This window comes from Phaseolus vulgaris, chromosome 4, assembly GCF_000499845.2.
Source record: "Phaseolus vulgaris cultivar G19833 chromosome 4, P. vulgaris v2.0, whole genome shotgun sequence".
Classification (NCBI taxonomy): domain Eukaryota; kingdom Viridiplantae; phylum Streptophyta; class Magnoliopsida; order Fabales; family Fabaceae; genus Phaseolus; species Phaseolus vulgaris.
The window spans coordinates 40,910,958-40,978,392 of NC_023756.2; the positions used below are offsets into that span (position 1 = coordinate 40,910,958).

Sequence of the window (67,435 nt, forward strand, 5' to 3'; positions counted from 1 at the left end):
CTTAACCTCAGTCTTGTATTTCCTCGAACAAAACGTTTCAACTACCCTGCTTGAATTAATTCCTCTATCCTATCTTTCAACCCAATACATTCCTCTGTATGATGACCATGATTTTTATGATATTCACAATGTTTAGTGGGGTCTGCCTTTTCTGGTGTTTTCGCTTTTCTAGGTGGTGGTATTATCTCTGTCGCCATGGCTTCTTGTAGGACTCTTGTTCTGTTTGTATTTAAAGGTGTGTATTGCTGGAACTTTCGGCTTCTAAATTCTTCTCTAGCTCTTCTAGCCATAGGTCCACTTTCTCTTTCCATCACCTTCTTTTCACCTCCATCAATCCTTACCTGATTTCGAAACTCTCTCAGTTCTTCCATTTGCATGAATTTCGATGTTCGCTGTCTTAACTCATCCAAATTGGTCGCAGGTTTCTTGCAAAGACTGTCAGCGAATGGTCCTGGTTTCAATGCTGTTATCATATGATGCATGGTAACCTCTGGGCTAAGATTTCGAATTCCCAAGGCAACTTTTCCAAAGCGTTCCATGAACATCCTCAATGACTCTCCCTTTTCTTGTCTTATGTTTACCAAAGCAATCGAGGTTAGATGATGAGGACGACTGGTTGCGAACTGAGCACCAAACTTTTCCACCAATGTATCAAAACAGTCTATACTTAAGGGTGGGAGACGTGTAAACCAACTCAATGTTGCACCTCTCAACGTCGTAGGGACTGCACATAACAATATCGTTCCATGTATATAAACTAATTTGTGTGGTGTATATTGCGATATGTTCATCAGGGTCTGTGCTTCCGTCATATTTATCAATAGTCAGATTTTTCCGATTGTCAGGTAGTGGAGTATCAACTATAACGTCATAGAAGGGATGTTTTCTTGAAGATGTCCCTGCGAAAACTTCAGAATCTTCGAGCAATCTTTTTTTTGTTTGGGAACTCTCGTTATGATGAATCCTCTCATTCACTTGTGCTCTCAGCTGAACGGTTTCAAAGGATGAGTTTAAAACTGTCTCTTCTTGTAACTTTCTCCTCATGCGTGCATTTTCGGCTCTTAGCATACTTAGCTCTTCTTCATTACTCTTTTTTAACATCTCAAACTCTTTCTGTAGCTGTATCAACATTGTCATTGGCATGCTAACATTATCTGCCTGCTCTTCTCCTTGTTCTTCTCTTTGATTCATCTTGTCTTCTACCTTTTTCAACTACTTCTCGGCCCCACGGTGGGCGCCAAAATGTTCTTACAACAGGGACCAAGAACACTAAAATCAGGTTGACAAGATTATCTCTTATATAAATCTTCCGGTCTTGGGCTAGACTCTCACGGTTTCCTCTTGGACTGGATACTCTGGGCTTTTACTCAAGGTAGATGCTCTCGGTTATTCCTCACGCTGGCTGCTCTCGGCTTCTCCTCTCGCTGGCTGCTCGCGGCTTCTCCTCTCGCTGGCTGCTCTCGGCTTCTCCTCTCGCTGGCTGCTCTCGGCTTCTCCTTCACACAGATGGGGGGTGTACCTGCAAGTCGCTCTGATGCCAAAGTCAGAAATAGCTTTAACGTTATTCAGATAAAAATCACTCTTACCTTCTTTCTTACGTTAACCTCCTATTTATAGGATTTCTTTAATGGGCTTTCCACTTTACCTTTGGACTTTCTTTCTACACCATTTTATTATTTATGCACCCCCTTAATGCAGGTTTCTATCTTATTTGGGCCTTATTATAATAATATTTATATTTTGTTTTATTCTTTTATTGTATAACCTCTCGGTTATGTGTAGTATCTAGCTTTCGGCTAAAGCCTATTAGCACAACACTTGCGTATAACCTCTCGGTTATGCTTAGTACCTAGCTCTCGGCTTAACCTCTCGGTTTTAGCCTACCAGTACAACTATTAATAATAACTCAAAGTAGAATGATATTAATGAAATAAAAACTAATATTTGTTATAACTTGGATAATTTAAATGAAAGAATGATTAAAACATGATGGAGATCAAGCTCAAGTGGACATGGAGGCCAATCAACAAGATCAAGAAGAGGTAGAGGCACAAATGGAGGACGCCCATGGAGGTTAAAGCCCACCTCAAAGGCTTACAAGAAGCATGTTCAAAGCTTTAGGAGCTAAGGGACAATTATTTTCTCTTTTTGTAATTTCTTTGGTTGAAGGTGCTTAGAGGGAAACATTAGAAACCTCTTTTGTTATAGCATCTTGTAGGTTTTAGTTAGGAGCTTTAGGAGGGGGGGTGCGTTAGTAGATAGGTGTAGAAGTATAATAGGAGGTGCCAAAGTGAAGGAAGAGGTCACACCTTCCTCATGCCTTGTAATTGGCGCCGGTTCTTGAACTTTTTTAGGAGGGAATTTTTGAATTTGTGTAGTTTGCATTTCAGCACCTTAGGCTATAAATAGAGGTGCTCCCTTTGTAAAATTCAGATTGGAATTTAGAGTAAAGAAACTATACTCAAATTTTGAGTGAGCATTGGAGAGCTTTTGAGCCTTCTTCTCTAGTCTTATCTTGAAGGATCCATGGTGTCCTCAAGTGGCGGCAGCACACTCATCTAGGAGCAACCATCCTTCTAGTGGCGTGATCATCCAACCTTGCATCCATCTTCATGAGCATTTTTTTCTCCTTCCTTCCTTCTCTTTCAATTGTTCATGTTGTCTTGTGTTCTTGAGTTTATGGTTCGGTTGTTCTTATTTTCCAGCAAACATTTTCAGTCCTTTGCCTTTTAATTTCATTTTGTTCGGTTCAGTTTGTTCCTTATCCAATTCTGTTCGGTGATTTTAAGTTTTACCTCTTTTTGTTGGTTCAATTTGACAATATGAGGAACTTCCATGTGAGTTTGGATTTGGTGCTAGTTTTGGTGAGTTCTTGACTTAGAACATTGATCCAATTCTAAGAGAAAGTGCCTAACATTTGTTCAACTCAAGTTGATTCCTAAGAATGTCAAGAATCATTCTCTTCTGTGCTATTGGAATCACATCATGTGGTATCAAGAGTTTAGGTGTGTTCTTGTTTAATTTTTGAGTTGTGTAGCACTTTAATTTCAAGAGCTCTTTAATTTCTTGCAATTTATGGTTCTGTTTTTAGGCTTATTTGAGTTTGCTTGCTGTTTTAATTCTTTTGCCTATCATATGTTTGAGTATTTTCCTTTTTGAATCCATACAAGTTTTGTCTTAGTCTTGTTTTTCCATAATTGTCATTACTTCTAGTAGTACTTTTATTGCTTTTGTTGTTTCTTGCTTTAGTGTCATATAATTTTTTTTCTGAGTTGATATTGATCCTTTGTGCATTTTATGTTTTAGTTTGAGTTCATGCTTGTATTCTAGACCTATACAAGTTCCTATACATCATTTTCCATTATGTCTTTGCTAGTTCATCATTCTGTTTTTTCATTCCTATTAGGATTCCTCTGTTTCTGAAAAAAAAGTGCTTACTGTTTTTCCTTATTGCAATTGATTTACTCACTGGAAAATTCTGAAATTCTGGATTTGTGATATTCAAAGTGTTAGGAAAGAGTAGAAAAAAGAATTACTCAAAAATTCAAAGTACACAAAAAATGATAAATAAAATAAAAAAAGTGTACAATTCTGCCGAAAAGAATACGGTAATCTGGCAGCGATTTTGAAAAATTTATCTCAATTAATTGGCTTACTGTTTTTAATTGATTTCAGTGCCATTATTGAGTTAACATCTTGAAGTTTCTGTGGTTTAAATTTCATAATCCAGTTCGCTCTACATCATTCCAGTTAAATCAGTGAATATCAAGCACAGTTTGCATTAAAAAAAAATTTCCAGTAGCTAAATTTTTGTTTTCTTCATCTACTCTAGTGCTTTTCCTTAAGTATTCTTTTGTGTGCCTACTTTCTCATTGAGTTCTTTATTTTCTTGATTGTCTTTCATTCCTTACTCTTTGAGTTTGTCTTACATATAGTTTTCCTTTTGCAATTACCTTTCTTTGCTTATACCTTTTCTTGTTTGTCTTTATTGTTTCATTGGTTTTGTGGTGGTTGCCTTTGAGATTGGTGTGCTTGCTTTGACATCTTTCATTTGAGGATTCCAAGGCCTCAAGATCAGATTGGTGCAAGGCCCTTATTTCTTTGAGAGTGACCTATTTTACTGCCTCAATTCACTTCGGCATTTTTGCTTAAAACACTCACTGTTTTTGCTAATTTTGTTTCTTGACTTGTTTGCTGTTTTGTGTGTTTTCTGTTTTTAATTTCAAATGGCTGGATTTTCAAGTGATGCATCCTACAAGCAGAATTCTCCTTCCAAAGCTTCAATCCTTGGTGAATTACATGAAGCACAAAGAACTATTAGACGCTTGGAAGAGAAAATGCAAAAGATGGAGGTCCAACAAGCTAGACCATCTCCTTCTATCCATGATGGGCATCATTCTCATAGACCATCTTCAAGAGCCTCTTCAAATGATTTTGGCCGTGAAGAAGAGCATAGGAGAAGGAGGAATCCACCACAATTTCATGGACAAAGACCTCATCATCAAGGAGAAAGACATCACTACGGCAATGGCTTCTATCAAGATGCAAAGTCTAGGCTTCCTTCGGTCAAGCTTCCTTGTTTTAATGGCTCTAGTGATCCTAATGTATATTTAGATTGGGAGGCTAAGTGTGAACAAATATTTGAGATCCATGAGATCCAAGATGAGCATAAGCTTAAGCTAGCCACCCTAGAGTTTAGTGATTATGCCATGAAATGGTGGCATGGAATTGTAAAGGACATTATCTATCACAAGGGTCCTCCCGTGGACTCTTGGAACTCTTTAAAGGATCATATGCGCGCTAGGTTTGTGCCCCCACATTTTAGGAAAGACCTCATGTTGAGACTCCAACGGTTTCAACAAGGCACGCTAAATGTGGATGAATATTACAAGGAGCTAGAGACGCTTGTGCTTAAAATTGAATTAGAAGAAAGTGAGGAAGCTATGATTGCTAGGTTTGTGAGTGATCTTAGGAAGGATATTCAAGACATTATTGAGTTACAAGAGTATTCATCATTGGGCTCTTTAGTTCATCTTGCAATGAAGGTGGAAGCCCAACTTGCTAAGAAAAACTCTTTCAAAAATGCTTCCAATGATGGATACTACTCCAAGTCTTGGAGAAACAAAAATTCTTTTTCTAAACATCCTTCCAAAGATTCTTCTTTCAAACCCAAGGAAACTAAGCCATCTACTTCTAGACCTAAATCTCCCACCAGAACGTCTAATACTAAATGCTTTAAATGTATGGGTTATGGTCATATAGCTGCAAATTGTCCTTCAAAACGAAGTATGTACATGCATGAGGGCATTGTAGTTAGTGAGCATGATTCGGATTCTCCTAAGCATTCATTGCATTCTCATGCATCTAGTGAGGAAGAGAGCGAATGTCCACTTGAAGGGGACTTGTTAGTTGTGAGAAGACTTCTTGGACAAGTTTCACAACCTTTTGATGAAAGTCAAAGGGAAAATATTTTCCATACAAGATGTCTTATTCAAAACAACATTTGTTCTTTGATAGTGGATGGGGGTAGTTGTGCAAATGTGGCTAGTACAAGAGTAGTAGATAAGCTTGGATTGCCTACTATCTCTCATACAAAGCCCTACAAATTACAATGGCTTAGTGAGGTAGGAGAAATAATTGTCAATAAACAAGTCCTCATCCATTTCTCCATTGGAAAATACAAAGATGAGGTATTATGTGATGTTGTGCCCATGGAAGCCACTCATGTTCTTTTGGGAAGGCCTTGGCAATTTGATAGAAAAGTTTTACATGATGGCTTTACCAACAAACTATCTTTTGAATTCCATGGTCACAAGGTTACTTTAAAATCTCTCTCTCCAAGAGAAGTCCATGAGGACCAAGTTATCATGAAGAAAAAGAGGGAGAGTGAAAAAGATAAAAAAGATAAGAGTTCTAAGCCTACACTCCTTGTGTCTAGGCGTGAAATTGAAAGGGAAATAGTGGCTCATCATCCTCTTTTCTTAGCCATCCCTAGAACTCTTAGAGTAGAATCACTTGTTGATAGTCCTCATTGCTTGGAAAATTTGGTAGAAGAGTTCCAAGATGTGTTTCAAGATCCTCCAAATGGACTTCCACCTTTGAGAGGGATTGAGCACCAAATTGATTTGATACCGAGCTCTTCTTTACCAAACCGTCCAGCATATAGGACCAATCCAAGTGAAACCAAGGAAATTCGCCAACAAGTTGAGGCTTTGATTGAGAAAGGGTGGGTGCAAGATAGCATGAGTCCTTGTGCTATGCCTATCATCTTAGTGCCAAAAAAGGATGGCACATGGCGAATGTGTTCGGATTGTAGGGCCATCAATAACATAACAATTAAGTATAGGCATCCCATACCTAGACTAGATGATTTGTTGGATGAATTACATGGTTCAAAAATCTTTTCAAAGATTGATCTTAAAAGCGGCTACAATCAAATCCGTATCAAACCGGGTGATGAATGGAAGACGGCTTTTAAGACCAACTTTGGTTTATATGAGTGGCTAGTTATGCCTTTTGGTCTAACTAATGCACCAAGTACTTTCATGCGCCTCATGCATCATGTTCTTAGACCATTCATTGGTAAGTTTGTTGTTGTTTACTTTGATGACATTCTCATTTATAGCTTATCTTTGAATGACCATAGGTTGCATGTTAGGCAAGTTTTAGAAACCCTTAGGAAGGAACATTTGTATGCTAATCTTGCTAAATGTATGTTTGCTCTTGATCATATAGAATTCCTAGGGTTTGTTGTGAGTTGCAAAGGGGTCCATGTGGACAAAACAAAGGTGATGGCCATTCAAAATTGGCCTACACCGAAATCTTTGAATGAGGTCCGAAGTTTTCATGGACTTGCTTCTTTCTATAGAAGATTTGTCCCAAACTTTGGTACCATTGCCGCACCACTCAATGACATAGTGAAAAAGGATGTGGTCTTTCAATGGGGAGAAGCACAACAAAATGCTTTTGACACTTTGAAAGAAAAATTGACTAATGCTCCCATCTTGGCCCTTCCTAATTTCACTAAGACATTTGAGATTGAGTGTGATGCTTCAAGCATAGGTATTGGGGCTGTTCTCCTTCAAGAGGGCCACCCCATAGCCTATTTTAGTGAGAAATTGAAGGGAAGTCATCTCAATTATTCCACCTATGATAAGGAATTATATGCACTTGTTAGGGCTTTGTTTACTTGGCAACACTATCTTTTTCCCAAAGAGTTTGTGATACATAGTGATCATGAATCTCTTAAATATTTGAAAAGCCAAAACAAACATAACAAGAGGCATGCTAAGTGGGTGGAATTCATTGAGCAATTTCCTTATGTGATCAAACACAAGCAAGGCAAAGTAAATATTGTGGCGGATGCTCTTTCTAAAAGATACACTTTGCTAAATCTTTTAAGCTCCCAATATCTTGGTTTTGATCACATTAAGGAACTTTATCATGATGACCTTGATTTTTCCCTCATCTATCAAGAGTGTCTTAAGGGAGGACACAAAGACTTTTTTATACAAGATGGTTTTCTTTTTAAAGGAAAACGTCTTTGTGTTCCTCATTGCTCTATTAGATTATCTCTTGTTAGAGAAGCTCATGAGGGGGGTTTAATGGGACATTTTGGGGTTGCTAAAACTTTGGATGTGTTGCATGAACATTTCTTTTGGCCTCATATGCATAAACATGTTCATAGTTTGTGTGATAAATGCATAGCTTGCCGCAAAGCTAAGTCTAAGATGCATCCCCATGGTCTATATACTCCTCTTCCTATCCCTTCAATGCCTTGGGTAGATATATCTATGGATTTCATCTTAGGCTTACCCAAGACATCAAAGGGAAAGGACTCCATTTTTGTGGTAGTGGATCGTTTTTCAAAGATGGCTCACGTTATTCCTTGCCACAAAGTGGATGATGCATGCCACATTGCAAACCTCTTCTTCCAAGAAGTGGTTCGCTTGCATGGGATTCCTAGGTCTATAGTGCCCGATAGAGATCCCAAGTTCTTGAGTCACTTTTGGAAGACCTTGTGGGGCAAGCTTGGGACTAAGCTTTTATTTTCTACCACTTGCCACCCACAAACTGATGGTCAAACCGAGGTGGTGAATAGAACTTTGGGACAACTGTTGAGATGTTTTATTTCGGGGAATCCTAGAGTGTGGGAGAATTTACTACCCCATGTTGAGTTTGCATATAATCGTGTAGTAAATTCTACCACCTCACATTCTCCTTTTGAGGTTGTCTATGGGTTTAACCCCCTAACACCTCTTGATCTTCTTCCTATTCCCCTTCTTGGAGATGTCTTGTGCAAAGATGGGGATGAAAAGGCTTCTTTTGTGAAAACTTTGCATAAAGACATCAAGAGGAGAATTGAAAAGAAGGTTGACAAGTATGCTGAACTTGCCAATAAAAGGAGAAAAGCGTTGTTGTTTGATAAGGGCGATTGGGTTTGGCTTCACTTGAGGAAGGATCGCTTTCCTACTCAAAGGAAGTCCAAACTAATGCCTCGAGGGGATGGACCTTTCAAAATCCTCAAGAGGATTAATGACAATGCTTATGAGTTAAATATGCCTGATACATTCTTAGGTAGTCATACTTTTAATGTCAGCGATCTAACTCCTTTTTCTGTAGGTCTCCAGAATTCATGGTCGAATTCTCTCCAACTCGGGGAGTATGATGGAGATCAAGCTCAAGTGGACATGGAGGCCAATCAACAAGATCAAGAAGAGGTAGAGGCACAAATGGAGGACGCCCATGGAGGTCAAAGCCCACCTCAAAGGCTTACAAGAAGCATGTTCAAAGCTTTAGGAGCTAAGGGACAATTATTTTCTCTTTTTGTAATTTCTTTGGTTGAAGGTGCTTAGAGGGAAACATTAGAAACCTCTTTTGTTATAGCATCTTGTAGGTTTTAGTTAGGAGCTTTAGGAGGGGGGGTGCGTTAGTAGATAGGTGTAGAAGTAGAATAGGAGGTGCCAAAGTGAAGGAAGAGGTCACACCTTCCTCATGCCTTGTAATTGGCGCCGGTTCTTGAACTTTTTTAGGAGGGAATTTTTGAATTTGTGTAGCTTTCATTTCAGCACCTTAGGCTATAAATAGAGGTGCTCCCTTTGTAAAATTCAGATTGGAATTTAGAGTAAAGAAACTATACTCAAATTTTGAGTGAGCATTGGAGAGCTTTTGAGCCTTCTTCTCTAGTCTTATCTTGAAGGATCCATGGTGTCCTCAAGTGGCGGCAGCACATTCATCTAGGAGCAACCATCCTTCTAGTGGCGTGATCATCCAACCTTGCATCCATCTTCATGAGCATTCTTTTCTCCTTCATTCCTTCTCTTTCAATTGTTCATGTTGTCTTGTGTTCTTGAGTTTATGGTTCGGTTGTTCTTATTTTCCAGCAAACATTTTCAGTCCTTTGCCTTTTAATTTCATTTTGTTCGGTTCAGTTTGTTCCTTATCCAATTCTGTTCGGTGATTTTAAGTTTTACCTCTTTTTGTTGGTTCAATTTGACAATATGAGGAACTTCCATGTGAGTTTGGATTTGGTGCTAGTTTTGGTGAGTTCTTGACTTAGAACATTGATCCAATTCTAAGAGAAAGTGCCTAACATTTGTCCAACTCAAGTTGATTCCTAAGAATGTCAAGAATCATTCTCTTCTATGCTATTGGAATCACATCAAAACATGTTTCTTATAAAGGGTGAGGCTTAGTAGCATGTAACTTGTATTTTTTCTATGCATTTTAATAAGAAGAAACTTTTTTTACTATATGATACATTTTTATAGAAAGCATCATCTTAAAGATAGTATTTCCAATTAAGGAATAACATATCAATTAGGTTGATGTCTCATTCCTTAAACTTTGTTCGAATGAAATGGAGAATAGAAAAGAAAAGAAAAAAAAAGAGGAGAGAGTTAAAAGTGAGGTTATTCGATTAAAAGAAAAACAATGGATTAAGAGAAAGAGAATGAAATGGGAGAAGGAATATGTACTGGACAAGAATATTTGGGATCTTGGTCCAGGTATTTGGGAGAGATCCGCTTGACGTTTGAGCTTTAGAGGTGGGTCGGGAGGTCGGCCCAGGTAGGGGTCGACCCAGGAAAAGTAATTAAGATAAAAGATAAAAAGATATTTTATCTGTTGTGATATTATTCTAAAGATGAAAAATATAAGTGTTATTGTTTAAATATACTATCATATTATTCTTAAGATAAAGAGATATTTTATCTCTTGTGATAATATGCAAGTTAGTTATATATTAATTAATACATGTTAGTTACATATTAATTAATAATTGTTGTTTTACCTCTAAATTTTCGTGACAGCTTGAGAATCTTCAATCTGATTGAAAGGTATTTTTAGTGTTCTGACCAAAATAACAATACTTAATATATTTGAGTGCTAGAAATAGACTTGCAATGTTAATTACCATTAACATCCGAGTGTGATTCTAAGTTGTTTTTATAAATATGCGAGAAATTGATATTTAGGAAACATTCTTAAGAATTTTGTATGCGAGACATCAATATAAATGATTTTTTTACGGTCATCAATTTCAATCAAAGAACTTAATATTTACATGCTCAAAACACATGAGAGTGAGAGAGATGAAACCTAATCCCTATTTTTCCAATTTGAAGCAATTAATTCATTGTCTGTTTTTTTATTAATCATTGTCAACACAATCACTTCAACACTCATTTTAATTGTTTTGTTTCATATTTAGAGATTATTGTATTTGATAATTCATTGTTCCTTGTGGGATCGATATCCTTCCTTAGGGACAATTATTACTTCTGACAATGCGGTGCACTTGCCATAGAAAGTCATCAGTTCCTTAATCTCAAGGAAGTGTATATTCATTTTAATATGTTTTATCCGTTATATTGGAGATATTTCCCGGATATTTCGGGATGTGCATTGACTCCTTCAATGCTAGTGATAACTGTTATTTATTGTATTCGTTATGTTATATGTTATTTGACTCGGGCGATCAGTCACTGAGACTGGCTCATCCGGTACCGCCCGGTATTGCCCCCAAGCTCGAAGAGATTAATTTCTGAAGAGCCAAAGATAACTAATGGAGTTCCCGAGGTGAGATGTGACTGTTGGAAGCATTTAATGCTTGGCAGGGATGTGACATTTGCTTTTTAGGAAAAAGTTGTCATTTTGATATGCACTGTTTAATCAAATAAGTTTGACAGTGGAGATTTTGTGTCGTTTCGTATGCCGAGTGGTATTAACCATTGGATGGAAATATATCTGAAGGCTCCGAACGGGGGATGTTATAACCTCTCTCCTATTTGGTTTCCTATAAATAGGGCATTATTTGAACGTGGCAGGGTTTACACTTTCTTCATTGCTTATAGAACTTGTGCCCTTTGCTCCGAGTGCCTAGTCTACCATCTTTTTTCTTTAGTTTTTGTATTCTCAGGTCAATAATGTCTTCTTCTATTGTTTCTTCGAATAATGTTGTTAATATCGAGTCTTCTGAGGTTACCCGTACTGCATCTGGCAGTGCGGGAGAGACTAGTAACTCAGACCATTTAGTCGGTCGGAAGGTCCGAGTTATGAATGGGTCAATCCACGTGTTTTGAAAATTCTCACCTGGTTTAGGGATTCTAACGCTTTGGATAATTTTTTATCCAAAGTATCATTTATAAAACCCGATGCTTCTTCGGACGCATTGATGATGGTCGATATTTGTGGTTATACCGACCAAGTCTATCATGGGCGAGAAAATGCGTCCTGTGATTTTTTGTCTATAATACCTTTTTCCATGATTTACACATAACCCTTTCTTTTGATGACTTCACTATGGGGGGTTCTTCGAATCCTCAATGTTGCGCCGACCCAATTGCACCCCAACTCGTGGACGTCTCTTCAGGCATTCAAGATAATTTGTGATATATTTAAGATTATTCCTACACCTCAATTGTTTTTATTTTACTACAATTCTGGTCCAAGTACTCCAGTTAGTTGGTTGTCTTTGTCGAGTCGACCAGAAAGTGTTTGGTTTGTGGCGTTCACTACCTCTTATAAATTTTTTAAAGAAAAGTACTTGGAGCCTAACGGCCAAGATTATTTTTATAACACGAAGGGTCAAACAAAATTTCCTTTTCATGGGACCCAAAATCCTAGTCAAATTGCCGCCTAGCCGTGGTCATCGATGTCACCTCTGGATAAGGTGGTTTTAGTGGTCTTCGACCAGTTCCCATATAAGTTGCCTACCCGGGAGTTGATAACTTTGTACGGGTCCTCCGAGAAGTGGACGAATTTTACAGGTATGTAAATTTCTTATGCATATGGTTGTATTCATCATGTTGATGGTGTTTAATTCATTTGTGACTTGCATCTATCATGACTTGGATGGATCCAGCTCTAGGGAAACTCGTAACCAACTAAAGATGCCAAACGACTAATAGGAAGATAAGTAGCTTTGAATAGGTCGGGAAAGAGAATTTGGTCGTGTCGGTCGACGTGGTGCCTTTGCAAGCCATTGCTCCTCCTGTGGCAAAAAACGCGATTGGCCTGCCAAAACGACACGACTTAATGCAGAAGCAAGGCCATCCGCCAGGCGATCGTCCATGCTAAGGCCCCTGTTGGAGGTGGTGTCGGGCGTTAAAATTAACATGACTCCGGAGGATGAGAGTGTCTTAGTGGTCGCTTCAACCAACAACTTGGTCGTATAGTGGATGGAGTTGCAGAGCTGGTCGCTGGTGGTCGTTTGAACTCTTGGGGAAGAGTTAGAAAGAATCACTGCAATGGTGACCAAGCAGAAGAATGAACTGGTCGAGTCTGCTAGTTCGTTGAAGGCAACATTAGAGGCGATAGAAGCTCTCAAGGAAAAAATACACCAAGACAATGTTGTGTTGAATATGAGAGCTTTGATATATTAAATCCACATGAAGCCTGGAGCTGTGCTGCTTTCTGGATTTGGGTTTAGTTTAGGTTGTTTAGAATCCTTGTTAAGATTAGTTCTAATTCCTACACAAAGTTTGATCAATCATTTTTAAAAGAAACAAAGTGTTTTTCCATGCAAAGGGAAAACAACTGGTTGAATTGTCGAGACAATTGGTTGTTTGTCACTTAGCTGGCAATGAGGTTTTTGAAACTGTTTTTTGAATTGGTTATGTAACTACCTGACCCATTCAACAGGTTAAATCGTGGTTTCAATCGGTTAAATGAGTGCTTTGCTAACAGTTTTTTGAAAACCTGTTTCAACTGTTTTAAATGAGAACAAAACTGATTTGACTCTATTATGTTACCTTAAACGGCTAGATTTCAAAAGCTATAAATATAGCCTTCTTTCAAATGTTTGATATACAAGTTTTACACAGTATTGTGGAATCAAGAGAGAGTTTAAAGATTCACTTTTGAAAGAAGTTTTTCAAAGTTTAGCAAGATTGTTATTAAAGCTTTGCCCTGGTGCAAGAACTGATCATAGGGCTTCTGGTTTTGTAATTCCAGGTGTTTTCTATTCTTGCTTAGTTTCTTGTAATTGTACTTTGATAAACCTTTGTAAGTGTTGTAAAATCCTGTAAAGTCAGTGTGATTTTGGCTTGAGACGTGTGTTGTTGCAGAGAGGGTGAGTAGGCTTTATGGGATTCAAAGTCACTTCTTTGTGGTGTGTGTTGTAATCTGGTTTTGATTACTAGTGGAATACTCAGAGGTTGTTCTGACGTTTGGATGTAGCTCAGGGTTGAGTGAACCAGTATAGTCTGATTGTGTGAATCTCTCTATCTCTCTCTATTATAATTTGTTTGATATTTGATTAGCTGTCATAATCAACCAGTTATTTCGTATTTCAACCGATTAATATTCCTGCCTTGTAAAATCCTGTAAAGTGAGTGTGATTTTGGCTTGAGACGTGTGTTGTTGCAGAGAGGGTGAGTAGGCTTTATGGGATTCAAAGTCACTTCTTTGTGGTGTGTGTTGTAATCTGGTTTTGATTACTAGTGCAATACTCAGAGGTTGTTCTAACATTTGGATGTAGCTCAGGGTTGAGTGAACTAGTATAATCTGATTGTGTGAATCTCTCTATCTCTCTCTATTATAATTTGTTTGATATTTGATTAGCTGTCATAATCAACCAGTTATTTCGTATTTCAACCGATTAATATTCCTGCCTTATAAACTGCTTATACTTGTTTTTATCTCTGTAATATAAACAACCGGTTATATCAAAATATTAATCGATTGTTTTACTGATAACAGTTTTAATTGCTCATTGCTTTTGGCTTCTCTAATTCTTCTTTCTGTAAATCATTAAAGAACTTCGTTCTTAATCATTATTTGCGAAAAACTTTCATAAACAATTCACCCTCCCTCTTGTTTAGGCCATCAATTCTAACATGTTGCAACAGAGAAGGCCCAACAAGCTTTAAAAGGCGAGTTGGCGGCGATTGAGGCGGAGAAGGCTGAGCTTGCCAAGGGTAAAGTCGAAGCCAAAGAAAGGGAGGAGGCACTCTCAGTCGAGGTGGAGATGTGTCATACATTTATGTTGCGCAGAAGTGAATACTACTTTCACCAAGAGCTTCGACAATCAGCTTTGTATCATGGAATACCTCTCAAAGACCCTCAATATGACTTAGACCAAGATGTGGTTGACGGCAAGCTCGTACCAATCGGTGGGAATGCCGATAATCCTATGGAGGATAAGGGTGGAGAAAATGTCGTACCCCAAGCTAAACCGGAGCTCTCGTTTGAGGAAATATTAGAACCACTTTAAGTGGTTTTAATATGGACCTGGGATGTGGGCTTTGAGCAAATTAAAATTCTTCACTCTTATGTTTTTAATATTGTAACTGCTCGAACAGAGAGTATTTAAATTTGAAATATAAATTGTAGTTTGGATGCCTTCTGTTTTAATTATACTTAAGAGTCGAACCGAGCGATGGTACGAATGGCTTATCGAGCTGCTTCAGATGTTATTTATTTTATTCTGACCGCACTAAGCAGTGTTTGTATGTTTGTTCTGATTACTCTAAGTTTTTCAAAATTATTTTTGATAACTTGACATAACAAAAAGATGTGGGTCGAGGTCGAGTATCGATAAGTACGTTTGGAGTAAAACTCCTATGCTGATCGTGTAAGGGGATGTTCGTCTCGACCGAGAAATGAATTCCGCTAACTGCTTTGGTCGTTTTAAATGATAGATATCATGTTCCGAGTTATCCTTGATAACTTGAGTAAATACATAGGTCGAGTCCATGGTCTAAATGGATTCAATGGGGTTTATTTTGACCCTACGATGGGTAGGTTTAGTTGGAGTAATAATATGTCTTAATAATAAATCAGAGATACGAATTTTAAAGTGCCTCGTTAAAACTTTCTCAACCGAAAATCCTCCTTAAGGATAAAACAACCAAGCAAGGAAATAGTACATTGTTTTTATTAAATTTTATCAACTATAATAAAATTTGATATGCGTCGCATTCCACATTCTTGGTACATTTCTTCCTGATAAAAATTCTAAATGATAAGCATTGCCTTCACCTGAGTTTGCAATGCAGAATGGTCTTTCCCAGTTGCTCGAGAACTTGTCGTCATCCTTCTAAGCATCATTGCGCATTCGCCAAACCAAGTCTCCCTTTTGGAAGTTTCTTGGCTTTACTTTCGAATTATATCTTCTCGCCGCATGTATCTTGCACGATTCTTCTCTTATTCTGCTTTTGTCTCTGAGTTCGTTGATAAGGTGTAGGCCGATCAACAAACTTTCTTTATTCAAATCCAAATCCAAAGTTTGTCGTCGTAGGGAGGGTTCTCCCACTTCGACAAAAATCATTGCTTCGGTCCCATAGGTTAACCTATATGGGGTTTCTTGTGTGGTAGATTGGGATGTGCATCGGAAAGCCCATACGACCTTGAGAAGTTCCTTAGTCCAATTACCTTTGGCCGGGCCAAGTCTCTTTTTTAACTCATTAAAAATTACTTTATTGGCGACCTCGACTTGGTCTTGGTTTACGAGTGCTCTACTTAGCTCGTAATGTGTTTGATGTTGAGTTTTTCGTAAAACTCAACGAGTCCTCGGTCGGTGAATTGTCGACCATTGTCCGTGATGATGACGTACAGTATTCCAAATCGGCATACAATGTTCTTCCAAATAAAATTTTGTACATTCCATGCAATGATGGCCGCCAAGAGTTCGACCTCTATCCATTTAGTGAAATAATCTACACCGACCAGTAGGAACTTACGTTGTCCTTTTTTCTGAGGTAAAAGGTCTAATGATGTTCATCCCCCACTTTACAAAGAGCCATGGGGAGAGAATGTAATGAAGGTTCTCAGGTTTTTGGTGAGATAAGCTACCGTACTCCTGGAATTTAATACATTTCTGTACGAACTCTATGCAATCACCCTAGACGGTCAATCAGTAATAATCGACCTGAAGTACTTTAGACACCATTGTTCGGACTCTTCAATGAGTACCGCATACCCCCTTGTGTATCTCCTGCATTACATAGGTGGCCTGTTTGGGGGTGATATATTTTAATAGGGGTTGAGTGTAACCTCTCCGATAAAGGTCCTGATCAATGAGTAAAAAGCGAGCGGCATGTTGTCTCATCACCTTTTTCGAATACGCCTAACAATTCCCATCTAACCAACATTGTTTAATGGGTGTCATCCAGGTGGGTTCTGTATCGATCACCATGCATTCTTCTGAGTTAATGCTGGGATTGCTCAAGGTCACATTGATAACCGACTGATGAAGTCCTTTCTTTTTGGTTGTTGCAAGGCTGGAAAGCATATCAGCTCGGGTATTTTGTTCCCGACGGATATGTTAGATTTCCACCTCAGTAAAGTTTACGATTAAACCCAGCACAAAATGATAGTATTGTTGCAATAATTTCTTTTTAACTTTGATTTCCTTTTTTAGCTAACTTTACTAGCTAATAGTCAGTTTTGCATACAAGTTTTTTCACTTCCAAATCAAGGGCGAGATTGAGATTGGCTATAATAGCCTCATACTCGACCTGATTGTTTGATGTTTTAAATTGGAACCTCAAAGCTTGCTTGACAAGGACATCCCCTGGTCCTTCGAGTACTACCCCTGCACTACATGATTTACTGTTAGAGGAACCATAAACGTGTAGAGTCCATTGGGAGTTCTCCTCCTCAGCGGCCAAGGACTAAGCTCATATGTAAAATCAGCCAAAGCTTGTTATTTAATTGCCCCCCTAGGTTGATATTGAATCTGAAATTTCGATAATTCCACTGCCCATCCTATCATTTGTTTGACCAAATCTGGTTTTACTAGAATTTTCATAATGGGGTAGTCAGTTCTTACTATAATGCGATGATTTTGGAAATACATGCGAATTCGTCTTGCAGTAATTGCTAAGGCCAAGGCTACCTTCTCAATCATTTGATATTGGACCTCGGCACCATGGAGTACTCGACTGATGAAATAGATTAGTCATTCTTCCGTCTCCACCTTTTGAACCAATATTACGCTGACCGCATCCTCTAACACAACAAGGTATACAATTATGGATTCCTTGGCGTTCGACTTTTGAATGACCAAATGAGACACCAAGAAAGCTTTTAATTTAAGGAATATTCCTTCACATCCGTTCGTCCAGTGGAACTTGGAAGCTTTTCATAGTAATTGATAGGCTTAGTTTTTTCTGCAAGTTTTGGCACAAACCTGGACAATGTTGTTAGTCGTCCGATGAACCTTTGAATTTCCTTGACATTCTCGGGGCTTCGTATCTCGGTGATTGCTCTACACTTCTCAGGGTTTGCTTCTATACCACGCTGAGTGAGCATGAAACCTAAGAAATTTCCTCCCTCAACCCCGAACGAGCACTTGTCGGGATTAAGTCTCATGCCATGGGTATGGAAGGCTTGAAAGACTTATTGTAAGTCTTTAATATGTTGTTCACACGAGTCGGACTTAACGACAATGTTGTCTACATAAACTTCAACGCTTCGACCAATCATATCTTTGAAGATGTAGTCCATTAGTCGTTGGTAGGTGGCCTCAACATTCTTGAGATCGAACGTCATGACCTCATAATAAAATTTATTGGAATGGGTCATGATAGCCGTTTTTCTTTGTCTCTTGAATGCATCTGGATTTGATTGTATCATAAGTATGCATCTAAGAAACTTAGAATAGTATGACCTATTGCACGTCCACGGGTAGGTCGATGCTCGGCAGGGGATAAGAGTCTTTAGGACATGCTTTATTTAGATCGGTGTAATCTACGCACATCCTCCACTTGCTGTTTGATTTCTTAACCATGACTATGTTGACCAATCATGTTGTATAATGGGTTTTTCTGATGAACCCGAATTTCAATAATTTCTTAATTTCTTCTCGAACGACATCATGTTTTTTCGCCCATTTTTCCTTTCTTTTGAGCTATGGGTCTGGCTTCTTTGTAGATAGAGAGGTGGTGTGTAATGATGTTCGGGCTCACTCCACACATGTCGGCAACTGTCCATGCAAACAAATAAGTGTTGTCAACTAGAGTTTGACTTAGCAGCTTGTTATCGTCCGGCTTCAAGGACGTCCCAATGTGGGTTTTATGTTCATCGTCAGGAAGAGGCACCGAACGAAGATCCTCATCGGGTTCCATACGGGCTTCGTCAAGTCGAGGATCCAAATCTAGAAGTGTGACCATGTGTTCTCTTGTTTTGTTGCGAGAACATCTTTCGGTTGACTGTTCTGCTCCTTTATGAGGACGCCTCTCGGTCGACCATCCCGCTCTTTCACAGGATTGGCCGCGTGGGGATGTTTTCTACAACTATCTGGTAGGTTCAACTTTTACGCTTGTGACATAACATTCGCGCGCTACTTCTGATCTACATGGATCGTGGCGATATCTCTGGTCTTTGATGGAAACTTCATAACCAGGTGAGGGGTGGACATTATTGCTTTGAGACGATTGATGGACGACCGTCCGAGCAATATGTTATAGGAGGTATTTGCTTTAACCAATAAATAATTGATCTTTATGGTTTTACTTAGACACCCCTCTTCTCCGAACGTGGTGTATAAGTCAATAAATCCCCTATTGTCACTTCGTTTGCCTGAGAATCCGACAATTTGTTATTTATAGGGTTGGATTTCTGATTCTAGAATTCTCTTCTTTCGGAAGGTCTTCCAGTAGAGGATATCCACCGAGCTGCCTTGATCAACCAGAACCTTAGTGATCGTAAACTTATCTATTTCCACGGTAATTACCATAGGATCATCCTACGTTGGGTCGATTGCCGTGAAATCATCATTGGTAAAAGTAATTAGGGGCATCCTCGGTCGGCTCCGAGTAGACGTGGAGTGAGCCGACTGGATGGCTCGGAGATGCCTTTTTCTAGCTAAATTGGAACATCCATCTCCTACAAAGCATTCGGCCCGACAATAGTATTAATAACTTCTTGGACTGTATGTCTGATCCGATTGTTCCTTTCAGGACTTTCGCTTTGTGGGCGAGTCCTTCTTACTGGACTTTCAATGTGTCTCTACCTCGTCACACGCTGGTTGTCATCGCGTCAACGTGAATCTCCTCATCCGGGCCGATCACGATATTCTTTTTGCCCTCTATATGGATATTGATCCCTCTGTGGAGACCGATACATATTGGCATCGGTTTTGATGAATTTGTGGAAGTAGCCCACTTGAATAAGTTCTTCTATTTTATCTTTCAACGCTTGACATCCTTCGGGCATATGGCCATAGTTGCGGTAGTATTAGCAGTGTTTGGAAGTATCTGCGTTTCTTGGTGTCTACGATTGCTTTAGGGTCAGGATTAGCTCAGCCTGCAATGTTTCGTCCATAAACTCGTCCCCTTGAAATAGTCAGTGGAGTGTAATTAAGAAACTGAGGTCCCTGATTGTCTTTGAATCAGTCAGACCGACCTGATACTGGTTGGTTACCTCTGTCTTTTTCTTTCTCTTTTCCCTTTTTGACACCCTCAAATTGATGACTTTTGTGGTAGTCAATGTGTTCCTCTACATGAACTTAATGGCATGATTCCTCTTCATCCATATTTTTGGTCGGTCTTTTGATTAGACTTTCGGTAAATCGGCCCGGTCGGATTGTCGAGACAAGATGATGCATGGCTATCTCAGGCATCAAATTTATGATACCCATGCATACTTTACTAAACCTATCCATAAATGCTCTCAAAGATTCTCTTTTTTCTTGTTTCACATTGAGGAGAGACATGGATGATGTATGATGTGGTCGGCTTGTCACATATTGCATGGTGAACTTCGTTGATAAGACTTTGAAGTTTTCCACGGAGTTGTTAGGGAGCCCCGTGAACCAACCGAGTGATCCCTCCTGGAGGGAGGTAGGGAAAACCTTACACCATACTACTTTGTTGGTGGTGTATAAAGTCATCTCTGCTTTGAAGACGTTCAGGTATTCGTCTGAATCCGTGAAACCATCATAGAGTTTGATGGTCAATCCTTTCCACTTGGGAGGAAGTGGTGTGTCGATTATTTCATTTGTGAACGGATGTCCCTTTGGTCCTCCTCATCATCTGGGACGAGATTATTTCTAGAGCTTTGGTGAGTCTAATGAGTTTGAAGGGTAGGAGGTTGGGTTTGAGGGGTCAGTTGTGGTGCTCGGGATTGCTCTTCCCGTTCATGCCCCTCAAGTCGTTGCATAAGATTTTTGCTCTGTTCCTTCAGAAGGGACATCTCATCCTCGTGTCAGTGTCGGTCTTCGTCATTCTTCAATTGATTCGTAAGGCCCTTTTGTCGTTTCTCCTCCATTTGTGCGCCTAGAGTGCTTGGATCATAACTATTTGCTCGTCCGACATACGGTCATTGTTAGTGTTGTTCCTCGTTGACACCATTGTAATTAGTTGTGACTTGCTGTTGAAGATCGAACATTATCTCGACCCCACAGTGGGCGCCAATTGTACCAGTATGGATAAAGAGGGTCGCAGATAGTACTTGGAACTGGTAACACAATTGTTGACGTGTCTCCTTCAAATCTCCTCTCCTAGATATTGATGCTCGGCTGGTTAGGGGGGGGGGTTACTGCAATTGCACTCCGACGCTCAAGTCAGTGCTCTGGTTTATAGTATTGCTTTGTGGGATTTTGGCCTTAATGGGCTGGAGATCAGTTGTTAACTAATGTGTAGCGATTCCTTAATCTCAGCGAAGTGTATATTCGGTTTAATCTGTTTTATCCATTATATTGGAGATATTTTCCGAATATTTTGGAATGTGCATTGACTCATTCAATGCTAGTGATAACTGTTATTTATTGTATTTGTTATGTTATATGTTATTTGACTCAGGCGGTCGGCCATTAAGACTGGCACATCCGGTACCGACCGGTACACATATAAAGCAAAAATAACATAGCTAAAGTCTATTGAACATTTAAACATGTCTTGGAATCAATTCCAAATAGGTAACACAACCTTGTAATAAAAAAAAAGGATGATATGCATATTCCAAACTCTTAAAACATAAGCAACACATTAAACATAATTGAATACCCATTTTTGAAGATTAGCATGACAATCTATCTTAAACTACCTTCCAAACCACTTGATCCTCAAAAGTATTAAGGACATGATCCTCTAAAACAATTTGTAAGTGAGGTAATTTAAGAAGAATCAAATTAGGAATTTTCTAATCTCCATTCCAAACATTAGTCACTCTAAATTTAAGATGCATAAGAATCTCATTAAGAACTTGTAATTAAGATATCAAAACACCTTTTATCATTAGAAAAATTTATAGATAAATCATCCCCTAAGATCAATCAAGCATTATCCTTGACAACCTACAACAAATCTTTAAAATTATATCACAATGAGAAATAAAAGTTTCTAAACAGGTATTTCCTCGTTGAGAAACGAACACATTTTTCATCATGCTAGCCTAATCCTTGAAATTAAAAGGAAAATTCCAAGCTAGATGAAGTGAAAAGGCTTGATTTTATTTTTTTTCAAGTTAACCATCCACCCGTTTTCTTTTACAATTGGATCAACTTTGAGCCCCTTATACAACCTTCTTTTCTGGTAAGAACAAATGCCTTTGGTATAAACAAAAAACATAAAGTGCTTTAGTAAATTGTTCCTTTACTCCCAAAAGTAATTAAATTAAGTATTCATTGTATTTATAATTAAAAAAAACCCTTGTATTTACTATTGTACAATAATTTTGCTATGCCACGACAAATTATTGAATACTTAGATCTATTTATATATTTGCAAATAATATGATCATATATTATTCCTCTGAAAATTGAATAAAAGGAATTTAAAGCGTAATACTTACAATATAAGTTTGTTGAATAAGGCAATCCAATGATCTTAAAACCATAGATGCACCACTAGTGAAGTTCAGACTTGTGAAAAAATGTCAACATTGGTAAACAAAGTATAACCAAAAAGAGATAAATAAACAGTGTCAAAATTTTATATTTTTATCCAAACATGAAAAAAAAATGCTTGAAGTTAGCAAAATATATATGAACATGTCAACTTAACTTGGAGCTTGTTATTAACTGACACTAATTTCCCATCGAAATTACATTATGTACAAATTGTGGAATTACAATGATAATAAAAAATAATATTATTCTTAATTATTGATATATTTCCTAAAAATAAAAAATAATACCACTATTTCTAATCACTCTAAGCTCGAGAGCTTCTATCTCCTCACTAAAAGTGTATTTGACTCACCTCTCCACAAAAACAAGCTAGTCCCCTTGATTGGATTCCCAATCATGCACGGTGATAATCAATTCATAGATCACCTTTTATATCCAAAGAAAGTGGGACGGATTCAGGATAGGTGACGACCAAAGTAGAAAACAGGACACACTTGACACCGTCTATGAAGGAGCTAGCACAAGTTCTTTAATGTTGCAAATTAGGTTACACGATTTGGAGATTTGAAAATATTGGAGGCAAGGTGGAAATATCTCAATTTGGGACTAATCGAAATCCTCTTTAGCGACCAAAACCAAATCAGTTGCTAATTCGATTGAAAATGTTAATAATGCACTTAATTTGATTGCTAATTCGATGGTTGAAATGAATAATTTCATTTAGCGACCAAAACCTAATCAGTTACTAAAAAAATAAAAAATAAAATCGGGTAACTAATTTGGTCGTGGACAATACACTTTTATTTTATTTTATACAAACACATATTCAACAACAACAAAATTGTTGCTTCCATTTTTTGTCGCTATTTTGGTCGCTAAACAAACTAATATCACTAACAATTCATTCAATCACTCTTTCGATCGCATATTTGAGATTGATGTCAATCAGTGATTATTTTGATCACAATTTGCATCCATTGTATTTTGATAGCTAAAGTCAGTGATTAAATTTATTTTTCTTTTGTAGTGGATGAAGGTGTGATATTTCGAATTTGTATGTAAATGCTTCAAATATGCATGGCACCGCTTAGGGTTGGAGAAGCACAAGAAAGAGTAATGGTAAGTGTGGAGAGAGGCACAAGAGAGGTAATGAGGTAGGTAATGATCTTTTTACAAATAAAGACAAATTTTTATGTTAATTGAAAATTTATCTCTCATAGTCAATTCTTATTAGTTTATGTATTCACACTTTCCATTTCAATTAAACTACATTTGTCATAGAAAGTGATGCGAAAAGAGTTCACATCACATATTTTTAAAGACTTCTTTTGTGATAATATTTTAGTGAGTTTTTTGTGATGGTTGTTCAATCAACATAAACAACTTGGACTTTCTTTGTTGTTATAATCAACATAGACAATTCATTCTAATAGTCATAAAAACACTATATTATATAGTAGTGATAAATGTGGGAGTTGAAGGAAAAGATTAAAAAGAAAGAAGGGTAGAAAATGGACAGGATGCATGAAAAAATAAAATAAAAAAGGATAAGAAGAAGTGGCTACAAAATTGACCTTACCAACCCAAAATTGAATATTATAGCTCTATAAAATTAATGATTGTTATCTAGTTTGTTTTTAATATTTATAATTAAAACAATTGATTTCAAAATTACTGTAAATACGGTAAAAGATAAAAAATTAAAATCTATTTAGTAATAATAAAAATTAATTTATATATTAAAATATTTTAATTTTTAAAATAATATCTAATTTAGTTATATATCAATTAATTTTTTTCAACTATTTTTTTGTTATTGAAATTAAAATAAAGAAAGTCAAAAGTTAGTTTATGTTATATAATTTGTTCAAATACGTGGTAAATAAAAGAAATTAAATAATTAATCACGTATTTCAATAAAATAAAGTCAAACGAAGTGAATGTGTGCTTTCAGACATCACTCTTATTTTCATCTAATTCTTTTTATATCATAAAACCATCAAACAATACTTATATACACATTTTTTTAAAATTATATAGTCTAACTAACAAATTTATTATAAATAGAATATAATATTTTTTATCAATTAACAATTAAGTTTAAAATATTTTTAAGAATATAAGAAAAATTAAAATCTAAGATGAATAAATCTCTTCTTAATGCATAATATATAAATAAGGAACACGTACTTCTCCCATTGAGTAATTCATACTTCAACTTAAAAAAAAAAAATTGCATACACTTTTATCTTAGCCAAAACGAGTTGTATATATATTATGGGATCTAAACCTAACCTCAGTTATACTCAATTCTGTTCACATCATATTTGCATCTTATTATTATGAACAAACAAATTCTTGCTTGGAATTGAGGCAAAGCAACCAAAAATAGATGAAATTTATTCTAATGGAATATTCTTAAAAAATTAATTTTAAATTTAATTTAATTTTACAAAATTTATTTGTAAGTTTGCACTCACTTATATATTATAAATTGATTTTTATCTCTAGTTGATATGAAATCTTCAATAAATTTCTCTCTTCTATTATTTGTTTATTTATTTTAATAGATGAAGAAAAGGTGATTATGAGGAAAACTCTCAAAAAAAACTTTTTTGTAGTGGTAAATAGTTTTTGGGTGAAGTTGGATTAAGTTAGGGATTAAATTTATGAGCATGAAAAACTTTATTTAGAAAAATAATATTTTTTGATAAATATTTTTTCATATAAAATAATCAAAAAGGGTGGTCATCTATAGTGATATATTTTTGAGAAATTTGGAAAAATAATATATTTATCATATACTATCTATAGTGATATAAACAACCATTGTTGACTAACTGTGTAATATATATCATTTCTCCTGAACTATCTTAAAATTTCTTCTGCTACTGATATGCTAAAACTTGAATGTGTCATGTGATGCTAAAATAAGTCAAATGTTCCATCAACCAAGGACATGTTCATTGGATGAGTTTTTAGTCCAACCAATAGTCAACCCTTACCCAATATTTTAATTAGGGTTTTGAATTTGAACATTGATTAATCCATCTAGTCCAAACTAAATTAATGGTTGGTGGGATCTGGAAAGGAAAATAGTTAAGGTAAAAACATACACATTCAAGCATTATCTACATGTATATAATTAAGTCATAAAGTTTTAAAGTATAAATGTAAAAATTAACAAATATTTTGACAATATATATCTTATAGTAAACCATGACAATATAAATATATTAACTTGCTAGGCAAACATCCAAATTCAAGTTAGAAAGTTTTTTTTATTATGATATAAATATTATGTAACATTATCAAACTAACCCATAATGTTATGCACACCAAACTCTCAAATACATTAACCTCTTTTTCGAAGAATTTATTTACAACTTTGTTAAATTTATCTTAGCATAAGCACCTGTATAATCCTTCTGACGATTTTTTAAAATATTTTAGATTTATTTTTATAAATTTATGATATCAAATTTCATGTAATGAAACTTATGAAATAAAAAATTTAGTAAATTATTTATCTAAATTCATCTTTAATTTACATCATAAATGAGTTTTAGTAGTGAGTGGTTCTCAATGAAGTTGTAAATATATCCAAATTTAAAAGGTCCAAACTTTTTTTAAAACTACCCACTAAACAAAAATTATCAAATAGAAACCAATTTTTAGACACCAAAATAATTAGTTGCAATAGTAATTAAATTAGAGACAATTTTAGAAACTAAAAAAAATGATTTCTAAATTAGTTTATATTATTGTTAAGTAGTTTCTAAATTTGTATCTAATTAGCTACCAAGGTTTTAACTACCAATTATTTAGATTCTAAATTTGGTAGCAAAAACCTTGGTTGCTAATTAGATACTAATTTAGAAACCATTTAACAATAATATAAACTAATTTAGAAATCAAAAATTTATTTAGTCCCTAAAATGGTCTTTATTTTATTCATTAAGTAACTAATTATTTTTTGTCTATAAAATTGGTTTCTATTTTATGATTTTTTTTAGTGACTAATCAAGTAAATAATGTATTTTTTTAAAATGTCATTATGATAGTGAAATTTGAGTAATTTGTATGAAGTTGAAATGTTGTTATGGTTATTAAATAGACACAAAAGATAAAATAGTTACCAATTAGAGACCCGTTTTTCTTTCTTTTTTTAAAAGCAACTTGGAATCTTGACTCCTGCCCATATAGCAAGCATGCAATGCAAGAAAGTTAGTTAAGATTTTTTTGTATTAGATAGTGTTTGTCTTCTATGGTGACTTTTATACCAAACCCTAATTAAATTTTAAAAATGCTAATATTTTTATTGAGCTAATCACCCAAGTTAAGGGCGATTTGTGAGTTCCAAAACATACATTATTTATATAACAAGTGGGCAAATTGGCTATTGTTTATTTTGTTGGATGAGAAAAACATATTAGCTGGCTATTGTTTATCTTGTTGGATGAGAAAAACATGCAAAACATATTAGCTGGCTTAACCATAGAAATTGATAAAAGAGCATTTCTACCACCACAACCACAAGCAATCCTTAGAATTTTGGGGAATTAATATAAAACTATCAAACTTTGAGATGTATGAGATCTAAAGAGGAAACAGTGATTAATTATATGTATCAAGAGAAGTCAATGAGTGTTCTTATCACTAACCCTTTTGAGATTTTTCTCCTTCAAAGAAACAACTTTCAAAAAGGTTGTTTATGGATGATTCCATTTTCAGTCTTGATTCCTATTTTAATAATTAATCAAAACAACATGGCTTATATATTATCTTTGTTTTGATAAGTCGTTTTTAATCGATAAAATTCAAACAAATTTTTAAACTATGGAAGGTTGATTATTGATTCAGATTTTATTAGTCTTAAATTACTTGTGAAGCTGAGTATATAGTAGCAGCAACAAGTGCTTGTCAATCAGTTTGGCTCAACAATTACTCAAATTGATTTTAATCTAGATGTTCCAATTAAGATTTATGCTGATAATGTCTTTGCAATTAATCTTGCAAAGAATGCAGTTGTTCATCAAAGAAGTAAACACATTGGTATTCGATATCACTTCCTATGAGACCAAGTTGGAAAGAACTTGATCAAATTGAAATACTGCAGATCAGAAGATCAAATTGCTGATATTTTCACTAAGCCATTGAAGATCGATGCTTTCATCAAGTTAAGAGATCTGTTGGCATGAAAATTGTTCCAAATCAGAATTAAGGGAGGATGTTGGTTATTAATTCAAGGAAACATATAATACCACCATCTTTCATTTTCATGATCTTCTCCTTAGATTTTACCAAAATTTCCAACAAAATATCTGATTTTATAATCCGTTTAGTACCGAATGATTTTTCTCACTGAGAAAGCTAGTTTTTTCCAGCTTTGGTGCATAATTAACGAGCATAGTGGGCTACATATAATACATGAACTGATTATTCACTTAATTATGCTTTGCGTAACGATGAAGCGTGTTCATTGTTTTAATTTCTTACAGATTTCAACCTCCTAATTATATTTTAATAAATATCATGCAAATTGATGAATGACGTGCTATGGTTTGTGCACTACATTTTTTATTTTAAAATTATTGTAATTTCCTAATAAACCAAGAAGGATAAAAAATGGTTAGGATCTAATCATGAGCTTGTCATTAGTCAACGAGACACAGGAAATTGGAAAGAAACAATGGCTTTTTGGAAGTTGTAGAGCCAAAAACATCACATGAAATGGTTGATTTTTGGGTTAAAAGAGAGAAAAATAAAGTACCACCAAATAGTATCATTTGAGGGAGTTTCTTCCTGCACCCTTACATTCTTTGAAATACAAAAGTGGATTTTTTCTGCACCATTACATTCTTTGAAAAACAAAAGTGATTTCGGAATAGGAATTCGATAAGTAAAAATGTTTCCGGAATAGGAGTTTTGCAAGTAAAAATATTTTCAAAATAGAATATCCAGAAATAAAAATCATTCCAATATTCTTTCCAGAACACAATTTTTTTTGTTTACGTAAATCTGTAATTAATAAAATATGTTTCAAAAGTATCCCAGAAAGACCTATCCGAAAGTTATTTTTAAAAGGGATAAAATAGTCTTCTTAAAAAATGATGGGATGCTGAAAGACATTTATTAGGGTGCAAGAAGAAACAGACATCATTTGATTGAGCAGGCCACAATAAGCTTGGATAGTCATTGAATGAATACAGTGCTTAAAGGCATTGCCAAAATAAATAAAAAGAGATTTGTGAATTGCTATCTGTTTCATTGTTCTTTTAATGTATTTTTTTTATATATATATTTTGATTACTTGTAACCATAGAAATTATTCTTTAGATGCCATCTATCTATATATAAGTCCAAATGATGTTTTTTTTTTTGCTTTATTGTATTACATATGGTATTAACAAAAGCTAAAATTCCTTTCAGACCTCACATAATCAACTAAAATTAACCAACTGTTTTGTTAATGGTGTAAACTGGTTAACTAGTTATAGTTAACCTAAGTTTTTATCAATTTTACCAAACTAATGTATAATAGCTAAGCCTTCAATGGGTGAAGGCTCATTGGATGTAATGGTAGTTAGAGCTTAGACGGCTTCTTCCTACACTTTCATATAAACATTCTTCATACATCCTCATACTAAATGTTAATACATTTTTGTTCTTCTATAAAAAAAAAAAATCAATCTTTAAAATCCTACATCATTTATATTCTCAATTACATAAATCAAAAAATATTTTCGGATCTAGAAATGTTTATCCATATTTATAGAATTCAAAAACAATTTAAAAATATTTATATTTCAAACTACATAATCCAATAATCCAAAAGCTAATCTCGAATCTAAAAATACTTTTTAAATTATGTAATTCAAAATATATTTAAAATATATATATTTATATATATTACAGATTACACAATCTAAAAATCTTTTTTTGAATTTGAATGTAACTTATAAATTATATATCTGAGTATATTCTGAATTACATCACGCAGAAATTAATCTAATTTAGAAAAGATTTTCAAATTATGTAATCCAAAAACTAATAAAAAATCTAGAAAAGACTTTCGAATTACATAATTCCGAAGTTAATTATAAATGTGAAAAAAAAAACTTTCGAATTTCATGATTCAAAATATAAACTACATTTAAATTTTTTACAAAAAAACATTTTTGAAATACAAAAATTTATGAGGTGGGAAAAGAACGTAGGAGGTGAGGTGAGGAGCAGAAAGAAGCAGTCTAGAGCTTATAAGGATGAAGGTGCCCCCACACAAGACGAAAATGTGGATGGTTTGAAGTTAGGGCCTTCTATATTATTTTTTTCTATCATTTATAGGATAAATATGTATATGTAAAATATCCACGTTAGCTTTTTCGACTATCTTTCTTCTCATGTTGAAGAACAAAAGTGTACAAATTCATCCTCACTTTCTTTGTAAATCAAAGAATGCAAACAAAACTCATCTTTATTATTTCGCCAGCACACACAGGACATACCCAAAAGCTTAACCAAAGATCAATACAGTTCATATAATGTAATATTAAGCACACTACTGTGTGAGAATCAAATAAACCTTAACTAATCTCAGAAAATTAGACAAGTCATTTTGTATTAACTGATGAAAGTTTTCCTGGTGTCAGAATTTAATTCAGTCTTATTTGTTCTACATCTGTTTTTACTTATTCATATTTTAATTTTCTTAACCAGTTTACTGAAGATGCAGGGTTCCACTGCTTTGCACCCAACTGGATAGGATTTGGTTTCAATGACAAACCATAAACAAAATACGGATTTGAGGTTGTCATGGTTAGGAACAGCTGGCCAACACAGAGATGAAAGAAATGTGAAGACTGGAGCTCATGCAAAGATTTGACGGCTTATAAACTCGTTATATGGTTTGGGTTAAAGAAATTGTTTTATGAAAAAAATGGTTTGGGTTTATAAATCTGTTTAAGGAAGTTGGTTTGTTATGGCAATGTTTGGTTTGATCTTCTAACTCGCCGCAGGAAACTAGAAGATTTTGTTTTGCTGACTAAATTAACAGTGAGAATCCTGCAAAACAAATACAGTGCAGACCATTCGTTAAGTACATCACAGCTATCCATTGCCAGCTTCTTAAAGACACCTCTGTCTTGAAGTAGTAAATTAGTACCAAAATTCAGCAAGCACTGTAAATGACTGGTATTTATCCAACCAAATGCAGATGAGTTGCCACACATCTATCCGAGCGAGGCACTTAATTTTCTAACATGATGCTTCAAGGTTAAAGCTATTATTTCTTTGATTTCTCGGTTAAAAAAGAATCTATATATGTATAGGTAAATACTGGTGAGAAATGAGTTGATGATCACATGTGTACCTTCCCTCCACCTTAAGGGCCAATTCCGCCCCATAAATGAGATAATCCAATGCAACCTTCCAGGAGAGCTAGGTTGAAGATCTTAGTCGCATCAAATCTTGACTTCAACAAAACCTTCGGAGAAAGCCAGTTTTACATAGGACCAGTATTGCTCCCCTCCTCCATTACAGGAGAGTCAAAACTTTTCATAAGGAACCCAGTCGGTCGGACTAAATCACTGTAGATCAGGCTGGGTTAATCACTACAAATCATATTACTTCAGTTAAGATGAAGCAAAAACAGGAATCTTAACTCCTCGTTTTCTACTGCTTCAAAAAAATCAGTAGTTAGAATTCAGAACTATATCAAGAGACTTTTCTCATTTGCAAAATTGAAGGAAATGTAGCTCAAATAGGTTCCCAAATACTCAGCTATGATGTCCTTTGTAATGAGACACTATCCACAGAATCATCACCCTCATCTCCCATATCTACAAAATCGTCACCCTCATCTCCCAAATCAACATCAGAACCTATATCTGACGTCAAATCATCATCCTCTGCATCCTTATCCAGATCATTACCATCTTCCCCCTTAAAATCTTCACAAGCATCCTCCACATACGTCCTCGTTACCTGCCCCATTTCGTCCTCTAATCTGCTTCTCCTGTACCCAACCAACTCCTGATTAACCTTGGCTTTCCGAGGACTCAACAGCACAAGCTCAGCTAGCTTCCTCCGTGCCAAATACAACTCATTCGGCTCAATCAGCTCGCCTTTCCTATACGCCTCCCTAAGGAAAACAGTGTGAAGCTTCCCCTGATTCCCTCTGGTGGAGACATAGAAAATACCTTGGTGCTGGAGCAGGAAATCCTTCAACCTCTTGGGCAGGTTCATCGCCATCCGGAAATGTGCGATCCGCTCCAATGTAATCTTCTTCTCAACAGTCAACGACAACAACTCATGAATGGTGGCGACAGCTCTCTTCTCCATCCTCTTCTGGGCCTCAATGGACCTCAAATCATACCCAGAAACATTCTCATAAGGGGACCAATAAGGAACCCTCTGCCACTTCCACATTGCAATCCTAAAATACTTACCTATCTTAAAACCAGGTGGAAAATCAATCACAAAAGAAAACCTAATATCCTCAGCATCACCACCTCTCTCTCTATACTCCCTCTCCCTAGCCTCCTCAATCGCACAAGTCCCTAACCTAGGGTCTCTCTCCACAACCTCAATGTACTTCATCCTAGTTTCATTGGCATCAATCAAACGGAAAAACTCAGGGTACCTCAGAACCACCGAGTTTTCGAAGTCGTCGGGAAGCCCTAAAGCGGAGCGTGCGATGCGTACGTGCTCGAGGCGGAGCCTGCCTTCATTCGACATCATGAGAAGCTTCCGAAGCCGCGTGACGGCGCGTGGTATCTGCTCCAAGAGCGCGTGGCGCTCCTGCTGGATCTGGAGGATGGCCTTGCGGGTGAGGCGGCAGAAGAGGATGCGCTGGACGGGGTGCTCAAAGATTTCAAAAGACGTGTGGGAACTTGAGGATGAATGCACCCGCCTCGTACCGCGTGAAGCCGAAGCGGCGCGCGAGGGTTTCGAGGCGCGAGATTGGGAGTGATTGGCTGGGCTCGGAGAGGATGATGCTCTGAAATTTGAGGACCTTGCGCGTTTTCTTCTCCACTTCCATGTAGTTGTCGTAGCCGTGGTCGCGAACCCGGAGTTGCTTTTTGGGGATTGCGGTGGATTGCGCGAATTCTCTGAAGAAGTTGAAATTGTATGGGAAATTCTCGAGATTGCGCTTGAAGAAGTTGGAGGTTCGAGAAGCGAAGACTCGCATTTTGGGGTTTAGGGTTTTGCTGGTTCGGCTATGGAGGATGAAGCAGTGAAGTGTGAAGAAGAAGGGGTAGGTTGGGAAAATAGCAACGTAGAGGGGTGATAATGGAATTATTGTATTTTTTGGGGTTTCTTTTTTTGAATGGGCTTGTTAATTGGGCTTCATTTTCCCAGCAGGAAGCCCAAAATAACAGTATTTGACTCAACAAAATCTATTTAAAAGAAGCTAAAATTATTTAGAAAATAAAATTATGAGCATAAACAAAATTATTTAGAAAATTAATATTTTTAATAAATATTTTTTCATATACAATATTAAACTTACCTGCAATTATAATTATTAATCAAAATTAAGCAACCCATGACCTTTTTTTAACAGGTTACATCTATTTTAAGGCATTATTGGAGCTAACAGCACAGTATCACTTTTTTTTTTCTATTATGATCATTATTGTTTATTGAAATTCATGAAAATATAAAAAAATCATTAGTAGAAATCAAGAGCTACAAATTCTTTAATTTTTAATAAATTCAAATAGAAAGAAAAAGCAAGTATAAGATTGCATTATATTGTTAACATTTATAACTCAAAACCATTAGAAGGGTTAGCAAAGTCATTTAAAAAGGTTTACTAAACCAAATTTGAATAATCTAGAAGAAGATGCCTCAAGTACATTGTGAGACAAACAACAACCTAGATTTCATAAGTATGAATTTGAATAATCCACATAAATACTAAATACTTTATCAACTTTTTACATTTGCTAATCATTTGTTATGTTTGTATTACAAATTATAAGTTGCAGATAATTTGAAGATGCATAAACATATCAAACCAACAATAAATATAATTCCAATCCAAATAAGAGTATACTTTTGTTTTTTTTAAGTAGTTAATTCCATCTCATTATTATTTTAGAGATTACATACATTAAAAAAATTATAATATATAAATAAATATAAACATAAGTTTATAAGTCAATTATTTTATATTTAATTAAATTTTATTTTTATTTTTATTTTTATAATATGATATCAAAGTCAATTCTAACAAGATATGTTGTATCTAGTGTATCATTTGTTACAAGACTCATTTCTATTCTCACACTCAATATCCTTAATATGAGGGGTATATTAGAGATGTCACATCAAATAAAGATAAAGTCAAGTTAATATATATATATATATATATATATATATATATATATATATATATACACACGCGGTCACACACATATATATACACAAACCTCTTCTTATAAGTAATTTTTATGAGGATGGGTTAAATTTAAATTCTAGTATCATAATATGGTACCATAGCTTATCAATAACTTATCTCAACAAGGATTAGTTGGGCACCATTCTGTCACCCGTTATTAAGTCCCCTCCTGATACAACCCAACTCGACAAGCAGATGACGAAAGACAAGCAGACACTTCACAACTAGGTCAGTCATCTCAGCATACGAGACCAGACCTCACCAAGCCTCAGAAAAGCTTCAGCAGAAGAAAAACCAAACATGGACCAAAATATCAATTGTTCTTCCTTTTAGTCTTTTCACAAGACAAGTTTATGAAAAATAAATTTGATTCACTTTAGGGGTGTCAAATAGAATAATAACTAGATTAGGGTGTACTTAGTATAATATTGGGTTTGTGCCAGAACCCACGAAAAAACCTAGCTTCTAGAAACTATTTCCAAAACCGCCCCTTAACCTAGTTTCTAGAAGATGTGGCTAGCTTGGGAGGCACTCCACTTTGACCTACCTTTCATAGAAGGTTTCTCACAAATGACGCCTCTACCTCTCTATCTTGATCTCCCAAACACTCTCTCCTATAAATAGAGTGTCTTGCCTCATGTATTTTACACATTGAATTTGAATATAGAAGAGAAACTCTGCTTGAGTGATTAGTGAGCTTTGTCTCCTAAATTGTTTTTGTGTCTTATCTTGAGTGTAGTGCACCTCAAGTGGCAGATCCTCACCACTCATCTTGCAACCATCCACCATTCCAAGTGGCATGCACTTCATAGTCATCTCTTCCATAAGCTTTCTTTCTCGTAATCCTTTCCTTTATTTCTCTTGTCCATTCCGCCATTTCTCTTTCACTCTTTTTCTTATCCTTGTCTTTTCCTTTAATTTGGTTTTCATCTTGCTTCATTCCATTTTATGTTCTTTAATTCCGCAAGTCTTCATTGTCATCTTCACTATATATTGGGTTTTCTCTTTTCTCTCTAGAAGAGAACCTTCAAACTTACTTAACCACTTGGTTAAGTTTATGTTCAATGATAATCTTATTTGAGCTTATCACCATAATTGTTAAATCAAAAACTCATAAACAAAGTTCAACCCATAAAATTTGCAATCCTAAAATCAACTCACATCACCTTCTATTCCCTCGATCGATGTCCTCGACATGAGGGGATATGATGAGATTTGATGAAATGAATGACTTTGACCATTTTTTTATCTATGGGAGATTGTTCTTCAATGTTCTTAAGATTCAATGAGATGAATGGCAATTCAAGGTTTCATTCCCTCTGACTCTCTATTATATTATTATACGACCTCTCCTTCTTAATGGATGCAGGACAGAGAAACGTATGTACTTTTCAAGGAGGGGACCTTGTTTCGGCATTATTGGTCTTCAATGCTTTAGAGATTCAATGTGATGTATGACAATATAAGATTTCACTCTCTTTGACTCTCTATTATACGACCTCTCTCTTAATATATGTATGACATAGAAATGTACGTAATTTTCAAGAGAGGGACCTTTTGTGTGTGTTAGTGGTTTGTATAGATATAAAACCTATTATTATGTTAGGCCCATCAAATAACAGATATTGTCAAGAAAATACTTCTCATTTTCCTAAATACTATTGTATCCTTCTTTCTTAATTTATTTAATTATTGGTCATTTTCATTAACAAGTCACGTGAGACATAAAATCTTACATTCTCCACTAGGCTTATGTGAAATTGTATAGGTTTATCACATTATACTTTCTGGGGCCTTGCAATATTGACAATTTCAAGCCTTAAAATAAAGTTATGCAATCAATTATCTTGAATTATAGCCTCAAAACATGCTCTACAAATTCTACTTCCATTGTTTATGCACTAATAACAAAATGATTTACATTTCTCCACGATGTTGCTCCTCGTGCTAAAAGAAATACATAGCCAAAAAGTGGATTTGTTTGCATCCACACATCTAGCAAATACAAAGTCTAAATATCCAATCACTTCAAGATTATTAGACTTCTTATACATAAGCATGTGATCCTTTGTTCCTATATATTTCTTAAAACTTTCTTTGTAACTTTTCAATGTTCCATTCTCGTATTACTTTGAAATTATTCTAACATTGCATGCAAAGCTTATGTCGGGTCGAGTACAAGTCTAAGCATACATAATACTTCCAACAATAAATGCATACAAAAGTACTTCCATTTGCTCCCATTCCAAGTTATTCTTAGGACATTAAGTGAGACTAAACTTGTCTCCTTTCTAAATTGGAACATGCAATATTAAACACTTATCCATCTTAAATTTTTTTAATACTTTATTGATATAAGTTTTTGGGGATGGTTAACATTCCTTTATATTTATTTTAGAATATTTATATTCTTATTATAGTACTTGTCTCACCCATATCTTTCATTTCAAATTTACTTGAGAGAAACTTTTTGTTGAACAAAATGTTTTGATGTCTCCAAATCCAAGTGGAAAGCTTGAAGACCTTGTTGTTGTTGTTGTGTGTGTGTGTCTAGTTGTTTGAAACTTGTTAATTCACTCCTTAAGATGATCCATGTTCATTTGAATCTTTAACTTTTTGAAAAGATGGGTTTTATAAAAAGCTGTTGAAATTTTGAAACAACAGGTTGTTTTACCTTATTATTTTTTGAAAAGGTTTTGAAAAGTTTGACTTTGTTGTCAAGTCAATTCAACCGATTGTTTCGACAAAACAACCGACTGTTTTTCTGAAAACCTTAACATAATTCTGTTAAGTTGTTTTAATATGTTTTAAATGATCCTAACTACCTTGGCTCCTTTACTAAATGTTTTTGACCACTTGGTTGGTCTACATAAAGGTGGTTTTACGCTTCTAATCTAGGAGCAAGAAAAAGAGTTTATCAATAACCGTTTTTCCAAGATTTGAAAGAGCTTTGGATCATTCTTAAGTGTGTGGAATAGGATTGGGTTGTAATTATGAACTTTAAGCTTTGTAATACCCAGGTGTATTTTATTCCCTTCTTCCTTGATTACTGTATTTTTGTATTTGTGTTGCCAAGGAGTGTTGTGTGTTCTTGAGGTGTTCAAGATCAACATTCTTGGTGTGGTTTAACAAAGGCGGTGTCTTTCTTGAGGGGTTCAAGGTCACTACTTTGGTGTGTGGTGTTTGTAATCTAGTTTTGATTGCATAGTGGAGTACCCAGTGGTTTCTGGGGACTGGATGTATCTCTTGGTGTAAGAGTGAATTAGTATAAATCTATTTGTGTGATTCTCTCTTTCCATGATCTCACATGTATCTGTTTTAAGTTGTTTTTATTAATTGTTGATAAAAACAACCGGTTGATTTTCTAAAAATCAACTAAAACAGCTTTGTGCATTGTTTTCCTTAGTTTCTTTCTCTGTGATTCTTCATTGGTTTTCATTATACCTTCAAAGTTTTTGAAAATATTTTATAAACAATTCACCCCCCTCTTGTTTAAGGTCATATATTCCAACACTTCTTAGTTTGGTAAAGAATACCATGATCATTATGTTAGAATGGATGGCTTTAAACTAGAGGGGGGTGAATTGTTTAAAGAGGGTTTTCGCAAACTTTTAAGTCAAGAATGAAATTATCTCGAGAAACAAATGATAAAGAATTCAGTTTGCCAAAAACTTAAAGCAAAAACAATAGCACCAGAAAAACAATCGGTTGTTTCACAGAAACAATCGGTTGTTTATACCAGTTTGCAAATATCAAAACTGAATTTAAAGAGATTAAGGATAGAGAGAATGCACACAGATGTTTATACTGGTTCACTCTAAACCCAGAGCTACATCCAGTCTTCTCAGAAACCACTGAGGAATTCCACTAAGCAATCAAACCTAGATCACTTACAACACAACCAAGAAAGTGACCTTGATCCCCTCAAGAACACACAACACTTCTCAGCAAACACACAAAGGTTCTTTCAACAGATACAAGGATTACACTTGTTACATAAGCAAATCTGAAATCAATACAAGCAGAAATCATATCTCACACTCTTTGATCAATCTCAATCTCTAAGCAATCTCAACTTTTCAAAACTCAAAAACTATCTTCTTGTAAAACCCAAATCTGTTTTACTGTTTTATATCAAAGTTGTTGTTTGTTATGAAATCTTAACAAACTATTAATTGCCTTTAAAGATTGGTCAAAGTATTAAAAACTGGAGCGTAAACAGTTAGAAAAACATTTAATGCTCAGTCAAAGCACAAACCATTTTTCGGTTATGGTACCAAAACAAACAATCGGTTGTTTCCTCAAATCAATCGGTTGTTTTGGTTTTAACAGCTCAACCATTTGAAAAACAGTTTTCAACCTTTTCTAAAAATGCCTAAGTATAAAACAATCGGTTGTTTCGACAAAACAATCGGTTGTTTTTCACTTAGCTTGAAAAACACTTTTCTTTTAAAAAGATTAATAGTGCCTGTGCTTTGGATTCAATCAAGAGTGGATTACATAATCAATCTACCCCAGATCCTATCTAAGACAACTCAGCAACAACAAGCACAACCTAGCCTTCAACATCCTTCAAAGGGTTTGGATTCTTCAAAGCTTGAACACCACTTGGTTCAACACATTAGTTTCCAACAAGGTATCATCAACATATGGAATACTCTTATGGATCTTTATATATATATATAGATCAACATTGTTTTTCTTAAATCCAAAATAAATAATATTATCATTAAACATCAAATACCATTGGTGAAAAGCTTGCTTAAGTCCGTATATTGATTTCTTTAATTTACACATCATGTGTTCCTTTCCTTTAATTGAGAACCACATTGGATGGTCCATATAAACATTCTTTTCTAAATCTTCATCATGAAAAAAAAAATTACATCCATTTGGCATAGCTCCAAGTCATAATGGGCTACTAGCGTCATGATAATTTTGACGGAACCTTTTTGTGAGACAGACGAAAATGTTTTTTTATAGTCAACACCATCTTTTTGAGTAAAATATTTAGCAACAAGTCTGGTCTTGTAACATTCAAGTTTTTCATGAGAGTCATAAAGACCCACTTACAACCAACTCTCTTACAACTTTCTAATAGTTCTACAAGTTTATAAACACCATTATGTTCCATAGACTTCAACTCTTCTTTCATAACATCTAACAATTTTTCTCATGATTATCACAATTTACACCTTGTGAAAACGAAATTGGATTATTATCATTAATGCTTAAGTCACTTTCTAACTCATATCAATATACCATATAGTCATTCAACATAAATGATATATTTTTTCTTTGAGACATCCTTAATGCTACTTCTTACGGTTCTTCTACAATAGACTCGTTTTGAATCATGGGCTCATCATTTTATTTTTTTTCTTCATTGTCATTTGTCACGAGAATCAGAGTAACACTCACTTTATTACCAGCGACACAAGTTAAAGGAATTTGTACTATAACTTCTTTAATTTTCACTTATCGTGAAGTTTAACTTCCATTGATTTCACCATTTTCAATTAATATTGCATTTCCAGTTTCAACAATTATCATATTATGATTAACACAATAAAACATATACCTCTTTTGATTTTTCTGGATAATCAATGAAATATTCATTGATTGTTTTTGCATCCAATTTCTTTTCTTGGGGACTGTAAATTCTTATTTCTTCCTTACAACCCCAAACATGCAAGTGTCTTATATTAGGTGCCTTACCAATTCATAGTTCAAAAGGTGTATAAGGAACTACCTTACTAAGAACCTTGTTTAACAAATACATGACAATTTTTAAGGCATACATCCATAAAATATGGGTAAAGAATAATTATCTATCATATTTCTAACCATATCCAATAATGTTCTATTATATCTTTATGATACACCATTTTATTGTGGTGTACTTGACATTGTGTATTGTGCTCAAATGTCACATTTCTTAAGAAATTTAGCTAATAGACCTAGGTATTGCCAACTTTCATCATACCTTTCGTAATACTTACGACCTATAGACCTGACATCTTTCCCCTTTGTATAAATTGTCTTTTTACTTCATTCAAACAAATTTTCAAGGCATCCACTAATTGAGATTTTTAAGTAAACATAATCATAACGTGAATAATCATTAATAAAGGTGACAAAGTACCTTTCTTTTTTAAAAGAATTAACATTAAAAGAACCAAAAATGTCAATGTGCATTAGTTCAAAAAGCTTAGTAGTTCTTGTAGCCCTTTTATTTGTGTTTTTTTTTTGTTTTCCTTTTATACAATCCACACAAATATTTAGATTAGTAAAATCTAGATTTGAAAGAATTTCATTCTTTATTAATCTTTTTATCATTTCTCTAAAAATGTGACTCAAGTGTTTATGTCACAAGAAAGTATATCATTAAATCACTAAATTACGTTTAGTGTCAATATTAAGATCTTAAAATTATGTGATTCTCACATATATTAAAGGGAGAGTGTGTATATCTTCCTCCATGAGAGATTATCACTAGTACAAAATTTGAAAACAACGACCATTTATTTAGTGCGGCTTTGCGTTTAAACGCATTTGTAAAAAACGCGGTGGCATTTTTGTAATTAAATTGATTTACAAATGCGGTTCTAGGGTAAGACCGCATTTGTAAATCAATTTTACCCTAAAAATAGAAGCGCGCCACTGGTTTTCACTTTCACTTTCGTCTTCTCCGCTCTTCGTTTCAACGTTCTCAGCTCTCTCCGCTTTGCATTGTAAGTTTCAGCTCTCTCTGCTTCAACGTTTGTTTTCGTTTTCGTTTTTGTCATTGTCATTATTCACTTCCTTGGCATTGTCATTTCGTTTCCTTACTCGTTTTCTGCATATAGGTGGTTACTGTTCTATTGGTTCGCTGGTTTTTTCTGCTCCGCCACCGCCACTGCTTCCGCCACCGCCACTGCTTCCGTCACCGCCTTCGCCTACGCCTTCGTCTTCGTCTCCGATCACCATCAACCTAAAGGTTGGTGTTGTATTTATTTAATATTTTGAATTTATATTTAAAATTTTGAATTCATATTTAATATTTTGAATTTTTATTTTTCTGTATTATAATATATATTTAATTAATAACTAATACAACTTGGAATGTATAACTAATAACTAATAATTTATATATTTGTGTGTATTTTGAATTTTTGTATTATATAATTTCTATTTTCTTAAATTTATATTATATATAAATTCTATTTTTGTAATTATTTTTATTTTTTGCACTTTCTCTTTGCATATCTTTCTTTTTTTCCCTGGCATCATTTATTTTTTATAATTGTCACTTTAAACTACTTTTACTTAAATAAAAATGAATATGATATTAATCTTTATGGAATTATAATTCTATAGTGTATTAAACTTTGTTCTAGAATTTTAATTTTAGAAGTGACATATTTAGTTAGTTGTTAATTACATTTTAATAAAAGTTTTATGTTATGTTAGTTATTGTTACTTTTAGAATAGAAATATCGTGTTTGGATTGAGTCCGGGGGTGTTCGACCCTCGGCAAATGTGTGAGATTGAAGAGAATACTAATTATTAGAAAATCCTAACTATATTCCAGAATATATAATGGATCGAAGTTGGATTAATGTTGTTCGTATAAGTGATGAGTACGAAAGGGGAGTAGAGGAATTTATACAATTTGCGCAGCGTAACGCGATTATTAGTGGTCATGATGGAGCAAAGATCAGGTGTCCGTGCGTTAACTGTTTGAATGGAAGGATACTGGATGTGAATATCATGAGGGAACACCTACTATGTGATGGGTTTCTTCGATCTTATACAACTTGGACATGGCATGGTGAATTATTAAATTTACCACGTGTTTCCGTAACTAAAGAATATGTGGGTTCTACCATGGATGAAGCAGTACACGATGATGGAGATGATGATCGATTGGAGGACATGATTCGTGATGTGGGAGTGTTTTGCAAAAGCGCATGGATATGAAAGTATGTCAAAAGATGCAGAGACTCCTTTGTATCCTGGATCAACTAACTTCACACGGTTGTCGGCGGTGTTAAGATTGATGAATTTGAAGGCAATAAACGGATGGACTGATAAAAGCTTCACGGAATTGCTCTAGCTGTTGAAGGATATGCTTCCAGAGGGAAATAGTCTACCTAATCGTAATTACGAGGCAAAAAAGATTCTTTGTCCAATGGGTATGGAGTACAAAAAGATACATGCATGTCCTAATGATTGTATATTATACCGGAAAGATTTTGAATTGTTGAAAAGTTGTCCGAGGTGTGGGTTATCACGTTATAAGTTGAAACAAAAAGATGATGATTCTATTGATGACATGGAAAAGCATGGACCCCCAATGAAGGTTATGTGGTATCTTCCCATCATTCCAAGGATGAAGCGTTTGTTTGCAAACCCAGACGATGCTAAGAATCTTAGATGGCATGCAGATGATAGGAAATGCGATGGCATGTACCGACATCCAGCTGATTCTATTCAATGGAAGAAATTTGATGATGACTTTCCAGAATTTGGTAAAGAATCAAGAAATATCCGACTTGGTTTAGCTACAGACGGAATGAATCCGTTTGGTAATATGAGTACAAATCACAGTTCATGGCCTGTATTACTAGTTATTTACAACTTACCTCCTGGATTGTGCATGAAGCGAAAATACATGATGTTGTCTATGATGATATCCGGTCCGAAACAACCAGGGAATGATATTGATGTTTATCTAAGTCCCCTAATTGAAGATTTGAAGTTAATGTGGGACCAGGGTGTCGAAGTATTTGACGGATTTGCTAATGAAACTTTCAAGCTTCATGCCATGTTATTTTGCACCATCAATGACTTTCCAGCATATGGTAACTTATCAGGTTATAGTGTTAAGGGTCACAAAGCGTGTCCAATATGCGAAGAAGACACTGCTTCTCAACAATTGAAACATGGAAGGAAAATAGTATATCTTCGGCATCGGAGGTTTCTTAGAAGTCATCATCCTTACCGGAGGTTGAAAAAAGCCTTTAATGGACACCAAGAGGGTAGTGGTCCACCAACTCCATTAACCGGTGTTGAGGTTTACGAAAAGGTAAATAACATAGACCACACCTTCGGCAAGTCCAAAAAAAAGTCATCTGTGACAAATATTTGGAAGAAGAAATCAATCTTCTTTGATCTTCCGTACTAGTCGAGGTTAGAAGTCAGACATTGTATAGATGTAATGCATGTTGAGAAGAATGTGTGTGATAGCTTAATTGGTACACTTCTTAACATTAACGGGAAGACGAAGGATGGTCTAAATGCTCGTTTAGATTTGATTGAGATGAACATACGCGGCGAGTTGGCACCCATACAAATGGGTAAGCGTACATATTTGCCCCCAGCCTGTTACGCAATGTCAAAAGATGAAAAAATTAGTTTTTGTCAATGTCTAAAGGGTGTGAAAGTGCCACAAGGACATTCCTCAAATGTAAAGAGTCTAGTGTCAATGCAAGATTTGAAGTTAATTGGGTTGAAGTCTCATGATTGTCACATCTTGATACAACAGTTGTTGCCGGTAGCTATCCGTGGGATCTTACCAAAAAATGTTAGACACACCATAACCCGTTTGTGCTCATTCTTCTCTTCCATCTGTTGTAAAGTCATTGATCCCTCAAAACTAGATGAACTTCAAAATGAAATTGTTGTTATCTTGTGTGAATTGGAAATGTTTTTTCCTCCGTCTTTTTTTGACATCATGGTTCATCTAGTGGTGCATCTGGTAAGAGAGGTTAGATTGTGTGGACCAGTGTACTTAAGATGGATGTATCCTGTTGAGTGGTATATGAAAATTTTGAAAGGTTATGTGAAAAATCATTATCGTCCAGAGGCTTCAATGATTGAAAGGTACATAGCTGAAGAAAGTATTGAATTTTGTTCAGAGTACATGACAAAAGCAAATCCAATAGGTGTTCCAGCTAATTCATGGCACCACAGGCGTTCTACAAGTAAATGTTTACGTGGTGTGAATATTGTAAGCAAATCTCGATCAGAAGTCTTGCAAGCACATTTGTACATATTGAATAACACAGATGAAGTTGTACCTTACATAGAAGCTCATAAAGCCATTGTGAAGGCAAATAACCCAAGACAAGCAGAGAAATGGGTCTTGATGGAACATAATAGAACTTTCATGCCTTGGTTTAAAGATGAGGTGTTCAAGGATTCAACGACATCAGAGACCTTGACTTGGTTGGCTGCTGGATTGAAGTTTGATGTCATTTCATGTACAGCGTACGAAGTGAATAATTGTATATTTTACACGAAGTCCCTGGATGAAAAGAGTACAGTTCAAAATTCTGGTGTTACTCTTGAAGCCGAGTCAATGCAGTTTTCGACTTCGAAAGATACAAATCCAGTACTTGGATCAATGGCATACTATGGGTTTATAGAAGAGATATGGAAGATTGACTACACTAAGTTTTCCGTTCCAGTTTTCAAGTGTAAATGGGTTGATAATAAAAGTGGAGTTAAAATTGATGAATCAGGATTCACACTAGTGGACTTTCGAAAGATAGGGTATCGAGATGAGCCATTTATAATGGTTCAACAAGCATCTCAGGTTTTCTATGTGAAAGATCCTACGTCAGAACATTGGTATGTCGTTTTACACGGGAAAAAACAAGGGGAAGCCATAGATGATATTGAATATGGCGAAACTCGTTCATTCACACCAATGATAACTAATAAAGATGACGATGTACTTGATGATGTACATGCAACCCGTAAAGACCATAGTGAAGGAATTTACATATAAACATTCAACCCACATGCAACATGTAAATAAACATTTAGAATTTTTTTGTATTATTTTTATATGATTTTAATTCGATGCACATTAACTAATGTTTGTTACCTAATTTTTTTAACAGAGACATGAATGACGACCAGACTCCAGACATACCTCGATCTGGACGAGGCAGTAGAGGACCTACTAGATTGAAGCGTCTTGCATTGAGACGTGCTGCTGGTGAGAAGACACATGTTGACATTGACGTCAACACTGGAGTGGCTTTTGGTCCTAAGGCAGATGAGTTTATGAGCTATCTTGGAGTTGTTTCTCGTGAGAGGCTCTCCATTTTGATTAATTCATGGGATGAGGTTTCAGAGGTTGATCGGAACATGCTATGGGAGGATGTTCTGGTAAGCTTTACATTATTATTGTTATCATATAATGTTTTTTAATATTGATTAATTAATTTTAATTTGATGATGTTATTTTCTAGGCAAACTTTGACATTCCTGATGTGGAACCGCTTCGATCAAAGATATTATCCAATATCGCACTTAAATTTCGTACCTTTAAGTCAAGACTGACTTCGAGATACATTTTTGGCGACCTTAAAGACGAAAATCCATGTTTAAAGTACCAACATATTGATGAAGAGACATGGCGTCTTTTTAGAGAAAGCCGTGAAAATGAGGCTTGGATGGTAAGTGAAGTAACTTTTTGGTTTATATAACATTAATAAGTTTATCTTATTTACTTCAGTTTGTTTATTTCAATTATGACAGGATCGTCGGAAGAAAGCTCAAGAGATAGCTTTGAAGAATCTTACCCCGCACGTTATGTCTCGTTCGGGGTATAGAAAACTTGAGCAAACACTGATGGTGGAAAAGGAGAAATCTCAACAGGGGACGTATTCTGAGAATGTGGAAACAGGGGTCACTTCTCCTCCACCACCTTTTCGCCATGAAAAATGGAAGAGGGCCCGAATTAAAAAGTCGGGTGCACCAAGTTCCGAGCAATCCGGGGTTATAATCGAAAAAATTGTAAGTTATTTTTGTTATTTTCAATTTTTTTAAAGCATTAATTATATTAATGATTGAAAATATGATTTTTGTGTACTCTTGCAGGATTCCTTGGAATCCGACGGTACATTTGTTGCTGAAGGTCGTCACGATATCCTGGTTGAAGCAATTGGACGACCTGAACACTCTGGTCGTGTTCGTGCCGCTGGACAAGGGGTCGGAATTAAACTTTATTTTGGAGTTTCAGAACGACAGCCATCCTCCTCCTCCAAGAAGGAAACTCAAATGAAGACTAAGTTACGTGAAGAAATAATGGAGGAGATGAGAAAGGAGACTGATTTGATGTGGCTGGAGATGAAAAAGGAGAATGATCGAATGCGACAAGAGTTTCTATCGCAACAAGTTTGTGCTGAGCCGATTGAACCCCTTGTTAGTCCCACTCCCAAGAGCACAAAGGGGAGTTGTGCGGCTCCTCCAACATCAGGGGATGATATCAATGGGCAGACAGAGGATTGTGAGCTACTGGTAGTGGGCGGCAAACTTCCTCGGGTGGTGGCACTTGGAAAAGTCTATAAAAACGCCACCACCTTACATAATGTTCCTCTCTCCCCTGATGTGGCGAAGGTAACAGTTGAAAAAGTACGATTTCCTGATGCTCGTGTTCCACTACCTTCAGATGAGGTAACCACTGTGGCCGATGCATTTCAGACATTCGTTGCCTGGCCCAGAGAGCTCATTCGATCTATGCCCGAACCTCATGTAATAATTTCGTTTCATTATATTATTTTTTATTTATATTTATATATTACATATAATTTAATACAAATGTTGTTTATCTTGTAGGAACCTTTTCAGCCACCAAGTCCGAAAAAGAAGCGTGAGGTTCCAGTTGATCCTATGGCTTCCCTACGTCTCATTGCTAGTCAGATTGGCAATGATCCTTTTCCAGTTCCGTGGGATAATACATTTTTTCAAATCAACACTGAACTGCCACTGATGATTTACAACACAGATTTATCAGAATTTATATCTGGGAACCAGGAGCTCAATATAAGTATAATTCAATTTTTTATGATGTAAGTATCTTTACCTATTATTCGATTTACTTTATGTTAAATTATTATTGATTATGCTTTAACTAAAAACTTGTAGGTTTTTGCATAGAGTCTGTATCACTGAGGGGAAGGAAAATATGTATGGATTCGTAGATCCTGCATATACTAATCCCGTTGGACCAAACTCAACTGAGACTCAAGCATACATCACTAACATCCTGGAAAAAGAGGGAAAACAAATTTATTTATGCCCTTACATTAATTAGTAAGTTTAATTATATGTCATCAATTATTATTATTTCATGTTTTAAATATTTACTAACTCTTTTCAATGATCATATAGGCATCATTGGCAGTTACTTGTCTTATCAATGGTTGATAAGACTGCTGTGTGGTTCTGTTCCCTACACAAGAAGATGCCCACAAAATTTAAGGATATCATTGATACGTAAGTATAGTATAAACTTAACTTTGTATATGTTACTAATTAACCATCTACTAACGAGGTTTTTTGTATTAACCAGTTCATGGCGTGGATATAACATCCTAAAAGGTCGATCCAGTTCAAATAATTTGAACTACATAAGAGTAAAGGTTTGTAATTTTTTTCTTTCTCTATTATCATTGTTTATCAATATACTAACATATTACTTTTTATTGAATTATATAGTGTAATAAACAACCAGGAAGCTATGAGTGTGGCTATTACATTATGCAATGGATGATTACCATTATAAGACTAGGTGTTAAAACTGGTTGGAAGGAGGTATATGTTAAATCATTTTTATAATTCTTGAACATATATATATCTAGAAACTAATTTATGTCAACTTTGCAATGCAGTTATTCACAGAAGAAACACCAATGAGTGAGGAAGGCATTTCATATGTTAGAGATTCTTGGTCCACATACTTCATTAATTTTTATAACTCTAGCATAAGTAAACAATATTAGTGGTTTTATTATATGTAATTTGATCACTTGTAAATGTACATTTTGATGATTTCAATTGGTTACTACATTTTTGTATTTGTCTGGCTGGGTTTAATCATTATGCAGGTTATTTAAATATATGGTTTCTGCACAAAACAGGATATACCAAAAAAAAAAGCACTATTTACAAATGCGGTCATTTACCAAGACCGCATTTGTAAATAGTGAATTCGCATTTACAAATGCGGTCTTAGTAAATGACCGCATTTGTAAATAGTGATTTATGAATGCGGTTTTTACCAAGACCGCATTCATAAATCCTAAACCCCAAACCCACTCCCTAATTCAGAATAATATACAAATGCGGTTACCTAAAATGACCGCATTTGTAAATGTGATTTATGAATGCGGTCATAGGACCGCATTTGTAAATTCCAGATTTACAAATGCGTGTTGATCAAATGCGGTTCTATGACCGCATTTGTAAATTTAAAATAGCCGCATTTGTTTAACTTATCTGCACTAGTGTATTCTTTAATGCTATAGAGATTCAACGAGATGAATGATTTTGACCATTTTTCTCTACGGGAGATTACTTTTCAATGTTTGAAGATTGGACGAGGTAAATTACGATCCAAGGTTTCATCCCTTTAACTCTCTATTCTACTATCTCTTTTTCTTGATGGATGTAGAACAAATAAAGTACATACCTGTCAAGGATGAGACATTTTTTGTGTGTTAGTTGTTTATATAGATATAAACTTTATTATTTTGCTAGACTCATCAAATAGTGATCACTATCAGGACATTACTCCTCATTTGCCCAAATTTTTTTTATCCTTCATTATTAATTTATTTGATTATTGGTCTTTTTAATTAACAAGTCACCCGACTCTCATATGAGACATAAAATCTTACTGGAGATCTCATCTCATTCACATATATGACCAAATTATAATATATAAAAAAAGTGCAAACCCCACTTTATAAAATACAATACATAAATGAGCAAACCACCACAATATTAGTGATGCACAATTATTTAACTTTATTTAACACTCTTATACCAAACACCTTTCACATAGGGATCTCACAAACTATTTCTCTTAAAGTAACCTAACCAATAGGAATGAGGTTTAATTTGTCGTTAATCACAGGGAGACAAACATGAATCATGCTATTTTTAGGAACCCTAATAAGAAAAAAAAGTAGTAATGGAAATTCCTCAATTATAAACTTATTAATCCAAGTATGAGTCTAAGTTTCACATTGAGTAGAAATGTAAAAGTTGAACAATATATAATAAGAAGATTAAAAAACTTATTGTCTTAAAATTTTATGTTAAAGGTGGTCCTTTGTATTCAACTCATGTCTCATTGTTGTTCAATCTCCTCGGTGATTCTTCCTTTATGGAACATGAGTCATAACAAAGACCAATTTATGACACCAACTTTCACAAATAATTTTTAACCTTTGCTTAACATTATTATTATTATTACTATTATTAAAAATAATAATTTGAATCTGTGTTGCTAGATTAATAGTTTTTTTCATTGTAATATCTTTTTAAATTTTCTCACATTGTTCTCGATTAATATGATTAGTATATTATTTTTTTTGCAAATGTGAATTACATTTTTTCAAAAGTCATTTGTCATATTTTTTTTTTTTTATATCTACAAAGAATTAGGATTTTTTTACCAATGTTAATTGGGAAAAAATTTCAGTCAACATTGATAGAAATAGTCTGACAAAAATCTCAAATTGTCAACATCATAAAAATAACCTTGAACGATGTAATTCTAAATGATTATAATGTAACTAAAAATAATCTCTTTTAACATCAATTCAGAAAAAGTTTTGAAAATATAAGATGAAAAAATCCTTAAAAACTTTGACCCAAAAATAACACCAATCAAAATCGATTACAAAAGATTGTCAACATTAATATTTATTGAATTTATAATCGTTTTTTGGTATTTAAATAATTTTTTGAATTTAATGGTAATTGAAATGTTTTATCCAAAAAAAACAAAAATTTACTAGATTTGAATTCTCATATATAAATAAAACATTTAAAAATGAAACAATTTGAAATAAGACCAATTAAAAAAATTCAATGTATTAATGTCTTAAAAATTATAAAATGTTTTATCCAAACACAAGGTTAGAGATGACATCATCTCAAATTTCTATTATAAAGTATTATGCATCAAAGCATCATATATGAAAGACTAATGTGATATTATATTAAGACATGTTGAAAAAAGTAATATAAATTCCGGTTACTACTATGCATCAAACCATTTCTTAAACAACTGTTACTACTAGAATTGATGACTTGGATTTGAGGTGGTAAAAAGGTGATTTGTCTTTTAAATCCGATTTTTTATATTTATCAAAAATAAAAATAAAATAAATGTTCATTTGTAAAAGATGTCAATAAGAATATTGAAAAATGAAAATATATAAGTGAATATAAAAAGTTAAATGTATAATTCTCAAAATTATTACATATCTGTAGATCGTTCTAACTTCTGTTATTAAAATAAGTATTACATAATCATTAATTACATTAATAGTTTATTTTGTACATTTTAATTATTATTTTTATTGCTGAATTATTAATTTAAGTGTATTTTATAAACTTATAAGAGGTAGGTAAACCTAGCATTTATATGTTTTAAATAAAAGTATTGGTTCTCACCAATTCAAATTATGGAACAACCGAAGCGCGCAATGAGAGAGAGACAGCAGAAAATAAAGTATAAATTTAAAAAATTATTGTTATTTTTACTTTAAATTAATTGAAATTAATTAACACATTTAAAATATCGTCCATTTTAAAATTTAAAACTCCAACATTTATTTCAGAGAATTAAGAGAAAAAGATTTTTTTTTTTATCTCATCTCATAAGATAAGAAACTATTGAAAAACGAATAAGTCAGAATCAATTGAGTAATTAATTAAAAAAATTATAACTAATATTTAATATTTACAAGAAATAATCAAATATTTTTATAAGAAAAAAAAAAACCTAGGGAATGGGAAGATAAAACTTATGTGGGTGGAATTAAAAGCCCATCCATATTTGTCTTCTTGATTGTATACATGTCAGATATCCGTTAACAAGTCCTAGGCAATGCAACATGTCATAAATATTAATAAAACTTTTTTTTTAAATAATATATTTTTTATATTTTATAAAATAGATCTATGCATTATGATGCAGAACAAAGGAACTAAACAAATTTGACTTTTTGAGGTAATCCATCACAGTAAACCTATTTTTACAATTCTATTTATTTCAATAAAAAAACATTAATAAGAATAATAAAGTTATTTTTTTAAAATTATTTACCCATGGAAATTTTTTCCAGATTTTATTGAATTCTTTAATTAACAATATGTGTGACAATAACAAAGCTCTCTACAAAAGTACGTTTGGAAATTAATAAAAAAACTATATTTAATGTATCTCTAAATGGAGATATGCTACTTCATTGTAAAAGAAGTAGTCCTCACGTCAACAAGGAAAAAGAACAACTAAGTATTACAGTATTAAATAATTTAATGGCCTATAAAAGTAAGTAAGTTAATTCCTTTAAGTTAATTCGTTTTAGATAACTTAGTGGGAAGTGATTAGTGGAAAGTGATTAGTATATATATCTATACCTTTTCATTATAACTGATTTTTTCAATTTTACTCTTATTTAATATATTTTATTTTATTAATATAATTGAATATTTTGTCATTTTATATGAATTACTTAAAAAATAGAATTATTTTTAATTTTTTAAATTAATATTAATGTACAGTTTTTATATGACTCCCCACACTTTTCTTAGTTCTTTATTTAAAGTAACAAAGAGAACATATTTTACACATTTGCACACAAAATTTCACATATAAAATAAAATAACATCCACTTTTAATCACTCTCTACACTTTATTTTTTGTTTTTCAATTTCAACTCATCAAAAATTATTTATATATATATATATATTACATTTCTATCATCTCATAAAAATTGAGTAAAAATAAAAATGTGGATACACAGGCGCGATTGCATCTCTGTTTCTACTAATATATATGAAGAAGTTAGACTAGTGTAATTCAATTTTTCTATAAAATTGATTTTATTTTTAATTAATATGAATTCAAACGGATCTATCACATCAATTAAAAATTAATTCATATTTTATCTAAATTATGAATTATTTGATAGTGATTTAATATATCTAATAAACTATATTAAGGTATTATTTAAATAAGTAAATTTAAGTATAATCTAATTTTATAAAATCAGTTTTATCTCTTGAAAAAAAGAAAACACACATATATATAATAATTTTTTATTCTTCAAAATGTGTCAGAGAATAATCAGGTGTGGTTGGCAATGGTTGATGAAAATTTTCTATCTTTTATGAAAAGGAATGGAGCATGGTAAGAAGTTTTGGAAAGTTGGATATGTAAGAATAAAATGACATGAAAAAGATATATGAATAAGGGGAAAAAAGAGGTTAAATGTTACAAAAATGTCGTTGATGATGAAATTGTACAAAGTGGTGTTTGAATTATATAAGTAAAAAACGAAGAATGCAACACGACCCTACCATAGGGTACCATGCACCTAACTGGTCATGATCAATTTGGTAGTTTTCCTTTTTCAACCAAATAATGGTACTGTGTTCAGAATTCATCACCGTGTTTAGATTTTTATCAGATGGGTTTTCAATATTTTATTATTGAAGTAGTTCATAGATATTAAACTAAAAGCATTATATGAAAATCAGAAATAAAAATGATAAAAAAACTACCCTGTTATTATTTATGTTAACGGATTTCTTTAATTTCACATGTAACATGTTGTTTTTCTTTGATAATTTATTATTTTAATTTTACATTACACATTCCATTTAAATTATCTAATGATTTACATTTTATAATTTTTCCTCTATCTTAAATATTATTAAGTTTTAATTTCAATATTTTTCTCTTATTTGAATTTCTGCTTTTATTTTATCAGCAGAGTTGAATTATTTTATTGATATTTATAGTTTTTAATGTTTTCTAATAAATTTAAGAAATGATATTTTATATATTCTTTAAATCATTCAAATTGGATTTTTTTTAGTTCCTAGTATAGAAGAAAAAAAAAACAAACAAAAAATATGTCTTTGATTGAATATTTTGGATTAAAATCCTACTCCAAATTTCATCAGATCTTAACAATTTGTGGGTATCCTCTTTTAACAAATTAAGTAAGTAGATGAAGAATATTAAGATTAAAATTTACTTACTTCATTTAAGAAGAAAATATACGACCATGGAAAAAAAATGAATATGAGAGGGTACATTCCCATTGAAGAAAGATACAAAAGTTTCACATCATATACCACTCTGTAAAAATTTAATATGAGACAGTCCATTTCCATATGAAGAATGGTAATTAATTGATTAGGATCAAGCGTGTTCTTGAATGATTATTAAGTCCATTTATAATTTCTTTTAGTTGTAGAAAATTAGGAATTAATTATTAAAGACAAATGCTTATGAAAACTAGTCCAAATATATGCAGGTGATGAAAAAATATCTGTTTTTTAATAGTTTTTCATAAGAAAGTTTGTTTGATTTCTTTCTCATGTTTTTTCTTTCTGTTTTCATCTTGTTTGTTCAACATCTCATTCAATCTCTCAGTTTGTTCTATTGACTGCACTACTCTCTACCAGCTACTTGAACAATCTTGTTTAAGAACATTCTAAACCTGCTTCAAAAAAGTTCTTATAAAACTCACTTTACTGGTTAGTATAACATTCATGTGAAGTAGTTGTAGTAACATATGGTGATCAAAGTTGTAGTCAAAGATGCATTTCATTGTTAATAATGTTTCTTGACATTTTCCAAACAACGTTGAAATGTTACAGCAATTATTACCTCACATCAGCAGTCAAATACTCAGAAACGCACCCATTGGTGAAAACAGGCCCTTTCACTTTTCTCCAAATCTGGTCCCACTTCTGAATCCTCACGCCACCATTGTATTCCACTCTGCAATGTAATTCACCTCTTCCACTTCATTCCAATACTTAAACCCCCACACTCCACCAATCACCACACAGACGCTTGCTTTCTCACACCAAAAGCACTATTTTTTTTTCTTACACCCACCACCCACCACCCACCATGCCCAGTTCTGATTCAACTTCACCCTACCATCCCACGGCCAAACCCTCCAAACCAAATACTCACTGCAAAAAAACCAACCTCTATTCCCTTGTCGCACTCCTCTGCATTTTCTCATACACCTTCGGTGCATACCGGCAAACCTCCAAACCCACAGCAACACTTACAACAAAACCATGTTTCCATAGCCCACCCTCCACCTCACACTTAGATTTCTCCTCTCACCACAACGCCACTGCCACCTCTCTCCCTCTTTCCACCTCCACATCTCGCTACCCTCCCTGCGACGTGTCGCTCAGCGAGTACACCCCATGCGAGGACCACGCCCGCTCCCTCCGCTACTCGCGCCGCAGAATGGTGTACCGCGAGCGCCACTGTCCCACGAAGACCGAAGCTCTCAAGTGCCGCGTCCCCGCGCCGCACGGATACCGCAACCCCTTCCCGTGGCCGGCCAGCCGCGACGTCGCGTGGTACGCCAACGTTCCGCACCGCGAACTCACCGTCGAGAAGGCCGTGCAGAACTGGATCCGCTACCAAGGCGACCGCTTCCACTTCCCCGGGGGCGGCACCATGTTCCCCGACGGCGCCGACAAGTACATTGACGACATTGGGAAGTTAGTTAGCCTCCGCGACGGCTCGGTGAGGACCGCCGTCGATACTGGCTGTGGGGTACGCGCGCTTTCCGTTTCCTACTTTTTTTTTTTTAATTTTTTGTTTTTGCTCGTTGTTTCATGGTTAAGAAAACATTTTTTTTCTCAAAAAAAATAAAATTAAAGTGGTCTTTTGGACTGGGTTGGAACATCTTTGTCCTTGATGTTTTTACTTTTGGTACACCAATGATGATGTTTCCACCGTTTGGGACCCCACTGAAAATTAAATTGAACTAAATCTATGTATCAATTATATTTTAAAATTATTGTAAATATTTTTATTTGTTTGTTAACAGTATATTTTGTTTTTCTTAATCATTATTTTATATTACTATTGAAAACAAAATTGAGTTTTTGAAGGATTAGTTGGGTCCTACGTTTTTTCTCGTTTTACTATGCGTCCCTTTCTCAGTTTAACAGTGAGCATCTCCTAAAGTTACTACAAAGCTTATCACCCTTGAATTGAAGGCACAACCTCATTAGTTGTTGTAAAGAACAAGGCCCTTAAGCCCATTTCTTTTCATGCTCCAATAATGGTTAAGTTGTTATAGAATTATTTTTTGGGTCGGATCTGTACAATAATTTTTATCTTAATATGTCATTTATTTTCTCTCAGTTTTAGCTTTTGGGGTACATTTTCTTTGACTTTTTATAAAAAAATCCACAAATGAATAAACCGGGCGAGGTATGTGCTTCACGAGGTAAAGAAACATCCATAGTACTATAGCTGAGATTTCCAAACTTAATATTATTATAGTTTACAACAATTTATAATAACTGAGTTCAACTGGAAGTAGAAACATATTTGAGTGGCTGATTATTATAATGCTATATTTTAATATTGTTTATTCCCTAACGTGGCATTTGTCTGGTTAGTTAGTCACAAACCAGATGTACTTCTATTAACCTAGGCTTTCAATTCAGGTATTTCATATGTTACATTATTTTATGTCATCTTTTCGCGGATTACATGTGATGTCCCGGTCGCATCTTAAGAAGATTTATCTACAATCTTGCTCAATAGTGTGTTGTGGTTCAAAGGACCAAAAGGGCAAACATTAAAAAATCTTGTCAGCTATATTTTATGTAAAAAATATGGCTTCTTTTGTGAAGAATAATTTGAAGAAACTGAATTTAATAGGTCAAAAGCTTTGATAATGCAGGTTGCTAGTTGGGGAGCCTATCTTCTGTCACGTGACATCATAGCAGTGTCCATTGCTCCTAGGGACACCCATGAGGCACAAGTTCAGTTTGCTCTTGAAAGAGGGGTTCCTGCATTAATTGGAGTCCTAGCCTCAAAGAGGTTGCCTTTTCCTTCCAGAGCCTTTGACATGGCACATTGTTCACGATGCCTCATTCCATGGGCTGAATACGGTACCAATGATATTCTCACTCACCAAATGCAAATAAATTAATGTATGAAGAATAAGATTAATTTAAAGTGATACCCTCAGATTTATTGAGACTCTCTGGACATTACTTCCTACCATTTTAGTGTTTTGGATAATCTACTTCACCAAAAAACGTGTGTTTGTGTGTAACGAGGATGTCAGTGTAATGTTTTGGGTGTTAGTGTAAAAGTAAAACAGCAAAGTGCATCTGAAAAAATTGTTTGTGTTTTATGAATGAAGCTTCATGATTCAAAACTAACGTGTTATTTTTTTTCCTTTTCCCATTTGTGGAATTAGACGGGCTTTATCTAAATGAAATTGATCGAATTCTACGCCCCGGTGGGTATTGGATTCTATCTGGGCCACCAATTCGTTGGAAGAAACATTGGAAAGGATGGGAAAGAACGAAAGATGATTTGAATGAAGAACAGACCAAAATCGAGAATGTAGCTAAAAGCCTGTGCTGGAACAAGCTAGTGGAGAAGGATGACATAGCTATTTGGCAGAAAGCCAAAAACCATTTGGAATGCAAAGCCAACCGCAAGCTCACTCATAACCGACCTTTCTGCAAGGCACAGGGTAGCCCTGACAAGGCCTGGTATTTTCCCATTACTCGTGTTTGATTTCTGCAAGTTAACATTTCCATCTGTTTTTTGTTTTTGGTTAAATTAACATGTCGATAATTTTGTGGAAATAATCTGTGCACTTCGTAAAAAAACTGTCATCAACTTACAATTTGACACGAATAAGAAATCTGTTAATTTGTTGATCATTATTGATAAGATACATATTATGGTTCTTGATTAGTTGATAATGTTATTTTGTTTTTCATTACAGGAACCTCATTAGAGAATTTTAAACTTAGGTCCTATTTAAAGGGTACATAATGTATTCACTGACAGTAAAACATTTCAGGCTGTTCCAATGACAAATTGTGTATGATAGTAATGGATTTTTACAATGGTTGTTTAACAAATTTTTTTATCAACTATTAGTTTAAATACTCAGTGAAATTCTATGAACTTGGTCAGTTCTTTAACTGGAGTTTTCTATTTTCACTTTTCAGGTACACTGATATGCAAACATGTTTGAGTCCTCTGCCTGATGTATCCAGCAAAGAAGAAACTGCTGGTGGGGCATTGAAAAATTGGCCTGACAGACTAAAAGCCACCCCACCAAGGATTTCTATGGGGACCATAAAGGGGGTTACCCCCGAAACTTTCTCAAATGATAACAAGCTGTGGAAGAAAAGGGTATCATATTATAAGAATGTTAATAATCAGCTTGGAAAAGCTGGGAGGTATCGCAACCTTTTAGACATGAATGCTTACTTGGGTGGATTTGCTGCGGCTCTCATAGATTCCCCTGTCTGGGTCATGAATGTGGTTCCTGTTCAGGCCAAGGTTGATACACTTGGTGCAATATTTGAAAGGGGGTTGATTGGAACATACCATAATTGGTTAGCTCAGTTTTCTTTCAATCTTTATTTGATGAAATTCATTCCTTTTTTTTTTCTCTGTAAAAACGTCTATGGCCATTATAATGTTGCAGGTGTGAAGCAATGTCTACTTATCCTAGAACTTATGACTTAATTCATGCTGATTCGGTATTCAGCCTCTACAATGACAGGTATATATATGCCTTTTTATTACATTTCCCAGATAATGTTTAACTGAAAATTTCTACAAAGTTTAAAATTCTGGATTCATCTTAGCTATTAAATCAAAACAAAAAAGTTGAGTAAACTACCTTATCCTAGTTTTGCAAAACACTTGGTTTGTGGAAAATGTAAATGAAAAAAGACCAAATGTGCATCCAAAATGGAAATTTTAGTGTGATTTTGATGTCTGAAACATGAAACTAAACAGACAGTTGATTTGTTTATGCATTGTAGATGTGAATTGGAAGACATAGTGCTAGAGATGGATAGGATTCTTAGACCAGAGGGAAGTGTAATAATCAGAGATGATGTTGATATATTGGTAAAGGTAAAGAGTATAGTGAATGGCATGGATTGGGACAGTCAAATTGTGGACCATGAAGATGGCCCTCTTGAAAGGGAGAAACTTTTATTTGCTGTCAAAAATTATTGGACATCTCCACTTCATCCCAACAAGAAAGAATAGTTAAATACATATTTTTAGCCATTTAGATGCCCTTTTATTTCAGTTTATCTCCTTTTGTTGTTAAGTTTTTAGTTGTTATTCTTTTGTATTTTTTACTTCTTTTCTTTTGGTGCTTGCATATTTTGATATTTAGTTAATTGCAAATTCAGTTTTTAACTTCTACAAAGCTTTTCATTGGCACCAATACTCAGTATTCATATATTTATAGCTTTTTTATTTATAATTGTAACAATAAAATTAGAACTTTAGACTTAGTGTATTATGCATATTCATTTTGTAGAGCTATTTAATGGACCCAAGTTCTCATTTAAAAATATTTGTTAGATGTCTTTTTTAAATAACAATTTGAGTCTTAGTTGATTTATACCGGTCAATGAATCATTTAAAAACTAAAATAAATATATAATTTGTATTTTAAAATTTAAGTCATATTAATAAAATTAATTTTAATTTTAACTATAATTATTTAATATATAAACTATAATATACGTGTTTTAAAAATTATACTTTTTATTTTTTAAATACAATTATAATGTTTATAAAATAGAATGGTCCATAATTTCACGGGGGTTCACCTATAAATGAACTGACTTATAAATTTATGATGGACATATTCATTTTAAGTCTATTGATGTTTATAGGTTAAATAAGTGAAATAACAATGTTTAATTTAAATTTAAATTATTTTAACTTATATAATATATTTGAGTTTTTTTAGGTCGGTCAAGTGTATTTTAACAACTTAATATACTTGCTTTTTTTTATACCTTATGTTTAGGTTTTTTGCTATAAACATATTGATGCAAGATATATTGTTTAGGAATTGAAAAAGAATTGTGGAAGAACTTCAAGATTATAAACTGTAAATTCATACAAACACAGTAGTTTGCATCAATAATTTAATGTAGTTAATAATATTTGGTATATTAATTTATACTAATTATTTATTTAAATAATGTGTTGATGCATGCATGTGACTTGACAGTGTATTAGTATTTGACCGGAGACTTATTTAAATAAAATAAAAAAATTATAATATTAAGAAGAAAAATGAATTAATTTTTTTAAATGTTATTATGAAAATAATATAAGTTCTGGAGTTAATAAAAAATAAAAATAGTTAGAAAAATAAAAATTATTTATAAGAATGATAATTGAAATTAATATGAATTGACAAAGCTTAAAAATATCATAAATAGAATGAGATACAGAAAATACTTTTTTTTTTTTACTTTCAAATTTTGAGTGTTGATCCCGTGAAAAGATTAAATCAACATACATTTAAAATAAACAACATATAACACTTAAAAAATAAAATAATAGAAGTAAAAGAATATATAAACATATATGTAGAGATGAAAAAAACAAAACATACACTTATTTTGGTATAGATGACAGAATATTATTACTTTTAAACACATGAAATTACTAAATAAACATATTTGAATTAAGGCAACAGAAATTCAATTAAAACATAACAGTGAAAAAATAAATTTATGTAGTCACACAAAACAATATGTAACTGTATACAATAAATTTGTAATAAGTAACAAAACAAATGAACAAGAGAATAACAAATAGAATCGATGTGTAAAAGATAACAGAATTTATAGCCAAAACAACGATTCTAACTTAACTCCAAATCAAAGAAGATTCCTACTTTCATCTTGAAAACTCAATTCTAACTTAACTCCAAATCAAAGAAGATTCCTACTTTCATCTTGAAAACTCTAGTACTTCCTATTGAAACACATGCTCAATTAAATCTTTAAATCTTTAATATAGTGCTCTTCATAACTTATATCTTTCTAAAACTAAACCATGACACAACTAAATCTAACTTGCAACTTGCTCCACACTTGTTGAACAACTAATTATTTTACTTCCTAGAGATTTTAAAACTATTGATTTCTATTCCAACAGCTAGAAGATTGAAAATGAATAACAAACCAATTCATTCTGAAGATAACATCTAGATCTTACAAAACAAGCGTCTCAAAATCATCTAGAATTTGAGTTTATCAACCAAATCATAATACCTATAATAAAAAGTATTACACCAAAATAGCTATTGGTGTAAAACTGTTAATCTAAAATAACACTTTCAATTAAATTCCCAAACCCTTAATAAAATGAAATAAATCACACAAGAATTTAATATAATTTCAACTTCAGACTTTTAGAGTTAAGATAGAGAATCATCTCGATTCAGTTATGAGTGTGCACCCTCATTACTTTATCAAGATCCTTACATTCTTAATACTAAAACTTTCATTTAGAACATACATTTACTAAAGCACATACAAGATTTTTAAAACTTTTCTAAAAAAAACATTTGAAAACCTTTCACTATAACTTTAATTAAGACTCCAACAATTATTTATAAGCAGAAGAAACATAATGAACCCACTACCCTCAGGTCATCCTAAGGATGAACTGCTCTGATACCAAATGTAACATCCCTAGATTTTCACACATCTAAAAACTAAAATTTGTATAAAATATTAAAAAGAAAATATAAACATAATACAATATGTCCACCACTTTTTCTTAAAATGTTACAAAACATATCTCTCTTCATAAAACTTTAATATCTACATAAAATTAAAACAAATATTCAAATTTCAACTAAAATAATTTCATCATCCAGCTTCTCACAAAGGAGGAGCTCAATCACCTGTAACATCATCTGCTCCCGTGTAAATACACGATCATCACATATAAGAAACAACACAAACAAATAACAGGGTAAGCTAGCTATATAAAACAAAATTCTATATAATTTCAATTTGAAATTTATAAACATAAATCATTAAGTTTCATACAATTTCTCAAATCATCAAGTGTCACACTAATTCTCAAATCATCAAGTGTCACACAAATTCTCAAATTTCAAGTGTCTATTAAAATTCAATATTCATTTTTCACATGTCAGACTTCCACTGACTCATATCACATAGACACTTGACTCTACTTCCGGAAGACTCGTGTATTGAAATTAGAATCCTGAGACCTACACCTGTCATACTACTCGTTGTGAATCCACACAACCATGCGCATAAACATCTCAATATCTCATCATCTCGTATGACAGGGTAAATTCATATGACCTGAAAGACCAGATTATATTTCAAACCCTAGACAAAGTCGTATGAACCTCCATCGACTCTCACCAACTGAATAACTTCATCTATGTGATTCCATTATATCAGTAGAGTCAGGATGTCTCATTACGGGCCTGACAGATCAATACACCCTAACAACAATCTCAACACGGTATTTCCTTTCCTGAAAATACTATGTCTTGATCACACTTTCAAATCATTTCACACTTCATTTAACACATCAATACACCATTCAATCATAATATACAATTTAAACTTTCTAACAATCCAAATATATCCAAAAAGTTATTTAACAATAGTAATCCAAAATAAACTATGCTAAAATAATAATAATAGCAATATCCATATATGTATACAAAATTTTGGATTGATCGAAAATATTTTAGGTTGATCTAAATGACACTAGAGAGCATTAGAAATTTTGGATTGATCAAAAATATTTTAGGTTGATCGAAATTACACTAGAGAGCACCAAAATCTTTGGATTGATCGAAAATATTTTAGGTTGATCTAAATGACACCAGAGAGCACCAGAAATTTTGGATTGATCGAAAATATTTTATGTTGATCGAAATTACACCAGGGAGCACCCATAAATTTTGGATTGAACGATAATAGTTTAGTTTGATCTAAATTACACCAGAGAGTACCCAATAAATTTGGATTGAATGAAAATAGTTTAGTGTGATCTAAATCACACAAAATAACAAAGTCCCTGCTATAGCTGAAATTACTCTAAATCAACATCAAACAACCCATACTTAACAACATTATAATTGTATAACAACAACCATATATCAATTTCACATTCAAATCTCAATCAATTTCTAATATACTTAAAACAAACAATCCTGGAAGAAAGTTTGAGACTGGTGACCACGTCACCCTCACATCCAGATCTTCTAGCCTAATGTTCTATTGGAAATTAAGGCTAGCTTCTCTTACCTGAAAATTAGCAGATATTCGCTAAGAGCTCCAAATCCACCAAGAACTTAAAGGTAACATAATCTGCACCACAAAGTCCTAATAAAAAATCTAACTATATCATTAGGACCTTGAGCTAATAGAGATTAACCCTGAAGCTAAAAAAGTCACATGCAAAGCAAATACAATAACAAGTTCAAAATTTGACTCAAAGAGAAGAGCAAAAATGAACTTACTCTATCAGAGATTCTGATCGGACAATCTTGTAGTACTCAACGCCAGGAGTCTGATGGTGGACTCTGATCGTCGAACTGATGAATGAGGAAGTCAGAATCTTAGATAGAAGGGAGAGGAAAGGAAAAAAGCTTTCTAGAGAGATAGTGGTTCTTTTTAAAATAAAACCTGAATAACATAATTTCTATTTATATGCTCTTTTAAATTTAATAATAAAATATTCAGGTGTCATTTTAATTTTACCACTTCTACTCTAAGATTATTTTTCTCAATCCTTACACACAACAATTCATTCACTAATCATATAAATATCTAATTAAAGAGATTTTCAATTAACTATACATGAAATAAAAGTTTACATACTTTATAAGAAAAATTATATAGAAATAAATCAATCTTTTAAAAGCAAATAAAAATTAGTTTAACATTTTTATTTTTATTTATTTATTTATTATTATCATTATTATTATTATTTTAACTCTAGCTTGAGCTAGAAATTGCTAGATTGAGTTAGAAATTCGCCAAAGAGCAACCAGAATTTTAGCTTGAGCTAGAATTCTCTAGCTTGAGCTAAAATTCGCTAGTTTGGACTAAAATCCTCGAGAGAGCACCCAGAATTTTAGCTTGAGCTAGAATTCGCTAGCTTGAGCTAAAATCCTCCAGAGAGCACCCAGAATTTTAGCTTGAGCTAAAATTCGCTAACTTGAGCTAAAATCTTCTAGAGAGCACCCAAAATTTTTAGCTTAAGCTAGAACTTGCTAGCTTGAGCGAAATATGCAGAAAAATTCTGCATAACTTAATATACCTATTAGATTATAAATCAATATCTCATTCAATTCATAAATTATCAATCTACACATTACATTGACAGTTCCTATTCAGCATGATACAATCACTCTCATTGAATCATTGAGCTATTATGTCCATCTATACATATATATGATTTCTAATTCCAAAACCATTTAAATCAAACAACCAATTCTCAATCACAACACTTTCAATTTCAATCAAACTACAATCTACTCAAAACAAGGAATCTTGCAACAAAATTTGGAATTGGTGACCACGTCACACTCACATTCAAATCTTCTAACCTGGGGTTCTTTTGAAAAATTTTAAGCTAGCTTCCCTTACCTGGACTTTAGCAGATGCTCACTAAGAGCTCCAAACCCACCAAAAGCTTAAGGATACCCTAACCTGCACCATAAAGTCCTAATCACAAATCTAACTATATCACTAGGACCCTGAGCTAACAGAGACTAATTCTAAAGATAAAAACCTCACATGCAAACTTAAACTAAAAGGCAACCTAACCAGATCAAAACTAACTCAAAGGAAAATGAGCCAAGAATGAACTTACTCTATCTAAGATTTCGATCGGTCAATCTTGTAGAGTTCACTGTCAGGAGTCCAATGGCGGACTTCGATCGTTGATCTGATGAGCGAGGAGGACGCAATTTTAGAGAGAGGGCAGAGGAAAGGAAAAAGAGTTTTTAGATAGATGATGATTCTTTTAAAATGAGACCTGAATAACTAAATTTCTATTTATATAGCATTTTCACTTTAATAATAAAATATTCAGGTGTCATTTTAATTGTACCATTTATACTCTAAGACTATTTTTTTCGGTCCTTACAATTAAAATCAAAATTAAAATTGAATATTTAATTATTTAAAATAATAACAAAATCATAAATAATAACTATAATATAGAATAATAATATAGAATAATATAAATATAGAATAATAATAAAAAATTAAAAATAATTATAATAAAAATAAACTTATAAAATAATAATAATAATATAAAGAATGATAATTTTATTTTATGAAAAAATTTCTACATTGTTAGATGTATTAATAGTGTTAGATAATTTGTAATTCATTTAAGTCAAGTAAGAAAATTATACGAAAATAATGTTTTAACTAAATGTGGGTAGTACATACAAAAAATTTATCATAATCAATTCTAAATTTTCTTTTAGATAAATATAACGAGTGTGTTATTAATGGAGAAGAAATAAGAAGAAAAATAGAGTTGTTCTATGGTTTGTTTGCAGCAAGATTTGTTTGAAACACAAGAACCACCATGAGGATAGAAAACACTTAAGCAGAAAAAGTTACAAGCTTTGTTATCTGGACAATGCCCTTGTTTGATGGTGCAAAACACCTCTGCTTCATCACTTGGCCCATTCTTCTCAATAATTTCCCTACTTGAGAACACACAACCAAACCAATGTATAACATTCCCAACAAAACTATCTTTACATTCATCATATTCAAACCCATTTTGCTACTATCTTCTTTTCTTTTTTTTCTTCTCTTTTCTTTCTATCTAACAAAACAAAACAATGATCAATCAATTCTAAATTTATTTTAAGCATGGACAAAATAATAATCTTACAATTTTACCAATTAAAATAGTTTTTTTATCTATCATACATATTAAATTACTCACAAACTGTTCTTTCACTTTTCACACTATTTTCTTTAATCTATATAACTTTATTATGTTTCACTCAAATCCATCATTTTCATATCCACTCCTTGAAACAAATAAAACAAATTAACTCACATGATTATCACAACTGTGACCTCTCCTTCTCTTTTTGTCTGTGTTTGAACTTAGTTTTCGATCTTGAGTGGAGTACTTGTGATTACACTTCAACACTTAAGTCAATTATAAAAAGCAATGGTTTAGTATATTTTCAAAACATCATTATCACTTTATCTTAGGCATATACCTATTTTACTAAATCTCTTTAATCATGATTTCGGAATTGTTTTACATCTAACTATTGTTAATAAAGTGATTAAGCAATAATACTAAAGACTAGCTAATTCATTGAATGTTTATCTAAGAGACCGAAATGTCAACATGTAGCACTATCATATCAAGATCACATAAAGTGCTTCGTATGTTCACTTTTCGAGCTGTAACATGTATATATTGCTAATATTAAATGTTTAATATTAAATAATGATACAAAAATTAATTATAATTACTAACTATTTTTTATCTTTAAAAAACACTAACTTTTTTTATCTAATATAAAAATATCATTTAAAAGTTTATTTCCAAAAAAATTAAAGGAACAAAAAGTAAGATTTATAAAAAAAATTAAAATGATTTTTTTATTTTTTGAAGTGATGAAAACTATATTAGCCCCTCTTCCATAGTTTAGAAGAAATTAGTGGTTTTTATAAGTTATTTTATAGTTTCTATGAAGTACTAAATTTGCTCTTCTTATTTGTCTATATTACATATAAATATGTGTTTTGTCAAATAAATAAGGAGGAAAAAGTTTACATTAGTAATATATATATATATATATATATGCCAAGGAAGAGAGGAAAAAAGATTGAACACATGATGATGCTCATGTTAAGTTGCCATGCAACACCAATGTTGTGAGTAGAAAAGCTCAAGGTAGATGCCTCACAAAATGAACAACCCATTTGCTTCCAAACTTCACCATAAATAGAGACATTCCAAACATGAAAACCATATACATACAGTGAGAGTAGTAAACAAATAACCACAAACCATTTGAACTAACTGAGGTCATGGCTGCAGCACCAAAATCTGTCTTAGGGTGTCAACTTGCTTTGTTGGTCTTCTTGGTTGTGGCAAATTTTAGCCTCATGGCTAGGGCACAGAGCAGTGCCTGCACAAACCAGTTGAGCAACCTCAATGTGTGTGCTCCCTTTGTGCTGCCTGGTGCATCCAACACCAAACCAAGTGCTACATGCTGCAATGCACTCCAAGCTATGGACCATGATTGCCTCTGCAACACCCTCAGGATTGCTTCTCAGCTCCCTTCTCAGTGTCAAATTCAATCTCTTGCTTGTGGTATTCTTCTTTTGTTCAACTTCTTCATGAACACATGAAACAAAAATAACAACTGAAATATTCATTCATTTATCTTATGACAGAAATTTGATTTAGTTTACTTTGTTTTCTTGTTTCTAGTTCAACATGTTCTTTCTATCCTTGTTGAATATGATTACTCATTAATCTTAATCTACAGGTGCAAATTGATGAATATGAAGGTGGATATCATTAGAAGAATAATGCAGAAACCCCTCTTAGTTTGTTATATGGTTTCTTATATTTTACTATGTGACAAAAGGACATGAATGCAATCAAATAAGTAATTTTGCTACACCATTGTTATTTACTGATTTTAATTTAACATATCTAACAAAAAAAACTTAAAACAAATATCAGTTATGATAGCATAAGCATGTTTATGACACTACCCTCTTTGTTTTATGTCTCATTATTTCGTTCTAAAAAATGAAAAATTATTGAATAGCTAAAATAATTTAGTCTCAACCAATATAAAATTTAAAATACTTTAATTTTGAACCTAAATCCCATCTTTTTATACGTTGCAATTACAAGTTCAAGGACCGAGACAATAACTTTTGAATAATGTTCAATGAGAGATAAATTAAAAACTTACTGAAAATATTTATATAAATTTTCTTAATATAGGGATACCTTAATACCTCAACAAAGAAATAATTTTTCCTAGTACAATTGAATCTAGGTTAGTCTACTCTATAAGGATTAATTAGGGAGCAGAATACAATTTCGTAAGTCGTGACCATATAAGTTAACACATCGAAACTAAGTTCAGAAGAAACATCAGGCAATATATGATGTGATGCTTAAGTAGCCGATTAAATCATCATAAGCATATACAAAATTAATCACATATTTAAACAACAACTATATATCAAGATTAAAAATGAATTGAACTATTCCCAAAGCTTCAAGCCAGTTAAAATTCATAAGAATTTAGTTAAAGGATAACTATTCTAAATCAGTAAGTTTTTTTTTTTTCGACAAAGAATATATTAAATGGAACATTTAATGTTCCGACCTTTAAAAAAAATTAAAAAACAGAACAACAAATACACAATCTTAACATCTAACAGCATTTGCAAGCTTCTACCTAATACATAGCCAAACTGGCTTGCTACCCACCGTATTAGAAACTTTTTAAATAAATGTTTCTAAATTCTCTTTAATACTAAACCCCTTTGGCACTCTTATTGACAAAATTCCTACCTCTGCACTCCCTCCCCGTAAGGGGAGTGCTTAAGGCATGTTAGTAAGTATATTGTAGTTTACTATATAAATTATATGAAACAATACGATCCCATCTTCTTACTATATTAATTGAGTAAACAATCATTTTTGTTCTCGCATTGCACGATACAAGTGTAAATCGTTCAAAAAATTGAAGAATCGTGAATCGATTCTATATCGAACCTTGAATCGTGTTGCATTTTGTTTTATTGCAAAATCCTAATTTTTTCTC

General features: G+C 33.6%; 3 protein-coding genes across 3 annotated transcripts; 2 read left to right on the forward strand and 1 right to left on the reverse strand.

Annotated features, from left to right (window-relative positions):
• Positions 1-29,756: 29,756 nt before the first annotated feature.
• On the reverse strand, positions 29,757-32,551 carry LOC137837665 (protein ROOT PRIMORDIUM DEFECTIVE 1-like). Its single transcript, XM_068646759.1, is given in 3 exon segments — positions 29,757-30,361; positions 30,669-32,176; positions 32,178-32,551. Coding segments are annotated over 2 exon segments (1,410 nt in total). The 5' UTR covers positions 32,490-32,551; the 3' UTR covers positions 29,757-30,361; positions 30,669-31,078.
• Positions 32,552-52,913: 20,362 nt separating this feature from the next.
• LOC137837666 (probable methyltransferase PMT16) lies at positions 52,914-57,985 on the forward strand. Its single transcript, XM_068646760.1, has 6 exons — positions 52,914-54,321; positions 55,466-55,676; positions 55,991-56,291; positions 56,760-57,152; positions 57,245-57,322; positions 57,588-57,985. Exons 1-6 carry the CDS (start codon positions 53,653-53,655, stop codon positions 57,817-57,819), a joined length of 1,884 nt encoding a protein of 627 aa, XP_068502861.1. The 5' UTR covers positions 52,914-53,652; the 3' UTR covers positions 57,820-57,985.
• Positions 57,986-65,626: 7,641 nt separating this feature from the next.
• Positions 65,627-66,268, forward strand: LOC137836516 (protein MEN-8-like). The gene is made up of 2 exons (XM_068645189.1): positions 65,627-65,955; positions 66,134-66,268. The coding sequence occupies exons 1-2, from the start codon at positions 65,670-65,672 to the stop codon at positions 66,142-66,144; spliced, it is 297 nt and encodes a 98-aa protein (XP_068501290.1). The 5' UTR covers positions 65,627-65,669; the 3' UTR covers positions 66,145-66,268.
• The last annotated feature ends 1,167 nt before the right edge of the window (positions 66,269-67,435 follow it).

What these genes read in the sequence shown, in the direction of transcription:
- LOC137837666 (XM_068646760.1), top strand. Translation starts at nt 53,653, where the DNA reads ATGCCCAGTTCTGATTCAACTTCACCCTACCATCCCACGGCCAAACCC. An exon ending in GGTAGCCCTGACAAGGCCTG is followed by an intron (nt 56,292 to 56,759) that starts GTATTTTCCCAT and finishes TTCACTTTTCAG; the next exon opens with GTACACTGATATGCAAACAT. An exon ending in TTCAGCCTCTACAATGACAG is followed by an intron (nt 57,323 to 57,587) that starts GTATATATATGC and finishes TATGCATTGTAG; the next exon opens with ATGTGAATTGGAAGACATAG.
- LOC137836516 (XM_068645189.1), top strand. Translation starts at nt 65,670, where the DNA reads ATGGCTGCAGCACCAAAATCTGTCTTAGGGTGTCAACTTGCTTTGTTG.